The following is a 72,089-nucleotide window of genomic DNA, read 5'->3' on the forward strand; positions in this document are numbered from 1 at the left end:
GACCTGAAAATAGCTGTGCAGCAACACTCCACATCCAACCTGACAAAGCGAGAGAGGATCTGCAGAGAAGAAATGGGAGAAACTCCTGAAATACAGGTGTGCTAAGCTTGTAGCATCATGCCCAAGAACACTCGAGGCTGTAATCGCTGCCAAAGGTACTTCAACAAAGTACTGAGTACTTTGTTGAAGCACCTTATGTAAATGTGATATTTACAGTTTGCAATACATTTGCAAAAAATTCTAAAAATCTGATTTTGCTTTGTCAGTATGGGGTATTGTGTGTAGATTGATGAGGGGGAAAAAACAATTTAATCCAACCTAGAATAAGGCTGTAACGTAACAAGATGTGGTAAAAGGGAAGGGGTCTGAATACTTTCCGAATGCACTGTAAAGTTGTAAACCAAAATTTCCACTGAGCAGTTAGAGAAACAGGAAAACTTGAAATAGTACGGCCTGTTTCAAGCATGAGGATGAATTTGCATAAATCCTCTAAAATACACCTAATTTGCATAGCTGGAGATATTCATCAGCTCATAATGACAGCTCTGAAACCATTAAAAAAGCCCAAGGATAAGACAAGGGATCTTTCCTCATTACAACACCCGTGTACCCTACACAATTTCCTGTCTGCAGCCTCTCCCATTACCTGTGTAAATAATAGTTTCACTAGACAGCCATTCAACTAGCCATCATTCAGTAGTTTAACCTCTGTGCTCATCTCCATAGTTAAAGGACCACCAATTTCAAGCAGCATATTGTAAAGGATGTGGTCAGAATGTATCTAAGGAAACCAAATATATTATTCAATGACCTTGTATAATACATTCTCTCAACAATGACTTCTCTACCCTTCATGGCAACTGGAATGTAAACCTGGATGTGTCGAAGGAACTTGACAAAATCCCAATACCATCAAAGCACTACAGTAGTGGCAACTCTTCTCCAGAGAGGAGAGAGAAAGCATTTTCCATGAGGCCCGAAACAGGAGCTCCTTCAATAGTGGAAAGGCTATGTGCAGAATGCAACCTGAACAAGTGAGAAGTCTGGCTGCAGTGGCTGAGGCCTGCCAGTCCACAGTAGCTCCCCTCTGCTTTTAGTGGACCAGAAGGGGTGTCATCTCTCATACGTAATCACATTCGGCAGATAGCAACAACATCTAATCTAACACCGAGTCTCTAGCATTGAAAGACAGCTGCTCTAGCATATTGAAAAACACACAGTAACTCACACACACTTCCAGGGACTCAGTGTGCTATGGAAGTGTTCACGGCCTAATCTATATATAACCGATTGTAGCACTGTGCATTGTGGGAATTTGCACAAAGTGCCTAGCATGATATCGCACCCACAATCTGCCTCTATTTACAGAAACAGTTTTAAATTGAGTACAGGAAAAACAAGACATTTTTCTATTTCCACTGAAGTCCCTGCATTTCTAATTAGACATGCACTCAGGGGAAATATAGCTGCCTCCCTCTGTCATTCATATAGTCTAACCACTGTCCAAAGGATTTCACATTACTGGAACAAAGACCCTATTCTATTTCAGTAACTGTCCTGTGTGGCGTGTGAACATGTCAACATGTAGCACAATGTCCAGCTCATGTTCAATGCAAAAACAACCACGACATAACAACAACAACGTAACAGAGGTCCATTGACTCGAGAGAACATAGCTTATCCAGAGAGAGCTTCATCTTGAGAGAACATAGCTTATCCAGAGAGCTTCATCTTGAGAGAACATAGCTTATCCAGAGAGAGCTTCATCTTGAGAGAACATAGCTTATCCAGAGAGAGCTTCATCTTGAGAGAACATAGTTATCAAGAGAGCTTCATCTTGAGAGAACATAGCTTATCCAGAGAGAGCTTCATCTTGAGAGAACATAGCTTATCCAGAGAGAGCTTCATCTTGAGAGACCTTAGTGGACAAAGAGTAGAAAGCACCGTTGATCAAAATAATCAGATTCCAGAAATAAGCCCGGTCTAGTCTATCAACAGGGAGCAGAAAAACCACTAGCCTCCACAGAGACTCATGGGCAGTGGTGTGATGGAGCAGAGACTCCAGGACCCAGCAGGGTTATATGTGCTGCCAAGTCTAGGACAAGTTTCCTTGCAAAGACACAGGTCACAATTTCTTAGCATTTCACCAAGCCTTGACTGGAGCTCTTTGACGACAGGTCTACGGAGTAAGAATGGTGGACCATTCTTGATAAACGGCAAACTGTTGAGCGTGAATACCACAGCAGCATTGCAGTTCTTGACACAAACCTGTGCACCTGGCACTTACCACCACACACCGTTCAAAGGCACTTACATTTTTTGTCTTGCTCATTCACACTGAATGGCACACATACACAATCAATGTCTCAAGGCTTAAGACCTCTTAAACCAGTCTCCTCCCCTTCATCTACACTGATTGAAGTGGATTTAACAAGTGACATCAATAAGGGATAGTAGCTTCACCTGGTCACTCAATGTCATGGAAAGAGCAGGTGTTCTTAATGTTTTGTACACTCAGTGTAGGTTACATGGACATTGCCTTAGGTAGGGGATAGAGTATACACATCCAGGTAACCAAGGAGTACAATGCACAGACAAGACATGGGTATCAGTTACAACAGGAAGGGTTTAATTTCTGTAACAGCCAGGACTACCGAAAGTCAAATATTATGACCTAAAAATCTTTACTGTAAGACATTCCCTCAAACTCGTTTAAAAATAATAAAAAATTAGAATTTAATTGGAGACAAAGCAAAATGAGTTTGCTGTAGTACCACAGAGGGTTAATGTCAAGAACAGAACAGTGCTGTCTGTCCAGCAGGCACAGTACGAAGCAGAGAAAGTTGTGCCTTCTCATTGTGAGACATGAATCAAAGGAGAGCCAACAAGTACCTGGCCAGACAGACTGTGTGCCAGCAACACCTTTGAAAAACGTGGCTCACTGGCTCAGAGCACCAATTAAAGAGATTCACAAAGACTTCTCTTCATACCACTACAGCCTGTGTAAACAGATCTTTGTAGAGTACAGGCAATGAGAATATCATAATATCAGACACAGTCTGGAGCATAGCACATTGCTTTTCTGAGGGAAGATCCAATGGTCTCACACTAAGCGTTAAGGTTTTAGGCGTGTCAGAGTGGTGGTGTGGTGAATGGGAATTTAAAGCGGTTGGCTGGTGACATGCAGGTTTAAATATGATGCTGATTATCTCCAGCACGCTCCGTTTCCTCTGAGGCAGGAAACATCCACTGTAGGAATGTCAGAGAAATATTGACCTGATTCAGGACAGACGGGACTGTTTGTTCGAGGTGAAAGAGAAGGAACACAAACAGAGAAGGCCTAAGGCCATTATGAAATATAATCCCATTATGAAATATAATCCTATTATTCAGGCCAGTTGTGATCCTTTCGTCCAATCAGAAAAGGACATAACCTAACTTGACAAAAAAAATAGCATTGCAGTCAGAAATGAAATCGAATTAATAATATTCTAACTTAGATTCATCATGAAAACACAGAACAATCCATTGAAGATCATGGTCTGACTCAGTCACAGTCCTCTTAATTGATTAGCATTTACCAGATTAAGCAGTTAACTTTATCAGAGAAAACTTCCTGCTTGACATGGTCCCCCGTCTGTCTGCCCAATGGACAGTTTCAAACGTTAGCCTTAAATGACCTGGGAATGTACAGTCATGTTTGGACACACCTACTCATTCAAGGGTTTTCTTTATTTTGACTATTTTCTACATTGTAGAATAATAGTGAAAACATCAAAACTATGAAGTAACACATATGGAATCATGTAGTAACCACCAACAACAAAAAAAAGTGTTAAATCAAAATATATTTTAGATACTTGAAAGTAGCCACCCTTTGCCTTGTTGGCAGCTTAGCACACTCCGTACAAAGCTCTCCCTCACCCTCCATTTGGCAAATCTGACCATAACTCTATCCTCCGGATTCCTGCTTACTCGCCCAATACGGAAGTGGTCAGATGACGCAGATGCTAAGCTGTAGGACTGTTTTGCTAGCACAGACTGGAATATGTTCGGGGATTCTTCCGATGGCATTGAGGAGTACACTACATCAGTCACTGACTTCATCAATAAGTGCATCGATGACGATGTCCCCACAGGGACCGTACGTACATAGCCCAACCAGAAGCCATGGATTACAGGCAATATCAGCACTGAGCTAAAGGGTAGAGCTGCCGCTTTCAAAGAGCGGGACTCTTACCCGGACAATTATAAGAAATCCCGCTATGCACTCCAACGATCCATCAAACAGGCAAAGCATCAATACAGGACTAAGATTGAATCCTACTACACCGGTTTCGATGCTCGTCGGATGTGGCAGGGCTTGTAAACTATTATGGACTACAAAGGGAAGCACAGCTGTGAGCACAGAGTGACACGACGAGCTAAATTACTTCTATGTCCGCTTCGAGGCAAGCAACACTGAAGCATGCATGAGAGCACCAGCTGTTTCCGGATGACTGTGTGAGTAAGGGCCGAAAGGATTACCAGGACGTGTTCTCTGAGCAGACCAACTGGCAAGTGTCTTCACTGACATTTTCAACCTGTCCCTGAACGAGTCTGTAATACCAACATGTTTCAAGCAGACCACCATAGTCCTTGTGCCCAAGAACACCAAGGTAACCTGCCTAAATGACTACAGACCCGTAGCACTCACGCTTGTAGTCAAGTGCTTTGAATGGCTGGTCATGGCTCACATCAATAGCATTTTCCCAGAAACCCTAGACCCACTTCAATTTGCATACCGCCCCAACAGATCCACAGATGATGCAATCTCTATTGCACTCCACACTGCCCTTTCCCACCTGGACAAAAGGAACACCTATGTGAGAATGCTATTCATTGACTACAGCTCAGCGTTCAACACTACAGCACCCTCAAAGCCCATCACTAAGCTAAGGACCCTGGGACTAACCACCTACCTCTGCAACTGGATCCTGGACTTCCTGACGGGCCGCCCCCAGGTGGTAAGGGTAGGTAACAACATCGGCCACACTGATCCTCAACACAGGGACCCCTCAGGATTGTGTACTCAGTCCCCCCTGTACTCCCTGTTCACCCACGACTGCATGACTCCAACACCATCTTTAAGTTTGCATTGATACAACAGTGGTAGGCCTGATGACCGACAATGACGAGACAGCCTATAGGGAGGAGGTCAGACACCTGGCAGTGTGGTGCCAGGATGACAACCTCTCCCTCAATGTGATCAAGACAATGGAGATGATTGTGGACTACAAGAAAAGGAGGGCCGAGCACAACCCCATTCTCATCGACGGGGCTGTAGTGAAGCAGGTTGAGAGCTTCAAGTTCCTTGGTGTTCACATCACCAACAAACTGTCACGGTCCAAACACCAAGACAGTCGTGAAGAGGGCACGACAACGCCTTTTCCCCCCTCAGGAGACTGAAAAGATTTGGCATTGGTCCTCAGATCCTCAAAAAGTTCTACAGCTGCACCATCGAGAGCATCCTGACTGGTTGCATCACTGCCTGGTATGGCAACTGCTCGGCCTTCGACTGCAAGGCACTACAGAGGGTAGTGCGTACGGCCCTGTACATCACTGGGGCCAAGCTTCTGCCATCCAGGACCTCTATGGCAAGCGGTGACAGAGCAAAGCCCTAAAAATGTCCAAAGACTCCAGCCGCCCTAGTCATAGACTGTTCTCTCCGCTGCCACACGGCAACGGTACTGGAGCGCCAAGTCTAGGTCCAAAAGGCTTCTTAGCTTCTACCCTCAAACCACAAGACTCCTGAACATCTAGTAAAAATGGCAACCCAGGCTATTTGCATTGATTTGCATGCAACTTTGGGTAGAAAACCAATAGCTTTTGCTCATGATGAAAATAAATGGTGTGGTCATCCTCACAAGTCAAGCTAGTTCTCCATGAAAGCAATTCAGTGTGTCCTCTTTTTAGCAACCTAATGCTTTACCATTAAACCCAACCCAATACCAATGCCAATCACTATACTGTGTGTGTTTGGGACTTACCATTGAAAACCATTAGAGACCATGATATTGAAGCCATTAGAACTGCTGTAGCCTAATGGTTTGCTTGTTCACCAGGAATGGTCTAACTAATCCAGATATTTTTTTAAGGGAATAAACCACACAGAGGGGCTATTTCCTGGACACATATTTAGCCAACAGAAGGATGTACTGAATTTCTTTCATGGAGGACTGTCTATAGGGGCGGCAGGTAGCCTAGCGATTAATAGGGTTGGATGTATAGTATCAGAATGGTTACTGGTCCGAATCCCCGAGTTGGCATGGTAAAAAAAAAAGTCTGCTGTTCTACCCTTGAGCAAGGCAGTTAACCCCCAACAACTGCTCCCTGGGTGCTGATGACGTTGATGTCGATTAAGAAAGCCCCACGCACCTCTCCGACTCCTCTCTGAGAACCTTCGAGAAGGACAACCATCTCTGCAGCACTCCAACAATCAGGCATTTATGGTAGTAGCCAGACGGAAGCCACTCCTCAGTAAAAGGCACATGACAGCCCACGTGGAGTTTGAGTCTTTAGGGGCCTTTTGGCAGACACGATTCTCTGGTCTGATGTAATCAAGATTCTTTGGCCTGAATGCCAAGCGTCATGTCTGGAGGAAACCTGACACCATCCCTACGGTGAAGCATGGTGGTGGCAGCATCATGCTTTGGGGATGTTTTTTAGCGGCAGGTACTTGGAGACTTGTCAGGATCGAGGGAAAGATGAACGGAGCAAAGTACAGAGAGATCCTTGATGAAAACCTACTTCAGAGCACTCAGGACCTCAGACTGGGGCAAAAGTTCACCTTCAAAACAGGACAACGACTACACACAGCCAAGACAACACAGGAGTGGCTTCAGGACAAGTTTCTGAATGTCCTTGAGTGGCTCAGCCAGAGCCCGGACTTGAACATCTCTGGAGAGACCTGAAAATAGCTGTGCAGCAACGCTCCCCATCCAACCTGACAGAGCTTGAAAGCATCTGCATAGAATGGGAGAAACTCCCCAAATACAGGTGTGCCAAGCTTGTAGCATCATACCCAAGAAGACTCAAGGCTGTAATCACTGCCAAAGGTGCTTCAACAAAGTACTGAGTAAAGAGTCTGAATACTTATGAAAAACTGAAATATCACATTTGTAAACATTTCTAAACAAAAACAGTTTGATTTGTCATTATGGGGTATTGAGTGTAGATTATTTTATTTAACTAGGCAAGTCAGTTAAGAACAAATTTTATTCTACCCCGGCCAAACCCTCCCCTAACGTGGACGATGCTCGTCCAATTGTGCCGCCCTATGGGACTCCTGATTACGGCCGGTTGTGATACAGCCCGGGTTCAAACCAGGGCCTGAAGTGACGCCTCTTGCACTGAGATGCAGTGCCTTAGACCGCTGCGCCACTCAGGAGCATTTATAAAACAATTGAATCCATTTTAGAATAAGGCTGTAACGTGACAAAATGTGAATACAGAATACACTGTATGCTTTGCGACATACAATGTCCAAAAGTTACCTAGTAAAACACACAAGCAATCACAGTAATAATACTGTCAAAGGAAAATGTCTGTCTCCCGCTCACATGCTTCTTTCTGTATGAATATTTTGGTCTCAGTCAACATTCCCAGAATATATATTGGCCTCTGACAGAAACCCATCCGGTTCAACAGTGACACCGACACCACTAGCTCCTGGTGTATTTTTGTCTTGCCTCAGGGCTGATATGCAGGCACAGCCCTTATAAGACACTTATAAGTGACAGGAAGTAGTGAGACCTTGTGTAACTGTTTTTTTCCCTCCCCTGCATGGGAAAGAAGGGAGAGATTATTCTGGAAAGCTCACATGAAAAAAGGTAGAAGATTAACATCTCTGCTCTAACAATGGGAATAAGGCCCTTATAGAAAAAAATCCTTTGGCCATTGAGAGGGCTCAGGATTAAAGTCAAATTGGCAGGAACTACTGTACATTCAGTAAGAGGCAGGTTTTATAAATGGTTATGCTCCCAGGAAATCTTCACCTGGAATACAGTCATATCATTTGAGATGGTTTGGTTCCAACCGCCGTGTCTTTGTGAGACGCAGAGTAGGTGAACGGATGATCTCTGCATGTGTAGTTCCCACCGTGAAGCATGGAGGATGGTGTGGGGGTGCTTCGCTGGTGACACTGTTGGTGATTTATTTAGAATTCAAGGCACACTTAAACAGCATGGCTACCACAGCATTCTGCAGCGATACGCCATCCCATCTGATTTGCGCTTAGTGGGACTATCCTTTGTATTTCAAAAGAACAATGACCCAACACACCTCCAGGCTGTGTAAGGACTATTTGACCAAAGAGAGTGATGGAGTGCTGCATCAGATGACCTGGCCTCCACAATCACCCGACCTCAACTCAATTGAGATGGTTAGGGATGAGTTGGACCGAAGAGTGAAGTAAAAGCAGCCAACAAGCGCTCAGCATATGTCGGAGGAAACACCGTTCAACTGTCAACTGGGGTCAGCCTGCAGGCACTCGGCACGCCATAAGGAGTCACTAGGGCCCGATGAGCCAATTAAAGCCCCCATGGCCTAACCCAGACAACGCTGGGCCAATTGTGCCCTGTCCTATGGGACTCCCGGCCACGGCAAGTTGTGGCTTAACTCTTAAAACTTAGCCACCTAGCTAACGTTAGCCACCTAGCTAGAATTCATAACATATGTTTGGCAAATTCTTAACATATAATAGGAATTGTAATTCGTAATGTGATGGACATCCACAAATTAATACATGCCATATGAAACATAAAATAATATGCTAAATGGAGTGTCTCAAATGTATATACAGAATACAAAATTCTCTGAGACCATGTTGTCAAGACAGCCTTGGTTACAGCTTATCTATGTTGAAGAAGTTACTCAGAGCAAATTGATGACTGTAGGCTATTTCAATAGTTTAGTGTCTCAAATAATCAGACATACACCATAGAAAACACTTGATTTTGCAATAACAGTGCAGGGCCCCAGTATGCACACATCACCTGTTGTAAAATATGGAGCATGATCTTTTTAAACTAGGACTGCAGTGGTTGAAAAAGTACTCAATTGTCAGAGTTGAGTAAAAGTAAAGATGCCATAATAGGAAATGACTTAAGTAAAAGTGAGTCACCCAGTAAAATACTACTTGAGTAAAAGTCTAAAGGCATCTGGTTTTAAATGTAGTTAAGTACAGTGGTGGAATAAGTACTAAATTGTCATACTTGAGTAAAAGTAAAAAGTAAAAGCTTTACATCAAACTTCTTATATTAAGCAAACCAGACGCCACGATTCTTTTGTTTATTATTATTTTTTTTTTTACGGACAGACAGGGGCACACTCCAACACTCATAAATAATTTACAAACCCCCGTATTTGTGTTTATGGAGTCCGCCAGATCAGAGGCAGTAGGGATGACAATGTGTTATATTGATAAATTCGTGAATTGGACCATATTGCTGTCCTGCCTGAACATTTGAAATGTAACGAGTACGTTTGGGTGTCAGGAAAAATGTATGGGAGTAAAAAGTACACAATTTCTTTAGGAATCCGGTGGAGTAAAAGTAACAGTTGTCAAAAATATGAAGTACAGATACCGCAAAAAACTATTTCAGTGAAAAGACTTTGTTTTACTACTTAAGTACTTTACACCACTGGGACTGTGTAACCAAACACTATTTATTCAGTATCCGATAGCATCTCCCAATAAATGTATAAATATTTCAGTTGCACGAGTTGAACAGAAATAATACGAGCTAAACTTGAATAGAACACACAGGCAATGTATGTTTAAAGTGTTAAAAGCTCACCTGAATAGTTAGTCGGTCAGTCGTACACTCACGCTCAAATGAGAAACAGACTGTCATTCACTTACATCTGTGTGTCAACTGAAACGAACTTCAAAATGACAGCTGTCCTAATCAAAACGCCTTGTTTTATCCAGAATAAACAACGTTTCCACCGAGCAATAAACTTCAAGGTATCCAACTTCTAACTAAGTCAGTTGACTATTGAAAATGTTATGAAGTTGTAGCCGACAAACCGGAGCCGGATAAAGCCTGACGAAGTCTTTAGAGGAGGTGCTACGGAGTAATGACGTCCAATGAGAAGCTGAGCGATAACCTTGGAGCGTAAATTTGCTGCCAAACGAATCCTCCGATAAACTGTGAGCAACTTTCTCCCTGTAAGTAGACATCTAAAAACATTTTGGAACCTAATGCATTTGAGAATAAATGGAGGAATAGTTCATGCATTATGTTGTCTAACATAAAGAAGTTGCACAATTTGTCATGACCGTCTTCACAGTGGGTACACATGTGACAATAGATGCCCAAGGCAGCCCAAATAGCTAACTCCAAGGAGTCATTGTCAATAGACAGGATAGACATAATAAGAACGCACTCACACACACACACGCGCGCGCGCGCGCCCTTCTCCACGGTATTTTATTGCCTTGAGAAAAGCTATGCTTTTGGACGACTTCAGTTACAGACAGCGAGCAAACCCTCCACACACTGACATAACAAATTAGGGCTTCGGAATGACAAACCAGTCACATAGTAAAGTGAACCTAGAGGTTCAAGGAGCTAACATTTATAACCTGCCACAATATCCTATGATAAGCACATCTCCAGGCTGTATCACAACCGGCGGTGATTGGGAGTCCCGTAGGGCGGCGCACAATTGGCCCAGCGTCGTCCGAGTTTGGCCGGTGTATGCCGTATTTGTAAATAATAATTTTATTTTAACTGACTTGCCAAGTTAAATAAAATAAAAAATAAAACATCTCAAGACAGGGCCTAAGGGGCCTCTGTTAGTGTTTAAGAGTGAGTTATCCCATACATTTGGAAAACAGGCCCTATGGAAACATATTGTAAAAAAATATTTTCTATAATTTTATTGAGCAAAAAAAACTTTTTTGTTGTTGAATTTTCTAACTGAATCTGAGACTGATCATATGCCTTTGACTGTACGTGTGGAAAAATAGGATTACATGTCCATCTACAGGACAAAAAGTGCTATTGCAAATCCATAACAACTTGCACAGCACAGCCAACATGGTCAACTTCTCTCTCTGCCAGTGGCGGCTGGTGGGAGGAACTATAGGAGGATGGGCTCATTGTAATGGCTGGAACAGAGTTAATGGAACGGAGTCAAGCATGTTGTGTCTATATCTTTGATGTGTTTGACACCGTTCCATTTACTCTGTTTCAACCATTACAATGAGCACATTCTCCTATAGCTCCTCCCACCAGCCCCCACTGCTCTATGCGTTATATGCTACAAATATTATTATTATAAAAATATATATAATTTATTTTTATTATTATAAAATGTCAAATTACAAATGAATAACAAAAAAACATAGGACATCACCTTATGTACTTTCTCTGAAGAAACATAAAATAACATTAAAATAACATTATGAATGTATTATTATGTATTATATTTCTTATCCAGCAGGGGGCAACCTTCTAACATAAACTGTGCATCAATCTTTACATTTTCTCCAAAACACAAATGAGATTTCATTAATTGAGTAAGTCCTGAAAGTATTGCTTTGCATATGGAATTCAATTCTTTATAATGTACTGGAAAGTTATATGTTTCTGAGAACTTTCTATACCGCCCGAACAGATCCACAGATGATGCTATCTCTATTGCACTCCACACTGCCCTTTCCAACTTGGACAAAAGGAACACCTACGTGAGAATGCTACATTGACTACAGCTCAGCGTTCAACACCATAGAGCCCTCAAAGCTCATCACTAAGCTGGGACTAAACACCTCCCTCTGCAACTGGATCCTGGACTTCCTGATGGTCTGCCCCCAGGTGGTAAGGGTAGGTAACAACACATCTGCCACGCAGATCCTCAACACATGGGCACCTGAGGGGTGCCTATGTCTATACTATCTATTGCATCTTAGCCTATGCCGCTCTGACATTACTCATCCACATTTTTATATATTCTCATTCCATACCTTTACTTAGATTGTGTGTATTAGGTATTTGTTGTGAAATTGTTAGATATTGCTTGTTAGATATTGCTTCACTGTCGGGAATTAGAAGCATAAGCGTTTTGCTACACTCGCAATGACATCTGCTAAACACGTGTATGTGACCAATAAAATTTGATTTGATTTGACTCTATGCCCAGGCACGACTTCAACACCATCATTAAGTTTGCTGACGACACAACAGTGGTAGGCTTGATCACCGACAACGATGAGACAACCTATAGGGAGGAGGTCAGAGACCTGGCCGTGTGGTACCAGGATAACAACCTCTCCCTCAACATGATCAAGACAAAGGAGATGATTGTGGACTACAGGAAAAGGAGGACAGAGTACACCCCCATTCTCATCGACGGGGCTGTAGTGGAGCAGGTTGAGAGCTTCAAGTTCCTTGGTGTCCACATCACCAACAAACTATCATGGTCCAAACACACCAAGACAGTCGTGAAGAGGGCACGACAAAGCCTATTCCCCCTCAGGAGACTGAAAAGATTTGGCATGGGTCCTCAGATCCTCAAAAGGTTCTCCAGCTGCAACAACGAGAGCATCCTGACTGGTTGCATCACTGCCTGGTATGGCAGTGATGCTCCCCGCCCCCTCTTTTACGCTGCTGCTAGTCTCTGGTTATTATCTATGCATAGTCACTTTAACTCTACCTACATGTACATATTACCTCAATTACCTCGACTAACCTGTGCCCCCGCACATTGACTCTGTACCTGTACCCCCTGTATATAGCCTCCCTACTGTTATTTTACTGCTGCTCTTTAATTATTTGTTATTTTTTACTTTTCTATCTTTTACCAAACACTTATTTTTCTTAAAACTACATTGTTGGTTAAGTGCTTGTAAGTAAGCTTTTCACTGTAAGGTCTACTACACCTGTTGTATTCGGCGCATGTGACAAATACAATTCGATTTGATTTGAAGAGAGTATATTTCCTTCTTTGTCAAATAAATCAAGCACAAATATATTTCTTTCAAATAACTTAGGAAAGAACAAAGACTTGTTTTTAACAACAATATCTTTGTTGTTCCAACAGAAGTGCTTGGGTAATCTCATTTGTGTTTTGATGGGTAATTTTGCTGGAGAATAGTTGCACTTCCACAAAAATTGAAGACCACCCAATTTCATAAAAATATGACAGGGAATGAAGTACCATATAGTTTCAGAGCTAAGCATACATCTTTTTATCCAGATATTGTTGATATCAAGGAAATCTAGTACTTCAAGCCCCCCATCAGCTCTTTGGTTTGATATTACAGACTTCTTAAGTTTGCGTTGTTTATTTTTCCATATAAAGTCTAGGAAAGTGTTGTTGATATCCTTACTGGTTTGATCAGCTACAAATAGGGATAGAGCACAGTAGACAAAACGTGACAGACCCTCTGCTTTGGACAATAAAACCCTTCAAATAATAAAGAGGTCACGCTGGAGCCAGTTATTAAAGATGGATTTTGTTTTCTTTCATCGCTGAGAGAAATTGAGATGTTGACGGACAATGTGTTTTTTGATGATGCGGACAAAAGACCATCTGTTCCAGGTACTTTGCCCTTCTTCATAGATCTAAGACCATCTCTAATCTCTCCTATAGAAAACTACAATCTAATTGGAACATGACCCTGTTTTATAAAATGTTCACATTCAATCCCATGAAAATTTGACTTATACAGATTTTCATAGAAAGAATACACAAAGTTAGAGAGGAGCTTAGGGTCTTTACACAAGGTATTGTCAATATTTAAGGCAGAAAGAGATTTTCTCTTATAGTTTATTTTTTCAAGATCAAAAAAATTGCTGTTTTTCTCACCCTCCTCAACCCATTGTTCTCTAGATCTAGAAAAGGCCCCTTAAAAAAAAAAAAAACATTCAATTTATTCAGAAAATGTTGCTTCTTTAGTTCCTTACTGTGTGCCATGTAGATAGATCTTACTTAAAATTAAAATATTTCCCAGTTACTTCCATGCTTTGGTTCTAAATCATTTGACCTAAACTGGTCTATGATCAAGTTATTTATGCTCTTGTTAAAAGACTGGCTCATTTAGGAGTGAATTATTACGTTTCCAGTATCCTCGAATGTCACTGGATTTTCCAGAACATTCTAACTTCAATAATATAATTTTATGATCAGTCAAAGGAGCATGTTTATGACTTAGTTCTTGTACATACTGTAAAAGTGGGGGAGAAAAGAGAAACCGATCAATTCTGGACCTATTACATCAGGTGCATTCGTTTAAGTTTGTACTAAAGAAGCGCCATGTATCGATCCCTGTCAGTTTACTTCAAAATGAGGTGATGATGTCACTATTCTGAGATCTTTGAGCTATTCTAGGTGGAAATTTATCTAAATAGTTATCCGGTGTTTCATTAAAGTCTCCAGCTATTATAAGCAATGCATTTGTATACTTGTTTTGCAGCTCAGGAAGCTTATCAGCAAGATCCAAAAAGAAAGTCTTATTTGAGGTGTAAAAGTTGTACCCATACACATTGCATATAATAAAACAATCATTATTTTAATTTAATTTTTTCTTTAAAAAAAAAAATTCTTAGGGGTGGATCAGCTTAATATTGCGGAAAGAATGTTGCTTCCATCAATGTAATTGTCTGCATCTTTTCCAATCCCCCATATTTTTTTGGTAAATATATCCATATACATACATACTGTAACGGCTGTTGGAAGGAGAGGACCAAGGTGCAGCGTGGTACGTGTCCATATTTTGTCATGTTTTGTCTTTGATCATCATGTCTTGTCCCTGTGCTTCCCTCTGCTGTTTTGAGGTTCTTTCCCCTCTTCTTCCCTTCTCTCTCCCCTTCCTCTTTTCCTCTCTCGCTCTCTCTCCTCTATCGTTCCGTTCCTGCTCCCAGCTGTTTCTCATTCTCCTAACGACCTCATTTACTCTTCACACCTGTCCCCTATTTTGCCCTCTGATTAGAGTCCCTATTTCTCCCTCTGTTTCCGCTTCTGTCTTGTCGGATTCTTGTTTGATGTTTGCTGTCCTGTGTCCTTGTTCCGCCCTGTCGTGTTCTTTGCCTTTCTCAGATGCTGCGTGTGAGCAGGTGTCTATGTCAGCTACGCGCCAGTGGCCTTCCTGAAGCGACCTGCAGTCTGTGGTCGCGTCTCCAGTCGTTCCTCTCTATTGACGAGAGGATTTCAGTTTCCTGTTTTGGATTTACCATTGATAATATCCAGGAGAATCATTATTTGTTTAATACTGGAATAAAGACTCTGTTACTATTACGTCGTTTTGGTCCCATTCACCAGCATAACAGAAGAATCCGACCAAGATGGACCCAGCGACTATGGATTCTCTCAACCACTGCCGTCGAGTTCCAGGGAGCAATGCTCGGCAGAGCACGAGCAGGAATTGTTTGCTGCTCGTCATGCCGTTGAGACCCTGGCCGCTCAGGTCTATCCTCCGTCAGGTCCATCGTCTTGAGTCTCCTGAGTTTCAGAAGTCTGTGTCTCGTGCCACCACTACTTCCTGTTTCGAGCTCCGGAACCTAGGTTAATAACCCACATGTTACTCTGGGCAGCCCACTGGAGTGTCGCTCTTTTCTCACCCAGTGTGTATTGTGTTCTCTCTCCAGCCCAACACGTACTCAAGTGAGAGAGCTGGATCGCTTACGTCATATCACTCCTTACTGGTCGGGCTCGGGAGTGGGGCCACAGCTATCTGGGAGGCAAGGGCTGAGTGTTCTAACGATTATCAGAACTTTAAAGAGGAGATGATACGGTTTTTGATCGTTCAGTTTTTGGGAAGGAGGCTTCCAGGGCTCTGGCTTCCCTATGTCAAGGTGATCGATCATAACGGGATACTCTATAGAGTTTCGCACTCTTGCTGCCTCCAGTGACAGCTGGAACGAGGCCGGCGTTGCTCGCTCGTTTTCTGGAGGGACTGTCACGCTGAGGTTAAGGATGAGAATTCTCTCTCGGGAGGTTCCTTCCAGCTCTGGACTCTTTGATTGCACTCGCCATTCCGCATAGAACGACGGATAGATCTTCGTACACCGAGCTCGTGGAGAGAGAGCTCGCAGTTAACGGTGCTTCCCCTCTCCGCATCTCAACCATTCCTCCCACGCGTCAGGACTGAGCCCATGCAGCTGGAGGTATCGCATCTCGACTAAGGAGAGGGAACGGAGAATCACCACCGCCTTTGCCTCTATTGCGGTTTGCTGGACCATTTTGTTCATTCATGTCCAGTAAAAGCCAGAGTTCACAGTAAGCGGAGGGCTACTGGTGAGCGCTACTACTCAAGTCTCTCCATCCAAGATCCTGTACTACCTTGTCGGTCCATCTACGCTGGACCGGTTCGGCTGCTTCCTGCAGTGCTTTGATAGATCTTGGGGCTGAGGGTTGTTTTATGGACGAGAGCATGGCTCGGAAACATGACATTCCTCTCAGACAGTTAGGGAAGCCACGCCATGTTCCCTTAGATGGTTAGGCTTCTCCCCAGTATCAATGTGAGACACCTACCTTTAACCCTTCAACAGTATGGTAACCACAGTGAGACCATTGCTTTTTGGATTTTTCGTTCACCTTTTTACACCTGTTGTTTTGGGTCTCCCTGCTGCTAGTATGTCATAACTTCTATTAATTGGTCTAGTAATTCTATCCTATCCTGGAACGTTCTTTCATGTGAAGGTTTAATGTGCTATCCCTCCGTGTTCTTTCTGTCCTCTACTCAGGAGGAACCTGGTGATTTTGACAGGAGTGCGCGGAGGAATATCATGAATCTACGCACGTCTTCAGTCGGTCCAGAGCCAACTCTTTCCTCCCTCACCGGTCGTATGATGTTTGTATTGATCTCCTTCCGGGACCACTCCCCCTTCGGGGTAAGACTATACTCTCTGTCGGCTCCCGAGCGTAAGGCTCTCTCGAGGATTATCTGTCTCGTTTCTCTCGACGCCGGTACCCGTAGTTCCTTCTTCCTCTTCCCGCCGGAGGCGGGGTTTTTCTTTGTTAAGAAGAAGGACGGTACTCTGCGCCCCTGCGTGGATTATCGAGGCTCGAATGACATAACGGTTAAGAATCGTTATCGCTTCCCCTTATGTCGTCAGCCTTCGAGATTCTGCAGGAACCAGGTGCTTTTACTAAGTTGGACCTTCGTAACGCTTACCATCTCGTACGCATCAGAGGGGGCGAGTGGAAAACGCGTTTAACACTCCGTTAGGGCATTTTGAATACCGGGTTCTGCGTCGGTCTCGCTAATGCTCCAAGCTGTCTTCAGGCATTAGTTAATGATGTACTGAGAGACATGCTTAACATTTTTTTTTCGTTTTACCTTGACGATATCCTGATTTTTCACCGTCACTGAGTTCATGTTCAGCACGTCGACGTGTACTTCCAGCGCCTTTTAAGAGAATTGTCTCTACGTGAAGGCTGAGAAGTGCGCCTTTCATGTCTCCTCTGTCACATTTCTCGGTTCTGTTATTTCCGCTGAAGGCGATTCGAGATGGACCCGCTAAGGTCAGCTGGTCAGCGATTGGCCCGTCCCTAAGTTCACGTTGGAGTTGCAGCGCTTTCTCGGTTTCGCTAATTTCTATCGGCGTTTCATTCGTAATTCGGTCAAGTGGCTTGCCCCTCTCACAGCTCTGACTTCTGTCAAGACTTGCTTTAAGTGGTCCGGTTCCGCCCAGGGAGCTTTTGATCTCCTCAAGAAGCGTTTTACATCCGCCCCTATCCTTGTTACTCCTGACGTCACTAAACAATTCAATTGTCGAGGTTGACGCTTCAGGAGGTGCGGTGGGAGCCATTCTGTCTCAGCGCTTCCATTCTGACGATAAGGTCCATCCTTGCGCTTAATTTCTCATCGCCTGTCGCCATCGGAGCGCAACTATGATGTGGGTAACGCGGAACTGCTCGCCATCCGCTTAGCCATAGGCGAATGGCGACAGTGTTTGAGAGGGCGATCGTCCTTTTGTCGTTTGGACTGACCATAAGAACCTTGAGACAATCCGTTCTGCCAAACGACTTAATGCACGTCAAGCTCGTTGGGCGTTGTTTTTCGCTCGTTTCGAGTTCGTGATTTCCTATCGCCGGGAAATAAGAACACCAACCTGATGCCTTATCCCGTCTCTTTATTCTTCTGTGGCTTCTACGACCCCGAGGGGATTCTCCCTGAAGGGCGTGTTGTCGGGTTGACTGTCTGGGAATTGAGAGACAGGTAAAGCAAGCACTCACTCACACTGCGTCGCCGCGCGCTTGTCCTAGTACTTCTGTTCGTTCCTGTCTCTACTCGTCTGGCTGTTCTTCAGTGGGCTCACTCTGCCAAGTTAGCTGGCACCCGGCGTTCGGGTACGCTTGCTTCTATTCGCCAGCGGTTTTGGTGCCTACTCAGGAGCGGGACACGCGTCGTTTCGTGCTGCTTGCGGACTGCGCGCAGACTAAGTCAGGTAACTCTCCTCTGCCGGTCGTCTCAGACCGCTTCCCATTCCTTCTCGACCATGGTCTCACATCGCCTTAGACTTTATTACCGGTCTGCCTTCGTCTGCGGGGAAGACTGTGATTCTTACGGTTATCGATAGGTTCTCTAAGGCGGCACATTTATTCCTCGCTAAGCTTCCTTCCGCTAAGGAGACGGCCACAAATCATCATTGAGAATGTGTTCAGAATTCATGGCTCCCGTTAGACGCCGTTTCAGACAGAGGTCCGCAATTCACGTCACAGTTTTGGAGGGAGTTCTGTCGCTTTGATTGTGCTTCCGTCAGTCTCTCTTCTGGGTTTCATCCCAGTCTAACGTCAAGCAGAGGCCAATCAGTCGATTGGTCGCATATTACGCAGCCTTTCGTTTCGAAACCCTGCGTCTTGGGCAGAACAGCTCCCCTGGGCTGGTACGCTCACAACTCGCTTCCTTCGTCTGCTACCGGCTATCTCCGTTTCAGAGTAGTCTTGGTACCAAGCCTCCTCTGTTCTCGTCCCAGCTCGCCGAGTCCAGCGTTCCCTCCGCTCAGGCTTTTGTCCAACGTTGTGAGCGCACCGGAGGAGGGTCAGGTCTGCACTTTGCCGTTACAGGGCGCAGACTGTGAGAGCCGCCAATAAACGTAGGATTAAGAGTCCTAGGTATTGTCGCGGTCAGAGAGTGTGGCTTTCCACTCGTAACCTTCCCCTTACGACAGCTTCTCGCAAGTTGACTCCGCGGGTCATTGGTCCGTTCCGTGTCTCTCAGGTCGTCAATCCTGTCGCTGTGCGACTGCTTCTTCCGCGACATCTTCGTCGCGTCCACCCTGTCTTCCATGTCTCTCTGTTGTCAAGCCTTTTCTTCGCGCCCCGTTCGTCTTCCTCCCCCCCCGTCCTTGTCGAGGCGCACCATTTACAAGGTACGGAGATCATGGACATGCGTTCTCGGGGACGTGGTCACCAGTACTTAGTGGATTGGGAGGGGTTACGGTCCTGAGGAGAGGAGTTGGGTTCCATCTCGGGACGTGCTGGACCGTTCGTTGATTGATGATTTCCTTCGTTGCCGCCAGGGTTCCTCCTCGAGTGCGCCAGGAGGCGCTCGGTGAGTGGGGGGGTACTGTCAGTTTTGTCTTGATTCATCAGTCTTGTCCCTGTGCTTCCTCTGCTGGTCTTATTAGGTTCTTTCCTCTTTCTATCCCTCTCTCTCCCTCCTCTTTCCCCTCTCTCGCTCTCTCTCTCTATCGTTCCGTTCCTGCTCCCAGCTGTTTCTCATTCTCCTAACGACCTCATTTACTCTTTCACACCTGTCCCCTATTTTGCCCTCTGATTAGAGTCCTATTTCTCCTCTTGTTTCCGCTTCTGTCCTTGTCGGATTCTTGTTTGATGTTTGCTGTCCTGTGTCCTTGTTTCGCCTGTCGTGTCTTTGGCCTCTCAGATCGGCGTTGAGCAGGTGTCTATGTCAGCTACGGCCAGTGCCTTCCTGAAGCGACCTGCAGTCTGTGGTCGCGTCTCCAGTCGTTCCTCTCTATTGACGAGAGGATTTCAGTTTCCTGTTTTGGATTTACCATTGATAATATCCAGGAGAATCATTATTTGTTTAATACTGGAATAAAGACTCTGTTACTATTACGTCGCTTTTGGGTCCTCATTCACCAGCATAACATATTTATTAAATGAACACTGAAATAACAAAAATAACAAAGAATAACGACCGAAACAGTTGTGGCTGGTGCAGACACACAACAGGAAACAACAACCCACAAAACACAGGTGGGATGAGGCTACCTAAATATGGTTCTCAATCAGAGACAACGATAGACAGCTGCCTCTGATTGAGAACCACACTCGGCCAAACACATAGAAATATAAAACATAGAACAAAAACATAGAATGCCCACCCCAACTCACGCCCTGACCAAACCAAAAATAGAGACATAACAAAGGAACTAAGGTCAGGGCGTGACAGTACCCCCCCCAAAGGTGCGGACTCCGGCCGCAAAACCTGAACCTATAGGGGAGGGTCTGGGTGGGCATTTCACCGCGGTGGCGGCTCTGGTGCGGGACATAGAGCATAGGGGACCCTCGCCACCGACCCCGGACTGGGGACCCTCACAGCGGGCCCCGGACAGGAGGGACACTCTGGCTGCTCCGGACAGGAGGGACACTCTGGCTGCTCCGGACAGGAGGGACACTCTGGCTGCTCCGGACCGGAGGGCGTCGCTGGAGGCCTCGTGCCATAACTCCTCGCTGGAGGCTTCGTGCCATGGATCCACACTGGAGGCTTCGTGCCATGGATCCACACTGGAGGCTTCGTGCCATGGTGCAGACACACAACAGGAAACAACAATCCACAAAACACAGGTGGGATGAGGCTACCTAAGTATGGTTCTCAATCAGAGACAACGATAGACAGCTGCCTCTGATTGAGAACCACACTCGGCCAAACACATAGAAATATAAAAGATAGAACAAAAACATAGAATGCCCACCCCAACTCATGCCCTGACCAAACCAAAAATAGAGACATAACAAAGGAACTAAGGTCAGGGCGTGACACATACACATACCTATATAGACATACTTTTTAAAAATATACCTTTATTTTTCCCCGCAAACCCTACCACCCTCCCCCGCCCTCCTTTCAGAAAAGCTGACCACGACTCCATTTTGTTGCTTCCAGCCTACAAACAGAAACTAAAACAGCAAGCTCCCGCGCTCAGGTCTGTTCAACGCTGGTCCGACCAATCTGATTCCACGCTTCAAGACTGCTTCGATCACGTGGATTGGGATATGTTCCGCATTGCGTCCAACAACAACATGGACGAATACGCTGATTCGGTGAGCGAGTTCATTAGAAAGTGCATTGACGATGTCGTACCCACAGCAACGATTAAAACATTCCCAAACCAGAAACCGTGGATTGATGGCAGCATTCGCGTGAAACTGAAAGCGCGAACCACTGCTTTTAACCAGGGCAAGGTGACCGGAAACATGACCGAATACAAACAGTGTAGCTATTCCCTCCGCAAGGCAATCAAACAAGCTAAGTCCCAGTATAGAGACAAAGTAGAGTCGCAATTCAACAGCTCAGACACAAGAGGTATGTGGGAGGGTCTACAGTCAATCACGGATTACAAAAAGAAAACCAGCCCCGTCGCGGACCAGGATGTCTTGCTCCCAGACAAACTAAACAACTTCGAAATAACTTTTTTGCTCGCTTTGAGGACAATACAGTGCCACTGACACGGCCCGCTACCAAAACCTGCGGGCTCTCCTTCACTGCAGCCGAGGTGAGTAAAACATTTAAACGTGTTAACTCTCGCAAGGCTGCAGGCCCAGACGGCATTCCCAGCCGCGTCCTCAGAGCATGCGCAGACCAGCTGGCTGGTGTGTTTAKGGACARATTCAATCAATCCTTATCCCAGTCTGCTGTTCCCACATGCTTCAAGAGGGCCACCATTGTTCRTGTTCCRAAGAAAGCTAAGGTAACTGAGCTAAACYACTACCGCCCCGTAGCACTCACTTCCGTCATCATGAAGTGCTTTGAGAGACTAGTCAAGGACCATATCACCTCCACCCTACCMGACACCCTAGACCCACTCCAATTTGCTTACCGACCCAATAGGTCCAATGTCGTAACCACACTGCACACTGCCCTAACCCATCTGGACAAGAGGAATACCTATGTGAGAATGCTGTTCATCGACTATAGCTTAGCATTTAACACCATAGTACCCTCCAAACTCGTCATCAAGCTCGAGACCCTGGGTCTCGACCCCGCCCTGTGCAACTGGGTCCTGGACTTCCTGACGGGCTGCCCCCAGGTGGTGAGGGTAGGTAACACCATCTCCACCCCGCTGATCCTCAACACTGGGGCCCCACAAGGGTGCGTTCTGAGCCCTCTCCTGTACTCCCTGTTCACCCACAACTGCGTGGCCATGCACGCCTCCAACTCAATCATCAAGTTTGCGGACGACACTACAGTGGTAGGCTTGATTACCAACAACGACGAGACGGCCTACAGGGAGGAGGTGAGGGCCCTCGGAGTGTGGTGTCAGGAAAATAACCTCACACTCAAAGTCAACAAAACAAAGGAGATGATTGTGGACTTCAGGAAACAGCAGAGGGAGCACCCCCCTATCCACATCGACGGGACAGTAGTGGAGAAGGTGGAAAGTTTTAAGTTCCTCGGTGTACACATCACGGACAAACTGAATTGGTCCACCCACACAGACAGCGTTGTGAAGAAGGCGCAGACTGGTTGCCAGTCCGGAGCATCCGGCGACGGTTCCCAGTCCGGAGCATCCGGCGACGGTTCCCAGTCCGGAGCTTCCGGTGACGGTTCCCAGTCCGGAGCTTCCGGGGACGGTTCCCAGTCCGGAGCTTCCGGCGACGGTTCCCAGTCCGGAGCTTCCGGCGACGGTCCACGGTCCGGAACCTCCAACGACGGTCCACGGTCCGGAACCTCCAACGACAGTCCACTGTCCGGAACCTCCAACGACGGTCCACTGTCCGGTAATTCTATGCGCCAAGCATTTTGCTAGGATTTTTGCACCACAACACTGGAGTGTAAGAGGTCTCCAATTTTTTAAATGGACTGGATCTTTATATATACCATTTGGGTCCTGTTTCAGTAATAATGATATCAGACCTTCTTGTTGCGTGTCTGATAATCTACCATTTATATAGGAATGGTTAAAACATGCTAATAATGGTCCTCTGAGTATATCAGAAAAGGTTTTGTATACTTCCACTGGTATGCCATCCAGCTCTGGAGTTTTCCCATCCTTAAAGGCCCCAATTGCATCAAGAAATTCCTCCTCCGTAATTTGGTCTTCACATGAGTCTTTCTGTACAGATGTTAATTTTACATTATTATTAGGAAAAAAATCCATACAATTAGTTTCAGTTAGTGGAGATGGAGGAGACTGAAATGAAAACATATTCTTAAAGTACTTTACATCCTCTTTCAAAATATAATTTGGTGAATCATGCGTGACTCCATCATTTGTAACAAGTTTTAATACATTCTTTTTGGTAGCATTTCTGTATTGAAGATTGAAAAATAATTTTGTGCATTTTCCCCCATATTCCATCCAGTTCGCTTTATTTTGTTAATATATTACACTGGATCTTTCTTGAATAAGTTCCTCCATTTCTTTTTGTTTTTCCTCTAACTTATTCTGTTCCTCTATGGTACAGTTTTTAATGCTATCTATCTGTACTGTTAGTCTTTCAATTTCCTTTATTAATATGGACCCTTTTGATCTAAATTGCTTTTGTTTTATAGATGAGTACTTAATTGCATGGCCTCTAAAGGCACACTTAAGTGTCCCATACAATAAGGGGATCTGCTGTACCTATGTTATGTCTGAAAAAGTCAGTTATAAATTGTTCTGTTCTAGTTCTAAACAATTTATCATCTAGTAGGCTTTGATTAAATTTCCAATATCCTCGCCCACGTGGACATTCTGTAAGAGTAATATATATACCAATTATGTGATGATCCGACCGCATTCTGTCCCCTATCAACACTTTTTAAACTTTTTGGTGCCAGAGAGAATGGCATAAGAAAGTAGTCAAGATGACTAGCTTGATTAAGCCTCCGCCATGTATATCTCACTAGATCAGGGTATTTAAGTCTCCATATATCCACTAATTCCAATATATCCATGACATTCATGATTTCCTTAAGTGCCATAGGGTGATAGTTTGTAGTGTGATTTCTTTTCCGGTCCATAGAGGTATTTATTTAAGACCGTATTCAAATCTCCCACCATAATAATAGAGTCTAGTGTTGCTTGTGGAGTTGATAAATTCTTATATATTGTCACGCCCTGACCTTAGAGAGCCTTTTTATGTCTCTATTTGGTTTGGTCAGGGTGTGATTTGAGGTGGGCATTCTATGTTTTGTTTTCTATGATTTTGTGTTTCTATGTTTTGTCCGGGTATGGTTCTCAATCAGGGACAGCTGTCTATCGTTGTATTTGATTGGGAACCATACTTAGGTAGCCCTTTTGGCCTCCTTTCGTTGTGGGTAGTTGTCTTTGTTTGTGGCACTATAGCCCTTAAGCTTCACGGTCGTTTTTGTATTGTTTATTGTTTTTGTCGGCGTCATTCAAATAAAAAGGAATATGTACGCTCACCACGCTGCACCTTGGTCCACTTCTTCCATTATTGGCCGTGACATATATATTTTCAAAGAAGCTTGGATTATCATTATTTGGACCGTATAGGTTATTAAGCCACATCTGTTTATTGTCCAATAACATATTTAAAATAATCCATCTACCTTGATGATCTGTTTGGACAATTTGCACATTTGGATCAAAATTACTGTTAATTAAAACCATCACCCCTTTTGAATTTCTTTCCCCATGGGAGAAATATATTTCACCACCCCAGTCCTTTTCCCACAAAACCTCATCTAAAATTGTTGAACGGGTTTCCTGTAAACAATAGATATTATATTTTAGCCAGGTAAATACTGATCGCCTTTTCTTATTATCTGCTAAGCCATTACAATTGTAACTGGCTATACTTATTTCACCATTTACCATAATGAGACACAACTTTCAATTAAATTGATCAAAATATATGTTTGTAAACGTAACATGATGATTGAGTGTCTATATAGCTGTACCATGATATTTGCATTGCTACTAAGTAAACCTCCAATTGGTCGCCACTATTCCACCCTCTAAAAGCCCTCCTCGTCCCAAGTTGGGTTGTCATCCCAATGCCCGGCAGACCACCCCCGACCCCCCGTATCCCATAGCCCTGAAAAGACTGGGATCCATCCTTCGAAAAGAGCACACAGTGCCATTTACAGAACAGAAGTAGATCAACTGCTAAATAATGCATTTGCATCGATCCTCACCTCGATTTGTATTATATTATATAGCCATAAAAAAAAAATTTTTTTTTTTTTTTAAGAATCCTGTTTCTTATTTTCCATAATTAGCTATTAATATTTGTAGTAATGTAGGCAATTTATGAAAAGGATTTTACGTTATCAAAATTACATTATTATAAGCAATTATTATATTAGCAAACAGTTGTTGTGAATCATCCTCTATTGTCCCAAACATCTTTTACTCCTTCGCAACAGTTGTGGTATACACACATACACCCACACACTCATACACACTCAACCCTTTCCCCCCACACAACCATAGGCTCACATTCTCAACAGTTGCACCATCCCAGAGCCCAACTCAAGAAAGGTCTTGATTACGAATGCATATACAGTTGCAGCTGTATGAGAAGGCCTGCAAGACCGTGCAAAAAATGGACAGAAATGGAGAGATTTTATTAACCATTGTCACGTCCTAGATGATGGAGGTCAAATGTACACCTTTTCCCTGAAACACCCAAAACACGGTATCCCGTATTGACCATATTCTCAAGCATCTCCAACAATCATTATCTTGTTTGGAGATCAATATAACCCATCTCCCATCTTTGGACACACAAGACTGAAATATCACCTCTAAACTTATGAAGCAATATCATAGTACCAGCTTAGTGGTTAGACCCGTGACTATAAAAACAGTATTAACACATTGTGATTTCCAAAAACTAAAATCTGAATCGCAGGAGTGAGTCTCCTGGAGTAGAATGACATCTGCGTTAGAGTGTTTACAATTTTTTTTTAAAGTGCTATTCTTTTAGTTATGTTTCGTAAACTCCTGGCATTTAGAGATACAATATTTAGTGTATTGAATTCAAAATGTTGCATAACCTTACAAAAATGTTATAAAAATAAGAACACAAATACAGTGGTGTGATATGAATAACTGTTTAACTAGGCAGCTAGTAAGGAAACCTGAGCTTAGAGAAAGAACTGGACTACCCTAAACCGAGGTAGTTGTGATCAATATGATGAACCCGTATTCACATTTACAAACCTGGTGAATGTAAAAATGACAATAGACTTATTAACTTGAGTAATTTAGCTAACTCTTAACATTTTCATTTGACTTAGAAAGAATAGGACATCAATTTCAAGTTAATGGGCTCCTGAGTGGCGCAGTGGTCTAAGGCACTGCATCTCAATGCTAGAGGCGTCACTACAGACACCCTGGTTTGAATCCAGGCTATATCACAAACAGCTGTGATTGGGAGTCCCATGGGGTAAATTTGTTCTTAAAACTGACTTGCCTAGAAAAGTGAAAGGTAAATAAATGTTTTTAAAGCTATATACCTGAGCACAGTGTTTTCAAAACATTCAGTACACTAATGACATTCACTTGACGTCCTGGCAATCGATCTTCTTTCCATCGCTAAATGCATAAGGGCTTTCGATGATATTCTGTTGCAGCTGGCGATTCACTTGTTGCTGTTTCTGTACTTCAGCTTCCATGGTCAGCATTTTTTCGCTGTGGGTTGACACCTGGTTGAGGAGCTACTGCACAGTTGCTGAGAGAGACTATTGATTTGGAGGTAGTATCTGTTGTCTTTTCAATGATGCCAGTTTCTCAAAGATGGCTTTGAGAATGTCAGGGTTGGGAGAACAATTTTCACCTGCCCTGTGTTTGGTAGGAGGGCTCTTACTCAGCGTAGGTGGTATGAGTTTTGCCATGAGTTCTGGAAAGTCTGCAAGCTACTGTCTCGCTGCTAGCATCTTAGGTGATTAGCATCTGTTCATATGGAATCAATATCATGCCAAATGTACTCACAAATGTAAATCCCTTTCCACAAATGTAAATCACTTTCCACAAATGTAAATCACTTTCCACAAATGTAAATGCACAATCCACAAATGTAAATGACCAATCCACAAATGTAAATCACTTTCCACAAATGTAAATCACTATCCACAAATGTAAATCACTTTCCACAAATGCAAATCACTATCCACAAATGCAAATCACTATCCACAAATGCAATTCACTATCCACAAACAAACGCCTTTTGATTTGTATTTGTAAATCGATATATTGCATCAGACTGTTTTATAACTGGAGATATGCAGGTCATTTCCATGGGCCTTAAGAAAAATGACTGCCATAAAGACAGATGTTATCACACGTAGAAAGCGATTTGTAGTCATAGAAAACAAGTTATCACGCATAGAAAAAAAGTTCTCGCGTCGAAAGCGAGTCGTATAGTCGTATAAAAAAAGTTGATGCCATAAAAGTTGATCCCATTGATGCCGTTGACCCGGATCAGTGGTTGCTGCGGAACAGGAGGAGGTCAAACTGGGTGAGTGTAACCGGTGTGAAATGGCTAGCTAGTTAGCCGGGCGCGCGAATAGCGTTTCCCTTGCACTGCAAGCGCCGCGGCTTTTGTGGCGCGATGGGTAACGGTGTTTCGAGGGTGACTGTTGTCGATATGTGCGGAGGGTCCCCGGTTATGTCTCCTTAATGCTTGTGTGGGCAACATGAGACAGCGGATGGATTATAATCACTTACAATGTATGACATATCCTTCACATGTAGTGGTGCTATCAAACTGACCAGCTAATTCAACTATTTGGGTGATGAACGGGTGTACACCGCAAATATAGAGTAATCTACTAGGGCTTCGCTTATTTACTTTGGACGTACTAAGGATACACATATGGTTAACATATTATGGTTACCATACTATAATTTCTGCAGCCTTGAAAGGCAGGCATCAACATGGCCGAACTAGATGCTGCCAGCGATTTCGCTTTCTATGGGTACAAATCTTTTTATTTATTTTTTATTAACCCTAAATCAATACAAAAAGTACATGCGGAACACAAGTGTATATTTAAAGAATATACAAACCTTTTTTTCTATGAATACAAATCGCTTTCTACGAGTGACGGTGAATGTACACTAGATAACGGTACATTTCCGAGTGCCGCCCATTTGTGACTCCCATGTGCGGGTGCTGGCAGCATATAGCAAGCAGCATGTTCAATTGTGCGTCAATAATTCAGCATAGCAAGTTTGTATGAGGGTCTGGTTATTATTAAATGGGCACATAGTTCAATAGTAATATAATCTAAAACGCTCTGGTGACAAACAAACTTTGCTGCCCTGTTTCCAATTGTCCACATGGCTGGGAGAACCTATTCAAGTAAGTAAATACATTTGGAAAATGTTTTTAAAAAACTATGTATTGTTAGCTAACTAGCTACAGTGCAGGCTAACTCAAATGAGCTGCTAAATGAGCTAGCTTGTTGGCAAGCTAGCTAACTTAGCTATCTAGCCAACTTCACATACTGTATAGATAGCTAGTTAAGTGAATGAAATATCACCATCTACCTAACTTCATATTAGCTAGTTATCTTGATGTATTTATCACTGTAAAAAACAAACTCCAAATGCATTTGTAGGTAGCTAGCTAGCTAACAGCCATGGAGGAGGGTGATAGGATAGTAGCCCCAACTGTCAGTGAGAGAGTAGGCTATTCTGGATAGGGCAGGTACTTTGGTGTAGTTCCTGTCCCTAGGAGTGAGGATGGAGATAATAGTAACATATAAATTCAGTGCGGTGTAATTTGACTGTAATGAAGTCTGTTTCTTGGGAGGTCCCAATGAAGAGCAGTGGTTCTCAGTCCTGGTCCTGGGGACTCAAAGGGGTGCACATTTTTATTTTTGCCTCAGCACTGCACAGCTGACTCAAATGATCAACTCATCATCAAGCTTCAAGTGGTATTTATGTATTCATTTGTGATGCTATCCTTGATATGATCCTGTTATTGTCACATGCTACACATGCACATACATATGTGTGCCCATGCATCTAACAAATCATGATAACATTGGATTGATATCAGGGATATTATACTTTAGTAATCCACAATGACCTGGTGATGTAAAAGTCTAATAATTACATTGTCTTCCATATTCCTACATATACCTTGTAACTGGAGATTCCTTCAAAACGATTGCCTACAGTTAACGTGTAGGGCACTGCAAGGTTGGGTGTCCAGGGCCATCTGGGACTTCCTGCTGGAGGAATTCAGGTGTGTGAAGGCTACCTGTGTCCTGCATAACTTCATGAGGATGTGAACAGGAGGGGATCTGCAGGAGGGGATCTGCAGCTCGCCGCCATGTGCCAGAGGAGAAGTCTTCTGCTCTGCAGGATGTTTCAAGGTTGGGGTTTCCAACAACGCAGCAAGAGGCAATCCGTGTGCGGGAGATCTTCACCTCCTACTTCTTCGAAGAGGGTGCTGTTCCCTGGCAACACCATAGACTACACTATGCACAACCAAAGGCTCTTTTAAGGGTAATTCACATTGCAATAAGAGTATTATTCCATTTACTTAGCTATGTCAACTGCAGTTATTCAATTCCCAGTTTCTCTCCCTTCGAATCCTACTTCTCAGGTGAGGGTGCTGTTTAGGTAAGGTTGTGACGTCTGTACAAAAACAAAACAGGCTATTTTAAACCATATTGAAAAAATGTAGAACAATTAGACACCCTATAACCCACACCTACACACTCATGTATCAATCTGATTGATGGACTGTGTTGTGCAGTAAGCAGACTCGGGTGTATAACGGTGGCTCCGTCCACCTTTAAAGAATAGACAAGAGGGCTAACCATGGAGAATAATAAGACACTTTATTATTTCTATAACTACGCTATAATGTTTGTCCTCGTGTGTCCGTTCATGTTTTTCAGCATAGAGTACTCTGCAGCCACTTAGTGTGGTGTGGACACAACCACAGATTCCTGTTGAACACTGTCACTTGAACTACCTTATTTTCTCAATAACAGTCTCTCTCCTTCACTTCATCCCTCTTCTCCCCAAATACACTAGGTTATATCAGCTGTGTCGGGGAACCCCTCCCGCATCTGAACTGGCTACATAGAGGGCACTTGGTCAGGTCAACAGGTCAACAAGTATTATTAAAAAGATGCTTCACATTGGGATTACTGCATCCATCTGTATTTCAGAGTTAATGATCCAAGGTCAGTTTTGCATTTCACCCCCTGATGCTTATGATTATACCTCTCGCCACCTCTTTCTTCCTCTGTTTTTATAGTGCACAACAGATGTGCTTTGAAGTACAGATTGAACTTGTATTTATAATATTACAATTATATTTATACATGTATTTATAACACTGTAACGGCTGTCCTCCTCCTCTTCATCCGAAGAGGAGGAGCAGGGATTGAACCAAGGTGCAGCGGGTTGTGAATACATAATGAATTTATTGACAAGACGAAAAACGAACACGAACTACACTTGAAATGATACAAAATAACAAACGACGTAGACTGACCTAAACATGAGAACTTACATAGACACGAATAACGCACGAACAGGAACAGACTACATACAAACCGAAACAGTCCCGTGTGGTACGAAATAACATACAGACACGGAAGACAACCACCCACAAACAAACAGTGTGAAAACACCTACCTTAATATGGCTCTCAATCAGAGGAAATGAAAACCACCTGCCTCTAATTGAGAGCCATATCAGGTCACCCTTAAACCAACATAGAAACAGAAAACATAGACTGCCCACCCGAACTCACGTCCTGACCAGCTAACACATACACAAACTAACAGAAAACAGGTCAGGAACGTGACAAACACTTGGATAATGAACTTCTTTCAATACAGCGTTTCACATTCTCTACTAGTTGAAATTATGTCTCTCATTTGATGAAATACTACACCTATCCTGTGTTTATCAGATCAATGCAGATGAAGGGAATGAACTTGTTTTCAGAGTATTTACATGATGCATGGGAAGTGTAGTGTACTGTTTAAAAAATAAAATAATTCTGTATATATGAATTACAAATCAGTATTTTAACTAGTTAAATCCTGTTTCTAATCTATTAGTTACAATGTGTAACCATTGATTGGTAAACACTGAAGTGTATAGTTGTAATACATACATGCATACAGTGTCATTCAAAGACTGGTATTGGATACGACTGAAAAATTATCTAAAAGACATTCATACCTGACCTGCACCTTTATTTGCCAAAGTAGAGTACATGATCAATGAATATATTAAATGTACAGGCTACAATGTGGGGATCTCATGCATGGTATTAACTACATGTATATACGACTTGCATCCTTGGCACAAAGTTATATTATATTCTACTCAATCCATAGGCTTCATTAATGTCATTTAGACTGTTTTGAAGTTGATACAACTGGCTATGATAGCTGAGGTTCATAGCTAGGTTCTGAACTAATATGTATACCAAATGTTTGAGTCCATCCACAGATAGGCTAGATACAGTTGAAGTCGGAAGTTTACATACACCTTAGCCAAATACATTTAAACTCAGTTTTTCACAATTCCTGACATTTAATTCTAGTAAACATTCCCTGTCTTAGGTCAGTTAGGATCACCACTTTATTTTAAGAATGTGAAATGTCAGAATAATAGTAGAAAGAATTATTTATTTCAGCTTTTATTTCTTTCATCACATTCTCAGTGGGTCAGAAGTTTACATACACTCAATTAGTATTTGGTAGCATTGCCTTTAAATTGTTTAACTTGGGTCAAACGTTTCGGGAGGCCTTCCACAAGCTTCCCACAATAAAGTGAGTGAATTTTGGCCCATTCCTCCTGACAGAGCTGGTGTAACTGAGTCAGGTTTGTAGGCCTGCTTGCTCGCACACAATTTTTCAGTTCTGCCCACAAATTGTCTATAGGATTGAGGTCAGGGCTTTGTGATGGCCACTCCAATACCTTGACTTTGTTGTCCTTAAGCCATTTTGCCACAACTTTGGAAGTATGCTTGGGGTCATTGTCCATTTGGAAGACCCATTTGCGACCAAGCTTTAACTTCCTGACTGATGCCTTGAGATGTTGCTTCAATATATCCACATAATTTCCCCTCCTCATGATGCCATCTATTTTGTGAAGTGCACCAGTCCCTCCTGCAGGAAAGCACCCCAGCACAATACAACATGAACTGCTCCACCCCCGTGCTTCACGGTTGGGATGGTGTTTTCGGCTTGCAAGCATCCCCCTTTTCCTCCAACATAACGAAGGTCATTATGGCCAAACAGTTCTATTTTTGTTTCATCAGACAGGTGTGTCACAGCATCATCGGACTGAGCTTGTTGCCGTTGCAGGCAATCTCAACGCTGTGCTTTACAGGGAACGGCATCCTCACCCCTCATGTGGTTACACTTCCTGCAGGCTCATCCTGACATGACCTTCCAGCATGAAATGCCACCAGCCATACTGCTTGTTCTATGCGTGATTTTCTGCAAGACAGGAATGTCAGTGTTCTGCCATGGCCAGCGACGAGCTCGGACTTCAATCCACATTGAGCACATCTGGACTGTTGGATCGGAGGGTGAGAGCTAGGGCCATTCCCCCCAGAAATGTCCGGGAACTTGCAGGTGCTTGGTGGAAGAGTGGGGTAACATCTCACAGCAAGAACTGGCAAATCTGGTGCAGTCCATGAGGAGGAGATGTGCTGCAGTACTTCATGCAGCAGGTGGCCACACCAAAATACTGACTTACTTTTGATTTTGACCTCCCTTTGTTCAGGGACACATTATTCCATTTCTGTTAGTCACATGTCTGTGAAACTTGTTCAGTTTGTCTCAGTTGTTGAATCTTATGTTCATACAAATTATTTACACATGTTAAGTTTGCTGAAAATAATGCAGTTGACGGTGAGAGGGACGTTGCGTTTTTTGCTGAGTTTATGTACTGTATATATATATATATATTATATATTATTATATTATATTTATATTATTATTATATATATACACTGCTCAAAAAAATCAAGGGAACACTTAAACAACACAATGTAACTCCAGTCAATCACACTTCTGTGAAATCAAACTGTCCACTTAGGAAGCAACACTGATTGACAATAAATTTACATGCTGTTGTGCAAATGGAATAGACAAAAGGTGGAAATTATAGGCAATTAGCAAGAACCCCAACAAATGATTCGTGATTCTGCAGGTGGTGACCACAGACAACTTCTCAGTTCCTATGCTTCCTGGCTGATGTTTTGGTCACTTTTGAATGCTGGCGGTGCTCTCACTCTAGTGGTAGCATGAGACGGAGTCTACAACCCACACAAGTGGCTCAGGTAGTGCAGTTCATCCAGGATGGCACATCAATGCGAGCTGTGGCAAAAAGGTTTGCTGTGTCTGTCAGCGTAGTGTCCAGAGCATGGAGGCGCTATCAGGAGACAGGCCAGTACATCAGGAGACGTGGAGGAGGCCGTAGGAGGGCAACACCCAGCAGCAGGACCGCTACCTCCGCCTTTGTGCAAGGAGGTGCACTGCCAGAGCCCTGCAAATGACTCCCAGCAGGCCACAAATGTGCATGTGTCTGCTCAAACGGTCAGAAACAGACTCATGAGGGTGGTATGAGGCCCGACGTCCACAGGTGGGGGTTTTGCTTACAGCCCAGCACCGTGCAGGACGTTTGGCATTTGCAGAGAACACCAAGATTGGCAAATTCGCCACTGGGAGCCCTGTGCTCTTCACAGATGAAAGCAGGTTCACACTGAGCACATGAGCACATGTGACAGACGTGACAGAGTCTGGAGACGCCGTGAAGAACGTTCTGCTGCCTGCAACATCCTCCGCATGACCCGGTTTTGGCGGTGGGTCAGTCTGGTGTGGGTGTGCATTTCTTTGTGGGCCGCACAGGCCTCCATGTGCTCGCCAGAGGTAGCCTGACTGCCATTAGTACCGAGATGAGATCCTCAGACCCTTTGTGAGACCATATGCTGACACATAAACTTTGTGGCCTGCTGTGAGGTCATTTTGGCAGGGCTCTGGCAGTGCACCTCTTGCACAAGGCGGATGTAGCGGTCCTGCTGCTGGGTTGTTGCCCTCCTACGGCCTCCTCCACTCTCCTGATGTACTGGCCTGTCTTCCTGTAGCGCCTCCATGCTCTGGACACTACGCTGACAGACACAGCAAACCTTTTTGCCACAGCTCGCATTGGATGTGCCATCCTGGATGAACTGCACTACCTGAGCACTTGTGTGGGTTGTAGACTCGCTCATGCTACCACTAGAGTGAGAGCACCGTCAGCATTCAAAAGTGACCAAAACATCAGCCAGGAAGCATAGGAACTGAGAAGTTGTTTGTGGTCACCACCTGCAGAATCACTCCTTTTTTGGGGGTGTCTTGCTAATTGCCTATAATTTCCACCTTTTGTCTATTCCATTTGCACAACAGCATGTGAAATTTATTGTCAATCAGTGTTGCTTCCTAAGTGGACAATTTGATTTCATAGAAGTGTGATTGACTTGGAGTTACATTGTGTTGTTTAAGTGTTCCCTTTATTTTTTTGAGCAGTGTATATACAGTATATATGTGGTATATATTTTTTCACTGCAACTGCCAACCACAGGAATAATCAGGAGCCCTCTCTCAATGAGCGTAGACAGCCAGCTGCTGCCATTCTGCTAATCATCAGATGGGGGAGAAGAGGAGGTATGGGGCTCATGTGGGTCACTGGGGGGGCTGCCTTGATTGGGTAACTTATTCATAAAAAATAAAATAGAAAATACATGTGACTGGTCAGTTGTGTGAGTCAGGAGCTTGACCCAATCCCATAGGGTGCCTAAAAAACAAAAAATGTAAATGAACAATTACGTAATTAAAAAAATTATTATAATTTATGCTGGGCGGGAGGGTAGGGATTTTTTTTTTTAAACGAAGCCCCAGGGCCTATTATTTCTTAGTCCGGCCCTGCACACTGTAAGGAACGCCCCGAATTGCAGTGTTCTCAGCTTTCAGGCCTTTTGGGCGGGATTTAATTTGGCATTCACCCGTACAGTAGAGCTAAAACCTGGCAAGCCAGCCCGACGGTCAGCCGTCACGTTTCCTGTGCTCACAGCCCGCAGAAATAGAGTAATTGCGGAGCTGTAGCTACAATTGTATCCGGGAGATACCTCTGTTTTAATGCAAGAAAACTCAGCCTCGTCCAGATTTCAGGTATATCCGTCTTTCACATGCTATTTTCTCTGGTTGCATTATATTTAGCGCTAAATGTTCAAAGATGACTGGGAATGGCTATCGTTTGTTAACGACGTGCGACAGCATGCCACGGAAGAGATGCGCAAAAGGGAGGGGTAACTGGCTAACGTTAGCTAGCCAGTTAGCTAAATTATTTCCATAAAGTGTTGTAGGTTTGTGTTAGGACTCATTGAGGTCAATCCTTTAAAGAAAGTGTTTGCATTTTCTTGTTTTGGTAGTGCTGTTTTTTGCTGTCAGTCATTAGTTAACTAATGGGAATTGCTCCCCACCACACCAAAGAAGTTGGCATACTGGCTAACGTTAGTTAGTTAGCTGTCTGGTTGGCTAGTTAGTATTCTTGCTGTGTGGGGTGACACGGCCACAAGTCGATGCCAGTGCCTGCGTGAGCAAGTTTCGCTAACTAGCTAATTAACATGTGGGCTGTGGTGTTCAAGATTAAAATCATTATCACTTTGTACGACAATAGCTTTCTTTCTGAATTCAAATGGCGTGACACTGGACTTATTTTAGCCTTATAACTTAAGCCACAAGTAAGTTGTTTGACTTTAATCGGGGTCACAAGATCTCCAGCCTTTTTCCATTTATACCATTTGACATATATATTCCTTTAACTCATTGACGTGAGTTTTAGCAAAAATGATAGCCACCCCTTCTCTAATATTTGGACAGGTATAGCTGCTGGTCTATACTAGGCCAACATCACCTGCTCTGATTTTGAATCACTGCTGAGGTGGCCTTGTCAACAGCGTTCTCTGATCTTTGCAGAGGGGGGTCTTACTTCATACATTACCTTTTGCGATGTGGTGTTTTCACATCTGTCATAAAATATTTACCACAGCATTTAAGTGCCAACTCCAGGGACATGCATGTGTTTTAATCAGTTATTCCAACAGGCGATGTGGTATCTGGGATCACTTGCTTTTACAGCAGTAGAGACTTGATAAAGGTGAATGCACTGTGTAGTTTACAGTGCTGTAAGGTGAGACCCAAGTGGAGTTAGGTTTTGTGTGGTGATCGTTCTTGGCTGGTGATCGTTTTCCTAGGTTGGCCAAAGAGGAGGATGCCAATCTCGGTCCCCCAAGGAGGACTGCAGAGTAGAAGCTGGACCTACAGGTGTAAAGGCTGTCTTGGTCAGTTGTCCCAAGTGAAATAGAACATTCTCTCCGGGGGTCCAAAACGTTTTAATGATGCTGTAGCAACAGCACCCTCAGTCTCAGTGTTTTTAGTGAAGCGCCAGACTCTCCTTTGCACCGCTCTCATACCCACCTGATAAGCAAGATTACCTTTTACCTCCATTCCTCCAAAAATGGGTATCAGGTTTTTCATGGTGGTGCTTTAGTGAATACTGTTGTTGCACACCACTCACCAGGGATTTCTTGATGGCTTTTTATGTCCTTACTCTACAGTTGAAGTTTCTCTTTGTGACACCTGTTATCAAATACTTTATTTGGTTTATAATAAGCACACACGCATACAGTAGGCCTATATATAATGGGAGGGCAAGATGGCACTGCATGCCACAACTGCCTTGCTGCTTGGACAGAGACACTGCCTCTGTTTGACAAGCTCACAGCTGTCACAGACTTGACACAGGCTGTTATTTACTGCATATAACCAATCTGCTCTGCCGCATTGACCAGAGGGAACCTATCCTGTACGTAAAAATGGCACTGACGGTGGAACACTGTTTCTGTCTGAACTCCGAATCAAATATGCTTCCCAAAAATAACATGGTCGCTGTGGTGAAACATTTATTTAGATGTATCCATGTAAACAGGATTATTAGGGTAATCGTTATTCTTACAAAGCATGTAAACGTTTTCATCAAACTATTATATTTATCTAACTATCCACAATAATCGCATTATTGTGTGCGTGTAACCGTACTTACTCACTGTTGGACAGAAGTGTTTTAGTGTTGCGTGTTTAATGATCTTGGTGGGTGATATCAGTTTTGAATAAGATATGTTATCTTCTGTGTCAATCATTATCTGTTTTGAATAAGATATAATGTTATCGTCTGTGTCAATCATTAACCAGTTATCTGTCTGAATAGCGAGATGTATCAACAGTAGCGTTCCATCCACCCGGCCACTATCACTCACAGTTAAGACTAGTAAAAAAAAAAATGGGCGTATTTAAACTCTTGAGTTTTAAAGATGCACTATGTAACCTTTTGGGAGACCTGACCAAATTCACGTATGTGTGTGATTTCTATGCTTCCTGTTCTGAAGTTTAGGTTTTGCGTGTCTTCCTTTTGGTTTTGTACACATGCTTCAAACAACTGAATATACAATGTTTTTGGTTATGGAAAATATATGTCTCAGCAGTTTAGACAATACAATGATTCTCTACACAATGACTGCTTGTTTTGTCACAAACTGAATGTAGGCAAACTACTAGAATTTTAGCAACCAGGTAACGGCAGAGCGATTTCCGCATAGTGCATCTTTAAGTCGGGATCATATCTGGTAAACCGGATATTAATGATGCAATTTGATGTTGTAGAGAAGATTTCAATATATTTTACTGGATCTTTGCCAGGAGTGCTCAACTCTGCTCTCTAAACCTTTCATAGATTGTGTGAATGAGAAGCTACTTTCATGAGAAAATCAAGTTTTAACTGTAAACCAGGTGTTATAGTAAAACACGTAAATTCTGGTCTTCATTTTGACAGTTTGGAAGAAAATACATGTAGGCAATGAGGATTATACGTTTTTATATTTGTAGCTACATTCATAACAAGAAATAAATGACCATGACGTTCATGTCAACTCATTGTATTGTTTCCCCATCTGCTATGACTGATTGGTGGCACAGTCTGCTAAAACAGTTGGCTCATAGTTCAATGGTTGTGAGATCTGCATGTGGGATTAGAAATCCTTTTTTGCCTTACAATATTCATCCCGTGCCCACACACACACTTCTAATTCTGAAAAGTGAAAGCATACTTGTGAGAGGGGTCGCCCTGGTAGTAGTTGTAGGTTTTTGTACAGTACCCAAGTCTGTGAGTTAATTTGGCCATTGGAAAAAGAGCTACTGTGTAAATACTGCAGTAAGGGTTGGGTTAAATTGAGCCCCTAATCATCATTGCACTTTTTCCCCCCCAACACTGCAATAAATGTGAGTCCACGTTTCACTTTTTAATTTATTTTTTTATTGTGCTCCATGGGGGTTTCAAATTTACATCGCAATTGGCAATAATGTCAGGAACTCAGGCGCCTTACTACTTTGAGCTAACGGTGCAGAGACATATTTGCTCGCCATGCACAATTTTATTAGAGCATTTCAGTGGACTTCTGGCAATTATGCTTTAGTGAGAAAGTTGGGATCAGGTACAACTACGTTTACCCACCCCCAAAATGAATTCTTGTGAGCAATCCCCCCACACCCGCAATGTTTTTTTGAAGGGGTTAGGCAAAGGCTGAAATTGGAGTTGAGAGTTAACCTTTAAGTACAGCTCTTGAGCCTGTCACCCATCTTAATGAGTGTGTGGATTAGACGGGATAAGAGTTACTTACAACGGTGGCAAGGCTGAGTAAGATACAGGAACCAACATACTGTATGTGATATGGGCGCATTTTGTAGATGGAAAGAGTAGTTTTTGTCTCTTAACTGGGGTCTGTGTTACTGGTGAAATTCTGTCCCACTAGTCGGTAGGTTCTTCAATAACTATGCTAACGATGATGTAATCCTTCCATAGGTTGAGAAGGGTTGGAGCACACCTGACAAAATGGTGACCATTCCGGAATACTATGAAGGGAAAAATGTGCTTATCACGGGGGCGACAGGCTTCATGGGAAAGGTCCTGCTGGAGAAGCTGCTGCGGTCTTGCCCTGGAATCAAAGCCGTGTATGTTCTGGTCCGGCACAAAGCAGGGCACACTCCCCAGGCCCGCATCGCTGACATGATCAACTGCAAGGTGAGCAGAGCTGGAGAAGGATTAAGGTCTAATGGGGCTAGCCAAAAGGGGATGTCTGTGGGGTGATGGATTATATGTTCTTGAACATTTGTTACTGGAGATCTAGTAGTTCCAGAGCCCATGCTCTCCATACTGTGTTACAATTGGGTCATGACAGACCATGATGTTTAAAGTTTTAATGTCACATGCACAAGTACAGTCAAATGCCTTTCTTGCAAACTCAAAACCCAACAATGCAGTAACACTAGAAATAACAAGTTGGAAGAAAAAAATATGAGAACGACACGATAAAGTAAATAAGCATACACAGGGTCAGTTCCAGGACCATATTTACAATGTGCAGGGATACTGGAGTGGTAGAGTTAGTTATGTATAGGGGTAAGGGGACATCGGACATATGATAAAACAGTAACAGCAGCGTATATGATGATTGTATGTTTGTGTAGTCAGTATAAATGTATGTACATATTATGTGTGTGAGAAAATAACGGAGTGAGTGTTTTGTGTGTATTGAAGTATCAGTGTGTGTAGTGTGAGTGCAAAGAATAAAACATAAAGGTCAACTCAATCCATGCAGCCATTTTGTTAGCTATTTATTAGTCTTATGGAAGGGGGCATAGAAGACTTGATGTACCGTGCGGAAGCGGAGAGAACAGTCTACGGCGTGGGTGGTTGACGTCTTAAACGATTTTCCGGACCTTCCCTGTACCCCGCCTGGATGGCAGGGAGCTTGGCCCCAGTGACGTAGTCTTAACTAAAGGGATTGTTTTCTTGGAGCGCTTTCAAACCAAAACACATCACTCCACCAACACATTGCTGTCATTAAAAAAACATTGAGTAGGTTAATTTTGATCCTTTTATTGGCAGTGAAAGTAGCATGATTTGAGTGTTACATTTTCTTTGCCAACTGTTGCAGCTGTTTGTATTTCAGCTTTTTGACAGGGTACGAGATGAGCAGCCAGACTTTGCTGAAAAGATAGTGGCTGTTAACAGTGACCTCACCCTGCCAGAGCTGGACCTGAGCACAGAGGACCAGGAAAAGCTTGCTGACTGCATCAACGTAGTCTTCCACTGTGCTGCAACCATCCGATTCAACGAGCCTCTCAAGTGAGCCATTGTTTCTCCTAATGCTACTCCCCAGAGCTTTGCTGGACAATTCTGCAAGCTCAGATTTTTTTACAGGGTGATCTTGTCACTTGCTTCACCTGCAGAGAAATGACTCGCTTCCTCTTAATACTTAGTGTAGGTTATCATTCTAGAAGTATTTCTAACCGTTCTTGTGTACCCGCCCATTGGTTTTTAATATTTTCATGTGTTGTATGTGACATTTTTCTTCCTTCTCAGAGATGCTATGCAGCTGAATGTTCTAGCCACCCAGAAGATGGTGGCTCTGGCCCACAGAATGAAGCACTTGGAGGTGTTTCTTCACGTGTCCACAGCCTATGCCAACTGTGACCGGACGCTCATTGAGGAAGTGGTTTATCCACCTCCTGTTGACTACAAGAAGCTCATCGACAGCCTGGAGTGAGTCCAAGAAATGTGACTTGTTTTTCATAACTCTTCCCATTGCAGACTTGTTACCCTGAAGTTATTTGCAGATTGATAGAAACGGAAGCCATTTGTTATTATTTAAAAAAAAAATTACCTTTATTTAACTAGGCAAGTCAGTTAAGAACAAATTCTTATTTTCAATGACAGTATTATTAAGATGAATGTCAGTAATACTATATACCAAGAGATTATAGTAATTTACAGATAGGCATGTTTGACTAAGAGGAAATGGATGCATTAGTGGCTAATGCATAAGCTTGGAATTTCTCAAGGGTCTCTCAATGCCACTTCATGGACTGAAACTTCGTACCAACACAGGGAGCGTCTCTGATTTGAAACTTAATGCAGTTTGGTTACTGATTGAATGGCACCCATTTGTAAACTATTTAATAAGGACATTTGCTTTACTCAAAATGTTAGGTGGGACTTCTGACTTCTCTTGAAGGTGGCCCAATATGTAACCCATGGACAAAACAGTCACCAGTTGTGTAAAAGTTAGTGTTCTGTTGTAGTAATGTTTCCACCCTTAAGTATTACGAAAGGCATGTCAGAATCTCTTCAGAGGTGTATGTGGGTGGGGCAGTTTTAAGGAAAGCTGATCTCTGAAATATGTGTTTGGTCATGGGCAGAAAATTGCAATATAACTGACCTTTTGTGTGGATCTTCCAGTTTTCTTTTCTTCTACATAGCAAAGTGTGTGTGTGTAAATCATATATACTTTTATTTTTTGCTGTCATTATTTGGATTTTTTTTAAATCCAGTGTAAAATGAACTTTAAATGACTAAATTCAGATATAAACTATGTAGAAAAGATAATGGACTGATATATTTTTTAAATAATCATCTTTGAGAACTAAAAATCACCAAAATAAAAGCTAGACAGTCAGGGAGAGACTAAAATTCAAAACATGCATTCGGGAGAATTTTTGTCATGGCATGGGGCCTCCATCGATTTAGTTGTTTGAGTAACTCAGATGGCATAAGCCATGACAAAATGTGTGGAACTGCAGGAAATTTGCTTTAAAACGGCAACATTTTGTCACTGTGGCCAACAGGAGGGCCTCTAAAATTGTTGTTCAGCGACTGCACCATTGGCCACGCCCACCATTTTAAGCAATATTTTTATCCAGAAAAAACCCTGACTTCAATGTGTTTTCATGTTGGTTAGGTGGATGGATGAGAAACTGGTCTCAGCGATGACCCCAGGGCTGATTGGAAAAAGGCCCAACACGTACACTTACACCAAGGCCATGGCTGAGTACCTGGTCCAGCAGGAGTGTGGAAACCTCAACGTGGCCATCATCAGGCCCTCTATAGTAGGGGCCAGTTGGAAAGAGCCCTTCCCAGTGAGTCTTCTCATGTACTGAGCAGGCTGTCTTTTAAACGGTAGCTACTGTAACTGACCGTAGTAAATAAACTCTGTATACTGGTCATAACATGTTTTCACTCTTCTTAGGGCTGGATTGATAATTTCAATGGACCTAGTGGAATATTCATTGCAGTAAGTAATCAACAACAAAAAAAGAAGTGAGCGGAGTTCTCTTCTCTATGTAAAATGGTCAGAGATCGGACTGCGATCATGACCACGTCAACATTGTGGCTACTCATTATAACCTGAGAAAGCACTTTCCTATGACCTAGTAATGAACCTGACACTTCTCTGCCCTATATAGGCAGGAAAGGGGATCCTGCGCACCATGAGAGCATCCAACAACGCAGTGGCTGACCTGGTGCCTGTGGATGTGGTCATCAATACCACACTGGCTGCCGCCTGGTACTCTGGCTCCCAGAGACACACCAGGTCAGTCGCGTGTGCGTACACACACACTGGAGCTGGAGCTGGACGAATGATATCATTTATGAAATGCAGATATTCCTTCCGGTTTTTATTTTGTACCTTTTTGTGTCCGCAGGCCTAAGAGCATATTGGTGTACAATTGCACGACGGGTGGCATCAACCCGTTCCACTGGGGTGAAGTTGGTATGAACCGCTTTCCTTATCTTACACCCGGAGTATATTTGGATATTTGTTCTCAGATGGTCTAACAAAGCAGAATGATAAATTATGATTATCAGTTATGCTTCTGAGTGCACACGCACTCTTATAACTGTAGTGAGTGTGAGCAGGTTTTGGTTTACTCGCACGCTCTTTGGGGTGTTCAACTCCCTGGATTTGTGTTTACTGTACATATGGTAAGCCCTCATTGTAAATAAGAGTTTTCTTAACTGACTTGCCCAGTTAAATAAAAAATAAATCTGAATGCTAGCCATCTGAGAAAGATCAACATTGTGCCAGGTTTAAAGGAAATGGGTGAAACTATATAACATGACTCATGCTTGAATGAAAGTGTTCCAGTCATAAATCCAATATTTGTTTAGTGGACTAAAGATGGATGGTATTTTCATAGTGCCACTTTGTATAGTTCCCTTTTTAAGATGCCAACCTGGTGCGTTTATTTTAGTAAATGTCAAATATATTTTGTCTATTTGCTACTCATTTACCGTAAATTGTTATGCTGCTTAAATATTTCAGGTGAAATCACTTTGTTTTTTAACATTGCTTTTCTCCATTCATTAGGCTTACTTTGAAGTCTAGATTTGTGGTGTTACGTAATCTCCCCAGACTCTTGCAATAACTTGTACAGTTAAATAATGATGGTTCAAAAGCACTTCAAAGATATATTGTCTAAACCGAAGATCTGGCTTTGTTGCTGCTTTGTTGTATGCTTGCCGCTTCGCTCTTTCTTTCTACTTTGGAGAAATGAGTTGTGCCAACAATTCACCCTGTTGAACCCCCTACCTTTTCTCCTAGAGTACCATGTAATATCCACTTTCAAGAGGAACCCCCTCGAGCAGGCCTTCAGACGGCCCAATGTAAATCTCACAACCAATCACCTTATCAATCAGTACTGGATCTGTCTCTTATACACATCTAGATGTGTATAAGAGACAGGTACTGTATACCAACCCCTTAGAGCAGGCTTTCAGGCGCCCCAATGTTAACCTGCGGTCCAACCCCTTTACCAATCAGTACTGGACCACAGTGAGTCACACTCTGCCCGCCCTGCTGTATGACGTGTATCTCAGGGCCACGGGTCAGAAGCCCCGGTAAGGTCTACTACAGTGCCCGTGCCCTCTCAACCCCCTCTCCTGTCTCTTATACACATCTAGATGTGTATAAGAGACAGCCCATATACCATTAGGGCTGGGTTCTGCACTCTTACCCCTCTCGGTGTTACCTCGACCATGTCCTGGCATTGAATGTCCTTGTTAAAGGGGTTCTCCCTCCTGTGATGTCATATTCTCTCTGCAGAGTACTGTATAAACATGACCTTCAAGACCAACCCCTTAGAGCAGGCTTTCAGGCGCCCCAATGTTAACCTGCGGTCCAACCCCTTTACCAATCAGTACTGGACCACAGTGAGTCACACTCTGCCCGCCCTGCTGTATGACGTGTATCTCAGGGCCACGGGTCAGAAGCCCCGGTAAGGTCTACTACAGTGCCCGTGCCCTCTCAACCCCCTCTCCCCTCCACCGCTGGTTGTGTGGCATGGTGGGTGGGGAGGAAGCAACGCCTGGCTGTTTGCTCGATTTCGTGGACTCGGCTGGCTGCTGACAGGCTTCTGTGTCGTCATGACAAGCATGGGTTCCTGTCCAAAGCATGCTGCAATAATGTTTGAGTGATTTTATTTTGTCGCCCTTTTTGTTTGACCTTTCTGCCTGTTACTGCATTTGTACTTTTTTGATGCAGTTGGAACTATTTGGCTTTGGAAGTCATTTTTTTTTTTTTTTGTGTGGAATTACCTCCCTTTTTGTTTTTGTCACCATTTTTTTTCTTCCTGAGCCATGCAGTTAAGTCCGGTGTTTCCCAAATTAGGGGTCGTGTGAGATAAAAAAAATCGTGCTTGGTTTGTAGAACCTGAGCTTACTGACCGCTAGATGCGGTTGTAATAAACAGAGCGGTTTCTATTTTCTTCTTACAAATGTGTGTCTCTCTTGAAAGATTTAAGCTACAAAATAACGACCCCATCACTGAAAGATAAGACTCGGGAACACGTATGTGTCTTCTGTTTCCCTCTCCAATGCTCACAAGTCGTGCATTACTCATTAGTAGAGTGGACAAGGCACTAAATCAGACTGTGGGGGAGGACATTGTTAATGTTCTTTTCAACACAGATTATCATACAAAATTATAGCCTGATTTATCTTCTGAACTTCCCGATGCATTCCAGTCACTTCAAACCATACTTTCAAAAGTACTGTCAGACTGATTTTGTATTAACTGTCATAGCCCCAATTTAAAAAAAAGTTAACATTAGCCTTTTATTTATTTTTTATATTTTTTTATACACATGGTGGGGTTGCAGATAATACATTTTTTTCTATCAAAACTGGGTCACAGGCCAAAAGAAGTTTGGGAACCCCAGCATTAAGTCTTCTGAAGTGACCTGGGATTGATCGGTCCTCATTCTTGTTCTCTACTCTTCAATAATCTCCCCAAATGAGAGGAACCAGTGAACTAGTCCTTTATTAATTGGCCCATCAACACTTCTACTCCTGGTAGTCCTATTCCTGGGCTTCATGAAGCACTTTGTGGGCAGAATGGAATGCACTGGCAGTAATTGATACGCTCAGAAGCCAATGGAATCTTGAATTAAAATGTATCAGTGAGTTGAGTAGGCCTACTCATAAACCCCACCTTTTTATGCGTTTCATTATGCATCCAGACCACGGTTCAGTCTAATCAAGTTTTTGTTACCTGATAGACAGTATTGGTCCTCACAAGTTTACTGTACAGCAGAAACATTTCTGCAATAATAAACTTTTGGTAACACATCTCAATTAGCGAAAATGTAACATTTTTGGTTGTCTGAAATGCATTTGGATTAGTATAACACTTTCTACGGGTGAAGTGAATAGATGGGTGTCTCACCCACTGAAACTAATACCTTTTTAATGTTTGACTTTCTAAATGTTCCACCATGCATGTTTTGTCACCTTCCTCTTGGAACACGATGTATCATGGAGGGAATCTGAGCTCTGATTACAAGCATGGTTGCTTTTGATGCAATTTGGCATGGCCATTAATCCTCAAACCAGTTCGTTCATGAAACTTTCAACTACAATTAGTACATGTTTTCCTAATGACGACAATGTAGTTGGTGCAAGTTTTAAAACCTTAAGCTACTGGCAGTCAGACATGCTCAGGTGCCCTCAGATTGGACAAGCCCTCCATTACATTGTGTTCAACATGCAGTACATTCTGTAAGTATTCAGACCCCTTGACATTGTTACGTTACAGCCTTATTCTATAATGGATATTTTTTTAAAGGTATCTTCAGTCTATACACTACCCCATAATGACAAGGCAAAAACAAGTTTTTAGAAAATTTTGCTAATGTATAAAAAAAATAATAACTGATCACATTTACATAAGTATTCAGTACTTTGTTGAATCCCCTTTGGCGGCGGTTACAGCCTTCGAGCCTTCTTGGAATCAATCAGATTTATTTATAAAGCCCTTCTTACAGCAGCCTAAAACCTCAAACAGCAAGCAATGCAGGTGTAGAAGCACGGTAGGACGCTACAAGCTTGGCACGCCTGTATTTGGAGAGTTTCTCTTTTTCTTCTCTGCAGATCCTCTCAAGCTCTGTCAGGGTGGTTGGAGAGCGTCGCTGCAAAGCTATTTTCAGTTCTCTCCAGAGATTTTCGGTCAGGTTCAAGTCCAGGCTCTGGCTAGGCCACTCAAGGACATTCAGAGACTTGTCCTGAAGCCATTCCTGCGTTGCTTGGCTGTGTACTTACGGTCATTGGAAGGTAAACCTTCGCCCCAGTCTGAGGTCCTTAGTGCTCCGGAGCGCTTTCATCAAGGATTTCGCTGTACTTTGCTCTGTTCATCTTTCCCTCGATCCTGACAAGTCTCCCAGTCCCCGACACGGAGAACATCCCCACAGCATGATGTTGCCGCCACAATGCTTCACCTTAGGAATGGTGCCAGGTATCCTCCAGACCTGGCGCTTGGCATTCAGGCCTAAGAGTTCAATCTTGGTTTCATCAGACCAGAGAATCTTGTTTGAGAGTCCTTTAGGTGTCTTTTGGAGTGGCCAGACGCAAGTCAATATCATAAAGGTCTGATTGGTGGAGTGCTGCATAGATGGGTTGTCCTTCTGGAAGGTTTGCACATCTCCGCAGAGGAACTCTGGAGCTCTGTCAGTGACCATCAGTTTTTTGGTCACCTCCCTGACCAAGGCTCTTCTCCCACAATTGCTCAGTTTGTACGGGCGGACAGCTCTAGGAAGAATCTTGGTGGTTCCACACTTCCATTTTTTTTAAAGAATGATGGAGGCCACTGTGTTCTTGGACCTTCAATGCTGCAGAAAGTTATTGGTACCCTTCCCCAGATGTGTGCTTCGACACAATCCTGTCTCGGAGCTCTACAGATAATTTCTTCAATCTCATGGCTTGGGTTTTGCTCTGACATGCACTGTCAACTGTGGGACCTTGTATAGACAGGTGTGCCTTTTTCAAATCATGTCCAATCAATTGAATTTACCACAGGTGGACTCCCAATGAAGTTGTAGAAACATCTCAAGGATGATCAATGGAAACAGGATGCACCTGAGCTCAATTTTGAGTCTCATAGCAAAGGATCTGAATATTTATGCAGTAAGGTATTTCTGTGTTATATTTTGTATAAATTTGACAAATTTATCAAATGTTATTTTCACTTTGTCCTTATGGGGTGGTGTTGTATAGATTGAGGAACAAAAATGTATTGTATTACATTTTATAATAAGGCTGTAACAAAATGAGGAAATATCCACGGTCTGAATACTTTCCGAATGCACTGTATGTGTCAACCTAACAATACTCAACCCAATGCAGACTGGTATGAGTTAGTGTAAATTAGCTTATAATGCTAGTATGCGTAGACTCTTACCGGTTTTCTATTCTAGATTGTGCTGGAGTTATACAGTTCTTTATTTTAAAGCTGTGAAGAAGTGTGCAAGGGTCAGATGATTGCAAATCTACGTTTCATCTATAACGTTGACATACCCTAATCTTTACTTGGGTAATGAATTGGCTTAGAGGGCACTTTTACCCTGTACAAAAATACTTTGAATAGGTAATTCTCATCCGTTGTTCCATCTTGTCTGCTTAACAGACCTTAATCCCCCTGGTCTGTCCCTCTCCACGTCATAATCCGAATCTAGTTGGCTGGGGTTACTTTCCAGCAGTTGGATATTAAAGCTCAGTGCCCTTAAGGGTAAAAGATGGCACTGTGCTGTCAGCTCTGTGCCATCTCCCCTTCTACCTCCTTAATACCTGTCTCTTCCCTGTTGCCATGGCGACCACCACTCCACGGCAGGATGATGAAGACCATCACACGGCTGCACAAGGCCATGATGGTGCTGGAGTACTTCACCAGTCACTCGTGGGTGTGGAACACGGACAACGTCACCATGCTGATGAATCAGATGGGCACTGATGACAAGAGGGTACGCTTTACGCCCACCCACCAGTCACTGGCACACACACACTTGTAGGATGCACACACATACTTGTAGGACCCACGCATACATACTTGGGTAGGACACACACACACTTGTAGTGTGGCACACAGAAATGCTATTGAACGAATGGAGTATGTTTGCATTTGTAGTCCGAGCACAATTGAATAATTCAGCTTGGTTTTAAATGGAGTCATTGTGTTGGATAGTCAGGGCCTGGCTGAAATGTACAGTGAATGTACACTCAGTGGACAGTTTGTTAGGTACACCAATTCGTTCACACAAATGTTTAGCTCCTACAGGCGATGAGTCACGTGACCGCGGCTTACTATATAAAGCAGGTAGACCGGTATCAAGGCATTTTGTTACCGTTAGAATGGGACAAAATGAGGGACCTAAGTGACTGAGCGTGGTATGGTTCAGTATCACAGAAACAAGTGTCTAGGGTTTACTGAGAATGGTGCGACAAACAAAAAAACATCCAGTCTTAGGGGTGAAAACAGCTTGTTGATGAGAGCCATCAAAGGAGAATGGCAAGAATTGTGCAAGCTAAGAGGCGCAGAGTACAACAGTGGTGTTGTGGCATCTCGGGAACGCATACCTCGTCGGTCCTTGTCACAGACGGGCTATTGCAGCAGACGACCACACCGGGTTCCACTCATATCACCTAAAAACAAGAAGCAGCTCCAGTAGGCACAGGATCACCAACGCTGGACAATTGTAGAGTGGAAAAACATTGCCTGGTCTGACGAATCCCAGTTCCTGTTGCGTCATGCTGAGTCAGGATTTGGTGTAAACAGCATACGTCCATGGCCCCATCTTGCCTGGTGTCAATTGTACAGGCTGGTGGTGTAATGGTTTGTGAAAGTTTTTCCTGGGACACTTTAGGACCCTTGATACTGATTTTGAGCAATGTTTCCATGTCCCAACGAATTCAGGCTGTTTTATAGGCAGGGGGGGGGGGTCTGACCCTGTACTGGATGGGTGTACCTAATAAACTGTCCACTGAGTATGTTGGTCCAACACACCAAGTGTAACACGTGAAGTTGTACTTTTTGTGTCAAATCTTCCTTGGTTCAACAACAACAACTTGCTCAATGACCATCCTTACAGTATGAATCCCCTTATTTGTTTGTCCAGATGTTCAACTTTGACGTGCGACAACTCAACTGGGCAGAGTACATGGAGAACTACTGCATGGGGACAAAGAAGTATGTCCTGAACGAGGCTGAGTCAGGCCTGCCAGCCGCACGCAAACACCTCAACAAGTAAGAGTAATGTCTACCTGCACATGTTACGTAACTATCCTCTTATTGACAATTCCCAAGTCATCTTGAATATTTCATTGTAATGGCATTGACATCATGCTATGCTGAAAAATAATATTTCTCAACTCCTGTTCCCCAGTCAAAATGTACATTTGGTGGATCATTGTACTGCAAGAAATGCTTAATTATGCAGGAGTTGAGAGGTTATAGACCACCTGTCAGTATCCATTTTACCCATCTGAATACAGGATACAGTTACCTTGACGTGCCATAGGCCTATTTGAAGTTCCTGTCTCGTTACTGTGGAATTTGTATATTGCCTCGCAATCATCACACGCAACATAGGCACTGCCTTCATCTTCTTTTACCACTTCACCAAGTCTTTCATTACTTTTCTAGCGCCCCTTCTCCTTATTTTCAACTTTCCATTTTGCAGCTTTTCTCTTACTGTGTTAAACTCCGACATTGTACCTTTTGCCTCAGTGGATCGACGTTAACGTTTTCTGCCCGTTCCCAAAAGCGTTTGCCGATTTAATCGCCAACGAATGAAAGCAAAACCTCAATGTAGCCTATAGATTAAAAAATTGCGCTATAGTTGTACATTTATGGATTTGTATTTTTTGGGGGGATGTTTTTCTCTTTATTCAACCCGACCGCCAAACACTCGCCCTTCAGCCACGGAATATTTCATGACCCTAAAACCGTGCATTACTAGCACATATCTTTCTGCTTTCCTGGATCACCAGCAAAATATTTCCCTGGTATCCTCTGTTCTTCTAAAAGTGCTCGTTGCTCACAATATTCAAAGGGTAAAGTTCTACTTAAATGTCCTATTCCTCCCGTGAATGCCTGTTCACATGCAAGCTACCCAGGACATGTCATTGTATTTCTTCAGTTACCTCTTTATAATAAAATATTTGTCATCCTTTTGTGTGTTTTTTCAGGTTGAGGAACATCCGCTATACGTTCAACACGGTCCTGGTCGTGTTCATCTGGCGAGTGTTCATCGCGCGGTCCCAGATGGGAAGGAACATCTGGTACTTTGTGGTTAGCCTCTGCTTCAAGTTCCTGTCCTACTTCCGAGCGTCCAGCACCATGAAATACTGAGGCCACGTGGCGTGTTCACCCTGAACCTATCCACCCGCTCTCCCTCCTGCCCGGCCTGCCTGCGGACAGCTATGCATTGGACAATGCTCTTCGAACCCTGGGACTATTTTCAGTCACATCAAAGGGAGCCTTCAGGATTTTGTCAATAAAGCCCTTTATCGACTTCCCTAGAGTCAGATGAACTTGTGGATATCATTTTTTGTATGTCTCTGCGTGCAGTTTGAAGGAAGTTGATAACGAGTGTTGACTGGAAGGCTGGTAACTGCTAGCAATGCGAGTAGATGCCATACACTTCGTCATTGCGCTAACGCTAGTTAGGGTTGGCTGGCGACACTACCGCTTACTTCCTTCATCCTGAATGCAGAGACTTACACATTTGTATCCACGAGTTCATCTGACTCTGGGGAAGTAGATAAAGGGCTTCATTGCAAAAAAATCCCAAAGTATCCCTTTAAAGGTCTGACATACCATTCATCCTACTGTATGTGATGTGTCCCCTTCTCTCTGCAGTGTGTTCCCTGGTGTGGGAGGTAGTACTGCATTCAACTGTGATGTAGTAAGCATGAATCTAACCAGACCCCAGGTCCTGTGATGCTCCCCTTGCACAGTGATGGTCAGACAGAATTGTCATCGATTTTTCTCGGTTGGTTGTCATGGTCATTGAGCTCTCTGCTTTGCTGACTGCCCCAGGGTGGTCAGGCTTTGGCTTTGACTAACGGTTTAGATTTTCTTGCTTGAATAGGGATGAAGGCACCCATGTGAAATCTATGCTTGCTGGTGGCAATGACTAATTCCCAATGACATGATCAAGCACAAGTTAGATGGTAATGGGATGGCTTTTTTACTGTGCCTAAAAGGTTTTGATTCTCTTGCATCAGCTGTCCTTGCAGAGCTCGCATCATTTTTTTTTCTCCCTATGTTGCATTTAAGCCATTTCTGACTGGACTGTCCGCTTATGATTTCTGACCCAAATACCTCTGATCTCATGTAGCTCAGAACAGGCAACTGCTCAGAGGACTTGATGTTGGGGTCGTCTGCGGTTCTTTACACTGGTTTTACTGAACAGCTTTTAGGCAACGCTGCGCTGATCTATTTAAGTGTTTCCCCATGTTGCACAATGTCATGGGCATTTTACTGCCTGGAATTGGAGCTTTGATTACGGTTTTGCCTGTTCTAGTTTGGGATACTCCATGCATGGGAGAGACCTCTCCTCTTCCAATCCTAAACTCCTTTTATCTTTGTCTTGCCATAACTCTCAAAGGTGGTCTTTATCCAATGTTGGCCTGGGTAGGTTGTGCACTTGGGACATTTTTAAATGTTTGTACCTCTCCCTTTTTTAACTGTTTTCTTGTACATATTGTCTAAGACGTCAGACTGACAGTGCACTTTTCTGTGGTTGTACATTGTATGTGTCCATTTGCCATATAGTTACTTATACCTACAAAACTCTATTTAGGTAGACTTAAAATCTGACTTACAAAGTATTTTTATGCTATTAAAATCAATGTTTCATGGCTGTTTATTTACTAAAGAAAAAAGCTGGAGGAAACTAATTCAACAGAACCTACTTCAGCTGCTGTATACCATTTTATTGCATCATGTTGAAACTGTTGTCAGTTGTTAAGTGTACAATTTTTCTGAATGTAGTAGTTAACACAGCTTGACTCATTGCACAGCCTACTAAAAAGCTACCTATGATTCCTGAATCCAAATTAAGTTAATACTGTAGTTGCTTGTATTTGAATACCGAGGAACAAGTTGTCATGTCCATTGTAATAACTGTTTTGAGCAGCACATGTTGAATGGTATCCTTGCTTTTGTAGTCCCTTTTCCTTGTGGTGTTGGATTTGAAGAATTTAGTGTGTAACAGTTGTTTATTTCTGGTTTGTGGCTTTGCTATTCGTAGTGTAGTATTGTTAAACTTGTGACGCAATGGAACAGCGAATTCAGGGTTTATGAACTTGTGGTGGAGAAGTAAGAGAGTGGGGCAGACCCTCTACTACTTCATATTGCTAGGGATCCATGTTACTGGATCATTCTAATGGTCTTTATATTGCACATCTCAAACATTTTACATTCGTTCTGGTTTTACAGCATATCACAATGCCCATCTGGACTGACATATGATTTAACATATTCCTCTTGCCTTTTGTCTGCCTGCCAAATCTTTGTATTCTGTTGTCCTGTTTCCTCTTATAATTTTACAATGTAGTCTTGTGGAAAGAACTGTATCCTATAACCAATTTGTTTACCATGACCCTCACTGAATTCTCCCGAGGATGCGCTCTATAGTTTGAGGGTTTTAAAGTAATTGCCACTAAATGTAAAAAAATAAATAATCAATGGGTGCCTTTTGTTTGTAAACCAAAAAGAAGGAATAAACTGTTAAATCCTCTGTGCGGGAAGTTTTGTTCGTGAAGCTCAGTATTTTATGTTGTCGGGTTGAAAAATAACTCCATTAACATGGCTTTGATCGTACAAGATTTTTCTCACTCCAATGATCACCCCTTGGTAGAGAAGAGCTGGTAATACTGGTTGAGCATTCCAGTAATACCTTCAGTTTAAGTACCAGGTACAATCAGCAGGGATGGGCAACTTTGATGGGGTGGGGGTGACATCAAAATCTGAACTTATGAGGGGCCACAGTGACTCGTGGGTCTTCATACCCACACATGCAGTCAGAGCCGGCCTTAAGTGTAATTTGGTTTTCTGCCCTCTTAACAGCGGAGAGAAATGTTAATTCTACTAATTTCCTGCAATTCTACACATATTGCCATGGGGCGTAGAGAAAATGTTGACATTTATAAAGCAAGTTTGCATCAATTATACACCTTTTTCCATGGGGTGTGGAGAGAAATGTGCAGATTTACAGCTAATTTCTTAAAAATCTTCACATTTTGCCATGGGCGATTGGGGCAGGAGTTGCCCATCCCTGAGCTAGAGAGATAATAAAGCTTAGCTTTATATAGATGTGTGACCAGATTCTTTAAATTCTTAACAGATCTCCCTCACCACTTAGCATACCAAACATTTTGTCATGTTTCTCTGATTCTGTTCAGATGATCTATTTAAGGCTTAATACTGCCAGCCAGGATTTGGCCCCCTAGTATCCGGTTCACCAGGACTTCTAACTGGTGCCCTATCTTCTGGCTCTGCCAATTCCTTGGTTTACCGTTGTCGCCAAGAAATCTGACCCAAGAGATTCCGCTATGATATCGTTGCACAGGGGAGGGTTTGTTTTATGTGCAAAAGAGTTGATACTGCACAGGACTAGAACGGAGTTAATCATTTACTGTACTTAGCTACAGTAGCTGACTGAATTGAATACCTGCCCTAGAGCAATAATATGTCATTTAGGGACTTACATAATTTTCTTATGGTTGGACTTGAACACATGACCCTTGCATTGCTAACACCATACTTTTACCACCTGAGCCACCAATAAGGCTGCCAATGTATTTAAGGTATTCATAGAATTTTCTACCAGGGGATAGAAGTTCAAAATCAATATTGCATTTGAACTTCAATTATTTTTATTGAGGCAAATTATGTATTTCTTTGTGTGATCACGGCATCAGAATATGGAGTGTTTTATGATTGGCCATTTAGCCTTTCCGAACATAGTCTGCTTCAACTAAACGTTTGTCTTCTTTGTCGAGAAGACCCCTACTGTTTTGAACTGCATGTGGCATCTTTTCCACTTCTATAAATTGGCCTTGACAATGAATTGTGTGTAGTAAAGTAAATTGACACAACGGAAAGAAAGCGTACCCAAACGCGCTTCAGCACAGCTTGAAACAAAATCAGGTGCTCAACGGAGGGACTTGAATTAAAACATTCCTTACCTCAGGACACTTCAAAAAGTGCACTCTGTTTCTGCATAAATCATTGGATGTTTATTGACAGGACATGAACAGGCTTACAATTAGAAACGTAAGCCTGTTCAAGTCCCGTCAATAAATATTGGTGTTCCTTTTTCTTTATTTCCTGAGATAGTCACCTGTTAAAGTGACCTGGGGTAAGGAAAGTTTTTTAAATTGAGACCATGTTGCCAACCTCTCCAAAATAATTAATTTGTCCTAATGCCCTCTAAATCTCTTGTTTTACCCAAGAAAAGGCTGACATGAATGCAGTGGTGTTGACTTTGAGCCATAGAACGACAACAGAAAAGAAAGAATGGAACCCTATTGTAGGATGCTTTCAGATATTGACTGTTCACCCATTCTCAAAACCCATGATGGTCAAAATGCTCCAGAGCTTCTCAGCAATCTTCTGCCAGAGGCAGTTTCTAGAATCAGAATAATAGAATTAGAAACACTGGGCTAGTTGCCACCAAGTCACTTGTGAGATTTGTGACAATTGTGAGATAAGAAGTATAATGACGGTTGTGCATGAATTCATGTTATTTATCCAAATCAAGATGCATAAGGTAGATGGGGAAACCCTGTGCTGGAACACTTGGCAACTGTAACCTGGCAACCATGGTCCGGGCTGAGTCACTACTGAGCGTGCTCATTGGGAGTCAGACCCCTCGGAAGGGTAAACAGGATCCACCGTCTCAGGGGCTTAAGACAGTGGGATGCCCTCATACTTTGATGCAAGACACACATACACTTTCAGCAAAAATATATCCCTGTTGAGCATACTAGGAAACATACAGGAGTAGCTTAGCTGACAGTATGTAACAATACTAGTTCAGAGCAGATACATTTGTGTTCAAACTGGGTTCATCTGAATGTAGTCTGTATAAAGCATAGAACATTCGGACACTTTCCCAGAGGTTTCTTGTCCTACTGACTGATGTTATCATTGAAGTTCAATTTTGTCCTGACTATCAAGCATACTACTCCACTGCTCCTGGTAAGTAAACCCCCATAGATAGTCTTTCACATTAGATTTAACTGAATGTAGCATCATGTGACAGTCTTTGTTTGTGTAAAAGGTATATCATTGTTTTCTACGGAAGATCATACTAATTTGAACTGTATTGTTTGAATGCCATGCTTCCTCAACTGTACCAGTTCCCTAATGGTCAAGCAAGTCCCATGTGTTCTTGTGTTTTGGTATGCTTGAAATGTTATGACTGAAAGGGCGTTGAACAAATTTAAGAGCTTCTAGAACAGGGTCGGCAACAGGCGCCCTGCGGGCCAAAAACTGTCCTGCAAGTTTTTTAAGTTTAGGTAATCTGTTCCCAAGAGACTTGATCCTATTTCAATTTAATAAAGTTATGAAATTATTATTTTCAAATACAATCTCTGTTTGGGTTCATTTGCAGTGTACAAATTATTATTATTGTTTTCCTGCCCCCCGACCATTCCCTCTGAGAAGAATTGGCCTGTCAGATGGTCCAGCACCATCACCAGACAATTGCTTTAATTTTTGGTGTAATTCCCAATTCTGGAAAAGCTTAAAAATAAAGGTAAAAATGTAGGTCATGTGACATGATACCAAAACACAGGGCCCTCGTCATAATCCTTAAGAGTCTATTGACGCACCCATGCGTCAATCTAAGTAACATAATAAAATAATCCCCATCAAAATCTGTCAGTTTAAACTAGAGATATCCGTTTTCTTGCATGGGCTCCGTCTCATCCACCGCATCCATCTATGTCGGCCTTCCGCATCTGCGGTGGAAGAAGGCTGAGCCATGGCTGGCCGTGTGAAGATGTTTTGGGGCGGGGGTGCTGTTGACAAGGTCTCTAATGTAGGATATTTTCAGTGTGCCGGACAAAGCACTTACCTAAAGTATTTGAGGATTACTAGAGTAGACTGTGGGTGAAGAATTTTGCTCTGCTGACGTGTATTTTTCTCCACTCATACAGGGGTAATAAAGACTTAGTGCACTCTTTTTACATATTCATATTTTTTTATGGTTATTTATCAGGAGGTGTCAGCACCCATACTTCCCGCTGCTATAGACTGAGTTACAGCTGTGTTTGTCAGACTATGAGACATTCAGAAAAGCGTTCTTCTCACAAAAACTTCTCTAGCGTCTGAACTATTATGATCACTCTATGGAAAGGAGACTCTCATGACCAAGATGAAGTCGGTACCATTGATGTTACGTTCCCCAAGTTCTGTGTTGTTGTGGGTTTGTATGTGTGTGTATTTAAGGAAATGGCTTCCTAAAGCAGCTGATTGGTTGGGGCATCGCTGATTGGAGCTCTGACCCCTCCCTCTCGTCAGGGGAAACAGCTGTCTCGTCAATTACAAACTTCTCCAGCTTGATAAAAGCCAGTGTTCCTTTGTCAGAGGGAGGATAACTTATTCTTATGTCTTGTGTTGGTTAGTGAAATTATTTTGTAGCTGCTCCTTCAGCGGTATGTGTTTGCCAATAGGACTTAGTGATTTTGGTTATTGAAATTGTTCACTTTCATTTGTTCCCAGGGGGGGAAGGGAGTGTTTAAACACACCTTGGGAGTGTTTAGGCAAGAGGCCTGCGGACATACACAATCTGTGATTTTGAATCTGTCTTTGCACACTAGGTAAGACCTGGGCGGACCACCCTCTGTATTTTGGTTAGCGCGCCAGTTGGTGCTAAAGGTTAGGTAAGAAGTGGGAAGGTAGTAAAGGGGACTCCTTCATTTTTACTTTCTTTGCTTTGGTTCCGTCCAGCCCCTTTTCCCCACATTACCGTGTTAAGGAATAATAAATTCCCTGTAAATGGTATTTCTCTGCCTCTGTTGTCCTTCTCTGCACCTACGATCACATACTTTTTCACTCCACGGGGTGTTGAGATGTAGCGGGGTGTTGAGATCCCTCCAAGAGGCATGTGTAAAAGTTGATGTGCCAACTTCTGTCTGTAGCGTCCAAACCGTTTGGGCTACATACTAATATGACCAGTCTATGGAAAGATGAGGTTCTCCATTTTGCTCTTCAACCCCCAGAAGTGTCACGGACTTGTCTGAAGGTAACCCGGTACCGGTTAAAAACCTTTATGGAGAGCAACAAATAAAAGGGCTTAAATGTGTCCAAGAAACAAATGTTTTGAGCTTTCACAACCTTATTCCTTAATTTTCTTGACTGTCTATTTTGACATTTATGAATGTTATTCAATGGGCTACAGTAGTAAAAGCCAAATTCTATATTTGATCAAATAATTACTAAATAATTCATACCCACAGGGGTCCTAAAATTCCAAATCTAATAGCTAAATAATCCATGGTATGACTGTCTTTTAAACAATTATATATGTAATCTTAGTAAAACACCCCCAACCCTCCCAAAGACAGACTTTTAGTGGACAAGATCCACCATAAGTCCTCTATCCCCTCAACATCAAGTTTCATTCCGTGTGCAGAAATGGCAAAAGAGTTAAGGAAGTCATATTAACTTCCTATTTCCTGTTCCATGACTCACAAACTTAGCTTCAAATGTCATCGTGACCATGAGGGTGTCTTGTAGAACAGACATGCCTCTGACATGTAGAATAAGGAATCATGTCGGCTCTGTATCAGGGCAGAAGTTGCCTGAAATTCATGAATACTCTTACTGTTTCAATAGCCTATATATTAATACGATTAAAATCAGCCTTTAAACTCTCTCTCAATATCTCAGTTTTCCAATCTGCATAATTTTTTCTTGTTATCTCTACTCGTGTGTCTACGGCTCGTTTTACTGATTGGATCTGAGGTTTCTCAGCATTGTCCAGGGTGATTTATGGTTGTCTTGGTCCTCCTCTTTGGTTGATTTTTTTTTTATAGGGTACTCATGCCTGTATTATACTGGTAAAGCCTGCCCTTGATTTAAGACACTGACAGAATAGTTGGAGACGGATTACAATGCTACAGACCAGTTTCAATTCAGGTTCAGTTTACAAAGAAGGAAAAGAAGGCATGGTCCATTTCCCTGGCTGTTTGTCTCCCACTGTATCATATGAATGGCAATTCCCTGGTGATAGTTGTTGTCAAGCTCTGAGGGGAAGTCACCCTGAGCACTGTTGTCTGAGGCAGTATGCGAGTGAAGACCGCTGGGATTCTACTCTGTCTGTTACTTTCTCCACACTGGCATTTCAGATCTCTCTGGTAAGTTATCAAATGTATACCAGTAATAGGGTAGCAGGGTATACAGATTCAAAGAAACATTGATTGGATTGTGGACGTTTAACTTGAATGTCCAATTATTTTCTGTGTATTTTTTGTTGAACAAGCCCTGGCTTTTTTCCACCTACAGGTCTAAAGTGTGGACTTCCACAGGTCAGGAACCTCCTTGACTGTTATTTGAGAATCGCTGGAGGCAGGATATAGATAACCACCCCGGGTTGACAAGTTACTTCCTTTTACTGTACATGTGACACCCTCCTTTTGAGAAATATGGCTATGGGGATACAGTGCATTTGGAAAATATTCAGACCCCTTGACTTTTTCCACATTTTGTTACGTTACAGCCTTATTCAAAAATGTATTAAATAGTTTTTTCCCCTCATCTACACACAATACCCCATAATAACAAATCAAAAGCAGGTTATTGATTTTTTTTGTGTGCAAAAAAACTGAAATATCACTTACGTAAGTATTCAGACCCTTTACTCAGTACTTTGTTGAAGCACGTTTGGCAGCAATTACAGCCGTGAGTCTTCTTGGGTATAACTCTACAAGCTTGACACACCTGTATTTGGGGAGTTTCTCTCATTCTTTTCTGCAGATCCCGTCAAGCTCTGTCAGGTTGGATGGGGACTGTCGCAGAACAGCTATTTTCAGGTCTCTCCAGAGATGTTCGATTTGGTTCAAGTCCGGGCTCTGGCTGGGCCACTCAACGACATTCAGAGACTTGTCCCGAAGCCACTCCTGCGTTGCTTGGCTGTGTGCTTACGGTCATTGTCCTGTTGGAAGATGAACCTTCACCCCAGTTTGAGGTCCTGGGCGCTCTGAAGTAGGTTTTCATCAAGGATCTCTCTGTACTTTGCTCTGTTCATCTTTCCCTCAATCCTGACAAGTCTCCCAGCCCCTGCTGCTGAAAAACATCCCCACAGCATGATGCTGCCACCACCATGCTTCACCGTAGGGATGGTGACAGGTTTCCTCCAGACGTGACGCTTGACATTCAGGCCAAAGAGTTTAATCTTGGTTTCATCAGTCCAGAGAATCTTGTTTCTCATGGTCTGAAAGTACTTTAGTTGCCTTTTGGCAAACTCCAAGTGGGCTTTCCTGTGCCTTTTATCCTGTGCCTTTTATTGAGGTGTGGCCTCCGTCCATTTAGGAATGATGGAGGCCACTGTCTTCTTGGGGACCTTCAATGCTGCATAATTTTATTTGCTACCCTTCCGCAGATGTGTGCCTCGACACAATCCTGTCTCGGAGCTCTAAGACAATTCCTTCGACGTTGTGGCTTGGTTTGGCGCTGACATGCACTGTCAACTGTGGGACCTTTATAAAGACGGATATGTGCCTTTCAAAATCATGTCCAATCAATTGAATTTACCACAGGTGGACTCCAATCAAGTTGTAGGAACATTTCATTGATCATCCTTGACAAGAGGATGCACCTGAGCTCAATGTGGGGCCTCATAGCAAAGGGTCTGAATACTTACTTATGTAAATAGGGTATTTCTGTGTTATATTTTGTCTAAATTAGCAAACATTTCTAAACCTGTTTTCGCTTTGTCATTATGGGTTTTGTGTGTACATTGATAATTTTTTTATTTAATGCATTGTAGAATAAGGCTGTAATGTAACAACATGTCAAAGTCAAGGGGTCTGAATACTTTACTAATGCACTGTATGTAATGTATTGTCTTAAATAATTAAGCACTTTGATGCTAGTTTTGCTGGTTATCAGCATATGCTGGTATGCTGGTACGCTGGTGATCAGTTTGTTAGTATGCTGGTCACCAGCATAACACAATGAAGGCTGGTCACCAGCACTGGTCACCAGCATATGCTGTTTTCTTTCAGCAGGGGACTTTGGCCAGACCTTACCTTCAGTTTGACATTTATTCCAAACTAGCACTTCAATATGGGCACTTGACTCTTCACTTGGATTTTCTGGATGTTTTGATGATGGAGACCTAGGTTGATCCCAGATCTTTTATGCAGTTGGTGTGACAATGGCCATAAGGATTTGGTAAGACGGCACCAAAGGATATGGGATCAGGCTAATGGAAACCCACCGTATCCACATTCAGGTGGTCGTCTACCTGCCATTCTGAGAGGTGCAGCTGGAGCCAGCTAATTGCAAGTATGTTCTCCAGACCCTGAGACTCCCACAGCAGGCCCGCTGTGTGCTGGACTAGAGAGAGGAGGAAAGGACACCTGCCAGGTAAGCTACATCACAGCATGCTGTCTGACTCTGCATGTCAAAATCTATAAGTGTTATTATGCTTCAGTGGTCTCTGTCTGGTGGAGGATATCTGGTTATTTTCAGTCATAACAGTTCCTCTGTTCATAGACTTCCCATCATTCCTTTGAGAGGTCCTTTATCAGATAATGTTGTATTCTCCCATCTCCAGTGGGACTCTGGGGGTCCTCTGATCTACCCCAGAGAGGATGGCCACTGGGCCATGGTGGGGGTCACCTCCTGGGGGAAAGGCTGTGGCCGGAGCCGGATCAACAAGGCCGAGTCCCCAGCCAAGATAGGATCCCCGGGGGTCTTTACTGATGTCAAGATGCTCCTGCTCTGGATCGAGACGAAACTCGGAAGGTTATCTAACACGTTTTAGACAGTGTAAGCCATACAGGTCTGGATTTGTTTAATTCATTGGTTTAACAGATGGTCTAACAAATTATTTTGTTTTGTTCAGCAGCAGATGCTAACCCAAACCAAAGGTCCATGTCAAGTAAGATGTGTTTCTTCTCATCAATTCCACATTGCATGTTTTGAAACTGCGCCCACATCCTCTTTGTCATCTGATTAGCTACTACATTTCTATTTAGACAATAGCTCACTTATGCAATTTGTACAATTAACCTTTACCGTATGATGTGATTGCAGTCTTTGAACAGTGCATTTGATGCTGATTGTGTGTACTGTGCTGAAGGACTGTGCAGTGAGGGATAGGCCTGTGAGGGTCTCAAACCCAAACCTTAGTCTGACTCGACAACAACGAGTGGGTGTCAGTGTACAGGCCCGTTGCACAGGGGGAGGGAGAGCTGTGCTGAATTGAATGCTCTTCTTGAATGCACTTTAATTAAGTACGCTTTTAGGCCAATTTACTCACCACTTGACAGCTGTCATGGGCAGCAGGTAGCCAAGCTGTTAAACAGGCGAGCAGGCAGCCAGCAGGTTGCTAGATTCCATTGCCTCTGTTGTGCCCTTGAGCAAGGCACTTAATGCCTCACAACAACAGCCCACTGGGCGCCCAGTGTACAGTGTGTACAGTGGCAAGAAAAAGTGTGAAACCTTGGATTTAATAACTGGTTGACCCTCCTTTGGCAGTAATAACCTCAACCAAACATTTTCTGTAGTTGCGGATCAGACCTGCACAACGGTCAGGATTTTGGACCATTCCTCTTTACAAAACTTTTTCAGTTCAGCAAAATTCTTGAGGTCTGGTGTGAACCGCTCTCTTGAGGTCATGCCACAGCATCTCAATTGGGTTGAGGTCAGGACTGACTGGGCCACTCCAGAAGGCGTATTTTCTTCTGTTGAAGCCATTCTGTTTTACTTCTGTGTTTTGGGTTGTTGTCCTGTTGCATCACCCAACTTCTGCTGATCTTCAATTAGTGGACAGATAGCCTTACATTCTCCTGCAAAATGTCTTGATAAAATTAATGCCCAAGTTTTCCATCGATGATGGCAAGCTCTCCAGGCACTGAGGCAGCAAAGATGCTCCCTCCACCATACTTGACAGTTGGGATGAGGTTTTGATGTTGGTGTGCTGTGCCTTTTTTTATTTTCTTCTCCACACATAGTGTTGTGTGTTACTTCCAAACTGTAGTTTCATCTGTCCACAGAATATTTTACCAGTAGCACTGTGCAACATCCTGGTGCACTTTGGCAAACCTCAGACGTGCAGCAATGTTTTTTTGGGGCAGCAGTGGCTTTCGTGGTGTCCTCCCATGAACACCATTCTTGTTTAGTGTTTTACGTGTCGTAGACTCGTCAACAGAGATGTTAGCACGTTCCAGAGATTTCTGTCTTTAGCTGCCAATCTAGGATTCTTCTTAACCTCATTGAGTATTCTGCGCTGTGCTCTTGCAGTTATCTTTGCTGGACGGCCACTCCTAGGGAGAGTAGCAACAGTGCTGAACTTTCTCCATTTATAGACAATTTGCCTTACCGTGGACTTTGAACATCAAGGCTTTTAGAGATACTTTTGTAACCTTTTCCAGCTTTATGCAAGTCAGCAATTCTTAATATTAGTTCTTCTGAGATCTTTTGTTTGAGGCATGGTTCACATCAGGCAATGCTTCTTGTGAATAGCAAACTCAATTAATTTAAAAAAAAATAATTATAGGGCAAGGCAGCTCTGAACAACGTCGCCAATCTCTTCTCATTGATTGGATTCCAGGTTAGCTGACTCCTGACTCCAATTAGCTTTTAGAGAAGTCATTTGCCTAGGGGTTCGCATACTTTTTCCAACCTACACTGTGAATGTTTAAATGATGAATTCAATATAGACAAGAAAAATACAATTTGTGCGTTATTAGTTTCAGCACACTATGTTTGTCTATTGTTGTCCAAGTCAAAACCCTCCAAATCAACCGGTGGGAAGGGTAAAACTAGGGAGACACACATAGGGTCAATGCAACCTCATCTCTCACCAATAGGCTACTTGGAGTCTGGACCCACAAATATTGTGAGCTGGTCACTGTGACAGAGGGTGTCATTCTTTGTCAAATTCCAGCAGAATATTCTGGATTCCAGCAGAATACCTGGATTTCTGCGTAGGTTGAGGTTGCAATTTATGCAGAAATCCAGGTAATTCCAAAGGGTTCACATACTTTTTCTTGCCACTGTATGTTTCTGGTCCATTAACATTCCTTTAGGGAGGAATATTCTGCTGGAATTCCTGGAATTTACCCTTCCCACCGGTTGATTTGGAGGGTTTTGACTTTGATCTCACATTGGCTTTCTCTCAGTGGTGGAAAAAGTACCCAATTGTCATACTTTAGTAAAAGTAAAGATACCTTAATAGAAAATGACTACTTGAGTAAAAGTATCTGAAAGTATTTGGTTTTAAACATACTTCAGTATCAAATGTAATTGCTAAAAGATACCTAAGAATCAAAAGTTAAATCCTTTGACATTCCTTATATTAAGAACCTGACGACACCATTTGTTTCTTTTTTTTAAGGATAGCCAGGTGCACACTCCAACACTCAGACATCATTTACAGATAGCCAGGTGCACACTCCAACACTCAGACATCATTTACAGATAGCCCAGGTGCACACCCAACAACTCACGACATCATTTAACAGATAGCCAGGTGCACACTCCAACACTCAGACATCATTTACAGAAGATAGCCAGGTGCACACTCCAACACTCAGACATCATTTATACAGATAGCCAGGTGCACACTCCAACACTCAGACATCATTTACAGATAGCCAGGTGCACACTCCAACACTCAGACATCAATTTACAGATAGCCAGGTGGCACACTCCAACACTCAGACATCATTTACAGATAGCCAGGTGCACACTCCAACACTCAGACATCATTTTACAGATAGCCAGGTGCACACTCCAACACTCAGACATCATTTACAGATAGCCAGGTGCACACTCCAACACTCAGACATCATTTACAGATAGCCAGGTGCAACTCCAACACTCAGACATCATTTACAGATAGCCAGGTGCACACTCCAACACTCAGACATCATTTACAGATAGCCAGGTGCACACTCCAACACTCAGACATCATTTACAGATAGCCAGGTGCACACTCCAACACTCCAGACATCATTTACAGATAGCCAGGTGCCACTCCAACACTCAGACATCATTTACAATAGCCAGGTGCACACTCCACACTCAGACATCATTTACAGATAGCCAGGTGCACACTCCAACACTCAGACTTCATTTACAAAAGATACCAGGTGCACACTCCAACACTAGTCAGACATCATTTACAGATAGCCAGGTGCACACTCCAACACTCAGACATCATTTACAGATAGCCAGGTGCACACTCAACACTCAGACATCATTTACAGATAGCCGGGGCACACTCCAAACACTCAGACATCATTTCAGATAGCCGGGGCACACTCCACACCCAGACATCATTTACAATAGCCAGGTGCCACTCCAACACTCAGACATCATTTACAGATAGCCAGGTGCACACTCCAACACTCAGACATCATTTACAGATAGCCAGGTGCACACTCCAACACTCAGACATCATTTACAGATAGCCAGGTGCACACTCCAACACTCAGACATCATTTACAGATAGCCAGGTGCACACTCCAACACTCAGACATCATTTACAGATAGCCAGGTGCACACTCCAGCACTCAGACATCATTTACAGATAGCCAGGTGCACACTCCAACACTCAGACATCATTTACAGATAGCCAGGTGCACACATCTCAACACTCAGACATCATTTACAGATAGCCAGGTGCACACTCCAACACTCAGACATCATTTACAGATAGCCAGGTGGCACACTCCACACTCAGACATCATTTACAGATAGCCAGGTGCACACTCCAACACTCAGACATCATTTACAGATAGCCAGGTGCACACTCCAACACTCAGACATCATTTACAGATAGCCAGGTGCACACTCCAACACTCAGACATCATTTACAGATAGCCAGGTGCACACTCCAACACTCAGACATCATTTACAGATAGCCAGGTGCACACTCCAACACCAGACATATTTACAGATAGCCAGGTGCACACCCAACACTCAGACATCATTTACAAATAGCCAGGTGCACCTCCAACACTCAGACATCATTTACAGATAGCCAGGTGCACACTCCAACACTCAGACATCATTTACAGATAGCCAGGTGCACACTCCAACACTCAGACATCATTTACAGATAGCCAGGTGCACACTCCAACACTCAGACATCATTTACAGATAGCCAGGGGCACACTCCAACACTCAGACATCATTTCACAGATAGCCAGGTGCACACTCCAACACTCAGACATCATTTACAGATAGCCTGGGGCACACTCCAACACTCAGACATCATTTACAGATAGCCAGGTCACACTCCACACTCAGACATCATTTACAGATAGCCGGGCACACTCCAACACTCAGACATCATTACGAGATATGCCAGGTGGCACACTCCAACACTCAGACATCATTTACAGATAGCCTGGGCACACTCCAACACTCAGACATCATTTACAGATAGCCAGGTGCACACTCCAACTTCAGACATCATTTACAGATAGCCTGGGGCACCACTCAAACTCAGACATCATTTACAGATAGCCAGGTGTGGCACACTCCATGACACTCAGACATCATTACAGATACGCAGGTGCACGGCAACACCAACACTCAAAGCATCAATTGTACCAGGATAGCCAGGTGCATCCACTCCAAGACTCAGACATCATTTACAGATAGCCAGGTGCACACTCCAACTACTCAGACATCATTTACAGATAGCCAGGTGCACACTCCAACACTCCAGGACATACTTTACAGATAGCCCAGGTGCACACTCCAACACTCAGACATCGAGTTTACAGATGGCCAGGTGTCTAACACTCCAACACCTCAGACATCCATTTACAGGATAGCGGGGGCCACTCCAAACTCAGAGTCATTTACCGAGTAGCCAGGTGGCCACTCCAACACTCAGAACATCATTTACAGACTAGCCAGGGTGCAGCGATCCAACAATCATTTACAGATAGCGCGGGCACACTCCAACACTCAGAACAATGCATTTACAGATAGCCAGGGACACACCTCCAATCACTCGAGACATCAATTTACAGATAGGCCAGGTGCACACTCCAACACTCAGCTCATATTACAGATAGCCAGGTGCACACTCCAACAACTCCATCATTTACAGATAGCCAGGTGCACACTCCAACACTCAGACTATCAGTCAGCATCATTCTACGAGAAGGCCAGGTGGACACTCCAACACTCAGACATCATTTACAGACTAGCCAGGTGCATGCAATCCAACACTCAGACATCATTTACAGATAGCCAGGTGCACACTCCAACACTCAGACATCATTTACAGATAGCACGTGCACATTCCAACACTCAGACATCATTTCTAGATAGCCAGGTGCACACTCCAACATCTCAGACATTCATTACAGATAGCCAGGGGCACACTCCATACAACGTCTAGACAATCATTTACAGATAGCCAGGTGCACACTCCATACACACCAGACATCTTTTACAGATACGCGGCCAGGTGCACACGATCGGCAATACACTGCAGACCATCATTTACAGATAGGCCAGGGCGACACTCCAACACTCAGACATATCATTACAGATAGCAGGGGCCATCACTCCATTAACATCAGACATAATTTTAACAGATACCAGGTGCACTACTCACAACACTCAGACATCATTTACAGATAGCCAGGTGCACACTCCAACACTCAGACATCATTTACAGATAGCCAGGGGCACACTCCAACACTCAGACATCATTTACAAATGAAGCATTTGCGTTTTAGTGAGTCCGTCAGATCAGAGGCAGTAGGGATAACCAGGGATGTTCTCTTGAGAAGTGTGTGAATTGGGCCATTTTCCTGTCCTGATAAGCATTTGAAACGTAAAGAGTACTTTTGGGTGTCAGGGAAATGTATGGGGTAAAAAGTACATTATATTCTTTAGGAATGTAGTGAAGTAAAAGTAAAAAATATGAATAGTAAAGTAATGTACAGATACCCCCCCAAAAAACGACTTAAGTAAAAATACTTTAAAGTACTTAAGTATTTTTACACCACTGCTTTCTCGTAGGAAGGTTCTGTGGCAGCCCCCCCCCCTTAGCCCCAGTGCTAATCGATTCCCACAAGGCCTCCACTTTGTGTCTGATGGCAGTGGAACAGGAAGCGGATTTGTTGTTAGATTCCGAGGTGTAACCGCTATGTCAGGCCATGCATGCTTGGCTCGCCAAGGCTAACCCCACTCACCCCAGGGATAGAACAACTCTCAGAGTTAACAGAACATTAAACCAGTTACCATTGCAGAAGTGCTGTATGTCAAAACGTGTGTTTTTTGATTATAAAGATGACAGACTGACACTGATGGCTGGATCCTCATAGCATTTGTTTTCTGCTAAATAATTATTTAGTTCTCTGTTTGTACTGCAAATACCTGTGTATTGTGTTCGTGACTTGATGATAGAGTACCGTACGTTGTTTGGCAGAGCTATGTGCTGGGTCTCATGTTTCATCACCCTGCCTGATGACAGGATGTGTCTAGTCCCTCAGAGTTCCTAACAATGGATAGGCTCCCTACTCTCTTTCAATCCTAGCAGAGCCCTCCACCTTGTGAGCCACACACCCTCCAAGTGCTGCTAGTCAGACATGTGCAAGTATGTATACACACACATCCTCATGGGGCTAACTGAATTCTAATTCCAAATTCTATAGCTGTCTCTCCCATAGTTACAGCGCATCCAAGGGGCACACAGTAGTCCCATGACCCGGCAATGAGGTGCAGAGGGTCTGTGATAAAACACAAACTCCTCTACTGTAACTACACCACCACGTAGGTCAGAAACAGGAGCCAAGATGGCTGGCTGACAGTGTTTGTGTTGTACGGAGGCACATGTATTGTCGAGGGTTAAGTGTGCGACAGGGTGCGTGTAGAGCCACAGGCAGGGCTTGTGGCTAATAATATGTCCTTTGTGTTTGTGCAGCGTCGGGATGTGGCACCGTGGCACTAGTCCAGGATCAGAGGGCCGTTCAGAGTTTCAACTACCCACAATCCTACAGCAACAACTCTGACTGCCACTGGGTCATCTATGTCCCCCAGGATCATGTTGTCAAGGTGACACATGTTGACCTATACCTCTTAGGCAGAGGGGGCTTTAATATTTTGTGTATTGTCCTGTGCAAGGCCATTGTGACCGAAGGGATTTCCCCAGATCTCTGATCGCTCCCAGTGGAATCATGAATACGGTCTCTGGTGTGGATGGGATCAGTTTACCTGTACTGGAAAGAATGTGTTACTCACTTTGATGCAACCATAACAACAATAATAACAGCAACAGACTGCAATACTGTTGCTGCACGTCACATTTTTTGCTGAAATTACAATTATATAAGAGTTTACAGCTTAGTGCAAGGATGATGTTGTATTCCTTTGTTATTTTATTATCTTGCAGCTTGACTTTGATATGGAGCAGTCAGATGACTGCAGTATGATTCGCTGATTTGTACTTGGAGATGTGGACGCAAATACATTTTTATTTGTCACATACACATGGTTAGCAGATGTTAATGCGAGTGTAGCGAAACGCTTGTGCTTCTATTTCCGACAGTGCAATAATATCTAACAAGTCATTTAACAATTCCCTAACAACTACCTAATACACACAAATCTAAAGTGATGGAATAAGAATATGTAAGTATATGGATGAGCGATGGCCGAGTGGCATAGGCAAGGTGCAGTAGATGGTATAAAATACAGTAAATACATGTGATATGAGTTATGTAAACATTATTTAGAGTGCATTTTATAAAGTGACTAGTGATCGGGTCTCAATGTAGGCAGCAGCCTTGGCGTTAGTGATTTGCTGTTAGGCAGTCTGATGGCCTTGAGAGAGAAGCTTGAATATGTCCGTAAATAAACCAGCCAGCTGGTCTGCACATGCTTTGAGGACGCGGCTAGGGATGCCGTCTGGGTCAGCAGCCTTGCGAGGGTTAACACGTTTAAATATTTTTACTCACATCAGCCACGGCGAAGGAGAGGGGGGGCGCAGTCCTTGTTAACGGGCCGCGACGGTGGCACTGTATTATCCTCAAAGTGGGCAGAGAAGGTGTTTAGTTTGTCTGGAAGTGTGACGTCAGTGTCCGTGATTTGGCTGGATTTCTTTTTGTAGTCTGTGATTTCCTGTAGACCCTGCCACATGTGTCTCAAGTCTGAGCCGTTGAACTGCGACTCCACCTTGTCCCTGTACTGGCGTTTCGCTTGTTTGATTGCCTTGTGGAGGGAATAGCTACACTGTTTATATTCAGACATATTCCCAGACCTCTTTCCATGTTTAAATGCGGTAGTTTGCGCTTTCAATTTTGCCCGAATGCCGCCATCCATCCAGTTTCTGGTTAGGGTAGGTTTTAATAGTTACAGTGGGTACAGCATCTCCAATGCACTTTATAAACACACTCACCGAGTCAGCGTATAGGTCGATGTTGTTCTCTGAGGCTGACCGGAACATATTCCAGGCCACGTGATCAAAACAACCTTGAAGCGTGGCTTCCGATTGGTCGGACCAGCGTTGAATGGTTCTCGTCACAGGAACATCCTGTTTGAGTTTCTGCCTATAAGACAGAAGGAGCAAGAGAGGAGATAGGTACAGAACCTGATCCTAAGAGCAATAAGTCAAGAAGCCTATCCAAATTGATAAGACTTTTAAGCCACATGAATAATTGTAATAGACGCTGAAATATAAATGAACAAAACATTAACTTAAGCTGAAAGATCTCTCACCTACAGCACAAACACAAACATACAGTTGAAGTCGGAAGTTTACATACACTTAGGTTGGAGTCATTAAAACACATTTTTCAACCACTCCACACATTTCTTGTAAAAAAACTATAGTTTTGGCAAGTTGGTTAGGACATCTACTTTGTGCATGACAAGTCATTTTTCCAACAATTGTTTACAGACAGATTATTTCACTTATAATTCACTGTATCACAATTCCAATGGGTCAGAAGTTAACATACACTAAGTTGACTGTGCCTTTAAACAGCTTGGAACATTCCAGAAAATGATGTCATGGCTTTAGAAGCTTCTGATAGGCTAATTGACATCATTTGAGTCAATTGGAGGTGTACCTGTGGATATATATCAAGGCCTACCTTCAAACTCAGTGCCTCTTTGCTTGACATCATGGGAAAATCCAAAGAAATCAGCCAAGACCTCAGAAAAAAAATGGAAGATTGAAAAAATTGTGAAGATGCTGGAGGAAACAGGTACAAAAGTATGTATATCCACAGTAAAACGAGTCCTATATTGACATAACCTGAATGGCCGCTCAGCAAGGAAGAAGCCAATGCTCCAAAACCGCCATAAAAAAGCCAGACTACGGTTTGCAACTGCACTTGGGGACAAAGATCATACTTTTTAGAGAAATATCCTCTGGTCTGATGAAACAAAAATATAACTTTTTGGCCATAATGACCATCGTTATATTTGGAGTAAAAAGGAGGAGACTTGCAAGCTGAAGAACACCATCCTAACCGTGAAGCACAGGGGTGGCAGCATCATGTTTTGGGAGTGCTTTGCTGCAAAACGGACTGGTGCACTTCACAAAATAGATGGCATCATGAGGGAGGAAAGTTAGAGCGCTTGGCCTTTATTAAACTAAACTTGTAGTAATCATGGTCAAATTTCAAACTGTGGGGCCCCCATTGATTTTGTTAGTCACTCTCACTCAGATATCATATTAAAAACTGTAAACATTTCTCTCCAACAAATGGAAAATGTGTAGAATCGCAGGACATTAGCTGTAAAACTGCACATTTTTCCTGGTTTAAGCACTGCGTGTAGGCTGGTCTTGCTGAAAAGGATGCACAATGGTACTGGAAAAGCTCCTTCCTATCAATGGAATAAAATATAGTCTAAAGTAGGATACTGTACTGGTAAATAGATCAGTTAGACAGAAGAATACAATTGATTCTATGGGATCTTCTAATCTTTACACCAATGTGTTCGAGACCAAGACCGGAGCAAATCGAGGAGGGGGGGGGGGGAGTAGGAGTCAAGACCGGGGGGGGGCGAGGCCGAGACAAGTTTAAGTTTTTTGCATTTAAAGTGGAACTGACAGCATTTTAGCAACATGAAATATTATTAAAAGCTGTTCATATACACCCCCAAGAAGAATATGACACTTAGGTTAAAATATATATATAATTGTGAGAATTCAATATCAATATAGTGGTCTTGCGTTTGGACAATTAATAGACACTGCAGTAAATATAACAGACTAAAAACATCTGTCTTGTCCAGGACCGGAGTCTACACAGACAGGTGTGCTATAGCCAATCAGAGCTACAGTGCAGTAGGCCTTTATACAAACAAACCATTTGCCACAAGGGCCTGCCATCATTCACTTTGAACTGGACTGTCTGTTTACAGACAGTTGCAACAAGGTGACTTTTGATCATTAGAACATTTTCACCAAAAGCCACAAAATACACCTGAATTGATTTCTGCAAATATGTAAACACCACGGGAGGTAGGCTCTC

General features: G+C 43.1%; 2 protein-coding genes across 12 annotated transcripts in view; one reads left to right on the plus strand and one right to left on the minus strand.

Annotated features, from left to right (window-relative positions):
- Positions 1–10,118, minus strand: part of LOC111952514 (F-actin-monooxygenase mical2b) — a 74,189-nt gene extending 64,071 nt beyond the window's left edge. For 3 of the 7 annotated variants that reach the window (XM_023971251.2, XM_023971250.2, XM_023971248.2), the window contains exon 1: positions 9,840–10,117. The gene's annotated coding sequence lies outside the window, so the exon portion shown is untranslated. Of the gene's footprint in view, positions 1–9,839 lie in introns of all 7 variants that reach the window. The other 4 variants (XM_023971254.2, XM_023971253.2, XM_023971252.2 and 1 more) reach the window with 3 other exon arrangements.
- Positions 10,119–27,685: 17,567 nt separating this feature from the next.
- LOC111952338 (fatty acyl-CoA reductase 1) lies at positions 27,686–51,635 on the plus strand. Of its 5 annotated transcripts, none has more exons than XM_070435288.1 (14): positions 27,686–28,497; positions 28,951–29,651; positions 30,189–30,340; positions 39,081–39,299; positions 40,231–40,406; positions 40,644–40,823; positions 42,019–42,196; positions 42,307–42,351; positions 42,524–42,651; positions 42,764–42,831; positions 44,164–44,335; positions 48,220–48,349; positions 49,502–49,629; positions 50,574–51,635. In XM_070435288.1, the coding sequence occupies exons 4-14, from the start codon at positions 39,111–39,113 to the stop codon at positions 50,734–50,736; spliced, it is 1,557 nt and encodes a 518-aa protein (XP_070291389.1). In that variant the 5' UTR covers positions 27,686–28,497; positions 28,951–29,651; positions 30,189–30,340; positions 39,081–39,110; the 3' UTR covers positions 50,737–51,635. The 5 variants fall into 5 exon arrangements, with proteins under 5 accessions (XP_070291389.1, XP_023826686.1, XP_070291387.1 ...); XM_023970918.2 differs by having other exon boundaries at positions 28,951–29,388; XM_070435286.1 differs by having other exon boundaries at positions 28,951–30,340.
- Positions 51,636–72,089: the final 20,454 nt, after the last annotated feature.

The sequence above is a fragment of the Salvelinus sp. IW2-2015 genome, linkage group LG26, assembly GCF_002910315.2.
Source record: "Salvelinus sp. IW2-2015 linkage group LG26, ASM291031v2, whole genome shotgun sequence".
Taxonomy (NCBI): Eukaryota; Metazoa; Chordata; class Actinopteri; order Salmoniformes; family Salmonidae; genus Salvelinus; species Salvelinus sp. IW2-2015.

Coding starts and splice junctions, on each gene's coding strand:
- LOC111952338 (XM_023970916.2), top strand. CDS start 35,303: ATGCAAGAAAACTCAGCCTCGTCCAGATTTCAG. Junction 42,197..42,306: donor GTTGGAAAGAGCCCTTCCCA/GTGAGTCTTCTC, acceptor CACTCTTCTTAG/GGCTGGATTGATAATTTCAA. Junction 42,652..42,763: donor GGCTCCCAGAGACACACCAG/GTCAGTCGCGTG, acceptor TTGTGTCCGCAG/GCCTAAGAGCATATTGGTGT.